The 72,089-nt window shown below is 33.4% G+C and overlaps 5 non-coding genes across 5 annotated transcripts; all 5 read left to right on the top strand.

Moving 5' to 3' along the window:
• The first annotated feature begins 2,185 nt into the window (after window positions 1-2,185).
• On the top strand, window positions 2,186-2,271 carry TRNAR-UCU (transfer RNA arginine (anticodon UCU)). Its single transcript is given in 2 exon segments — window positions 2,186-2,222; window positions 2,236-2,271. It is a non-coding gene; the product is annotated as a tRNA-Arg (tRNA).
• An 11,665-nt stretch (window positions 2,272-13,936) lies between these two features.
• Window positions 13,937-14,022, top strand: TRNAR-UCU (transfer RNA arginine (anticodon UCU)). Its single transcript is given in 2 exon segments — window positions 13,937-13,973; window positions 13,987-14,022. It is a non-coding gene; the product is annotated as a tRNA-Arg (tRNA).
• Window positions 14,023-21,242: 7,220 nt separating this feature from the next.
• TRNAR-UCU (transfer RNA arginine (anticodon UCU)) lies at window positions 21,243-21,328 on the top strand. The gene is given in 2 exon segments: window positions 21,243-21,279; window positions 21,293-21,328. It is a non-coding gene; the product is annotated as a tRNA-Arg (tRNA).
• A 10,112-nt stretch (window positions 21,329-31,440) lies between these two features.
• On the top strand, window positions 31,441-31,526 carry TRNAR-UCU (transfer RNA arginine (anticodon UCU)). Its single transcript is given in 2 exon segments — window positions 31,441-31,477; window positions 31,491-31,526. It is a non-coding gene; the product is annotated as a tRNA-Arg (tRNA).
• Window positions 31,527-68,921: 37,395 nt separating this feature from the next.
• Window positions 68,922-69,007, top strand: TRNAR-UCU (transfer RNA arginine (anticodon UCU)). Its single transcript is given in 2 exon segments — window positions 68,922-68,958; window positions 68,972-69,007. It is a non-coding gene; the product is annotated as a tRNA-Arg (tRNA).
• The last annotated feature ends 3,082 nt before the right edge of the window (window positions 69,008-72,089 follow it).

Consider the following 72,089-nt stretch of genomic DNA (forward strand, 5'->3'; position numbering starts at 1 on the left):
TGTGAAAGCCAAATTTGGTATCAGTCTGAAAACTTTTCACCACTATTGTACAGTCCTAGATATTCTTAGAAAAACTGCAAAAGGAAAAAATGAGGAATGGAAAATCATCTAAAGAAAAGTATAGCTGACTGCTAAAATCAGGATATCTAGTAGGAGACTCCAGGAAATTTCCCAGCATTTATTTGGACTAAAACAAATCTTCTCTGATAGTTTTTTCACATGGATAAAATTATTTCTTTTGTTTTGACTAATTTCCTTCCCAAACCAGTGGCCCATTAGCGTAAAACGAAACTGATGTTCCAATCCGTTTTTCTCAGCTTAAGTTCCTGAGGGTTAGTGGCTACTGCATTGAATCTGTAGAAAGTGAAAAAAATCAAAGCTTGAGATTTAGAAACCAACAAAAGCTAGCCCTTTTGTTATCTTGCATGAATTTCTATGTGACACTTTACCAACAGGTACCTTTGTTAGTAATTTAAAATGAACTGCTGGCATGTAAGACTAAAAAGTGCATGTAAGGAGTTTTAATATAAAATAGATCTTTCTTTTCTACAACATAGGCATTTTCCTGCTGACCAGTTTTACTTTTACATATAAGAAGGCGAAAACAAAGTTACAAAGAAAACAGGAATCTTTCTGTTATTTAATCATCAGGAAAATATTGTCAAGATTTGACAAAACACCTACTTCATCATCAGCTTCTAGGGAGCTGATGTGATTCAAAGGTTGTGGGTTCGAGTTCCACCAGAGTCGTATTTTGAGACATTAATTCTTTAACTCGGTTGATCTTGAAAAGATGAAAAATGTTAATAACGTTTAGAGCAAATTAGATGTTACATTTAAAATTGAACTATGCAATTCAGCCACTGAAGGCTCACTGACCCAATGGATAACAGATAGGGCACAATTCATTATTGCATATTTTTGGTCTAGTGTTTGGTGTTCTGTTACCTGTATTCAGTAGACCATATTCTTTCTTGAATTTGAACCTTTCTAAAATTCTTATTTTATGTGATTGCAAGATATTTCTTGATGATCTCTAATGTCGGGATTTGGAGTTTCTAGATATTTTTGGCTGATATGTCAACTATAACTTTAAAAAATGCAACTTTGGTGCAAGCATTCTCCAGTCCATCCATAGTTTGATGAAATGTTTGCATGGCTTTTTGGTATCAATTTTATGTCATTAATGCAAAACATGGACAATTGTTTGCTTAAAAGTAAAAAATAGGTTTAAAGATAAGAACAGAGTGTTATCAGCTGCCTTGTCCTCATAAACACCTTCTGCTGTGCTGATGAGACCACGGAAATCATACAAGCAGGTCATTTTTGGGAAACTGAAATTTAGTGGAAATGAGTTTTTTGCTATTAATTTAATTTTCATGGTAAGAACTGAGTTTGTAATTTTGGGCAATTCATCTGATCTCTTTTCAGAATAATCTAGAGTTAACACAAATTACCAGTATAAAATCTAAGGCAGTAAACTGTGAAAGCCAAATTTGGTATCAGTCTGAAAACTTTTCACCACTATTGTACAGTCCTAGATATTCTTAGAAAAAACTGCAAAAGGAAAAAATGAGGAATGGAAAAACATCTAAAGAAAAGTATAGCTGACTGCTAAAATCAGGATATCTAGTAGGAGACTCCAGGAAATTTCCCAGCATTTACTTGGACTAAAACAAATCTTCTCTGATAGTTTTTTCACATGGATAAAATTATTTCTTTTGTTTTGACTAATTTCCTTCCCAAACCAGTGGCCCATTAGCGTACAACAAAACTGATGTTCCAATTTGTTTTTCTCAGCTTAAGTTCCTGAGGGTCAGTGGCTACTGCATTGAATCTGTAGAAAGTGAAAAAGATCAAAGCTTGAGATTTAGAAACCAACAAAAGCTACCCCTTTTGTTATCTTGCATGAATTTCTATGTGACACTTTACCAACAGGTACCTTTGTTAGTAATTTAAAATGAACTGCTGGCATGTAAGACTAAAAAGTGCATGTAAGGAGTTTTAATATAAAATAGATCTTTCTTTTCTACAACATAGGCATTTTCCTGCTGACCAGTTTTACTTTTACATATAAGAAGGCGAAAACAAAGTTACAAAGAAAACAGGAATCTTTCTGTTATTTAATCATCAGGAAAATATTGTCTAGATTTGACAAAACACCTACTTCAACAAAAAGGCTTGTGACTCTGTGGTGCAATGGATAGCGCATTGGACTTCTAGGGAACTGATGTGATTCAAAGGTTGTGGGTTCGAGTCCCACCAGAGTCGTATTTTGAGAAATTAATACTTTAACTCGGTTCATCTTGAAAAGATGAAAAATGTTAATAACTTTTAGAGCAAATTACATGTTACATTTAAAATTGAACTATGCAATTCAGCCACTGAAGGCTCATTGACACAATGCATAACAGATAGGGCACAATTCATTATTGCATATTTTTGGTCTAGTGTTTGGTGTTCTGTTACCTCTTTTCAGTAGACCATATTCTTTCTTGAATTTGAACCTTTCTAAAATTCTTATTTTATGTGATTGCAAGATATTTCTTGATGATCTCTAATGTCGGGATTTGGAGTTTCTAGATATTTTTGGCTGATTTGTCAACTATAACTTTAAAAAATGCAACTTTGGTGCAAGCATTCTCCAGTCCATCCATAGTTTGATGAAATGTTTGCATGGCTTTTTGGTATCAATTTTATGTCATTAATGCAAAACATGGACAATTGTTTGCTTAAAAGTAAAAAATAGGTTTAAAGATAAGAACAGAGTGTTATCAGCTGCCTTGTCCTCATAAACACCTTCTGCTGTGCTGATGAGACCACAGAAATCATACAAGCAGGTCATTTTTGGGAAACTGAAATTTAGTGGAAATGAGTTTTTTGCGATTAATTTAATTTTGCATAGTAAGAACTGAGTTTGCAATTTTGGGCAATTCATCTGATCTCTTTTCAGAATAATCTAGAGTTAACACAAATTACCAGTATAAAATCTAAGGCAGTAAACTGTGAAAGCCAAATTTGGTATCAGTCTGAAAACTTTTCACCACTATTGTACAGTCCTAGATATTCTTAGAAAAACTGCAAAAGGAAAAAATGAGGAATGGAAAATCATCTAAAGAAAAGTATAGCTGACTGCTAAAATCAGGATATCTAGTAGGAGACTCCAGGAAATTTCCCAGCATTTATTTGGACTAAAACAAATCTTCTCTGATAGTTTTTTCACATGGATAAAATTATTTCTTTTGTTTTGACTAATTTCCTTACCAAACAAGTGGCCCATTAGCGTACAACGAAACTAATGTTCCAATTTGTTTTTCTCAGCTTAAGTTCCTGAGGGTCAGTGGCTACTGCATTGAATCTGTAGAAAGTGAAAAAGATCAAAGCTTGAGATTTGGAAACCAACAAAAGCTACCCCTTTTGTTATCTTGCATGAATTTCTATGTGACACTTTACCAACAGGTACCTTTGTTAGTAATTTAAAATGAACTGCTGGCATGTAAGACTAAAAAGTGCATGTAAGGAGTTTTAATATAAAATAGATCTTTCTTTTCTACAACATAGGTATTTTCCTGCTGACCATTTTTACTTTTACATATAAGAAGGCGAAAGCAAAGTTACAAAGAAAACAGGAATCTTTCTGTTATTTAATCATCAGGAAAATATTGTCTAGATTTGACAAAACACCTACTTTAACAAAAAGGCTTGTGGTTCTGTGGCGCACCAGAGTCGTATTTTGAGACATCAATACTTTATTTCGGTTGATCTTGAAAAGACGAAAAATGTTAATAACGTTTAGAGCAAATTAGATGTTATATTTAAAATTGAACAATGCAATTCAGCCACTGAAGGCTCATTGACCCAATGGATAACAGATATTTTTGCATATTTTTGGTCTAGTGTTTGGTGTTCTGTTACCTGTTTTCAGTAGACCATATTCTTTCTTGAATTTGAACCTTTCTAAAATTCTTATTTTATGTGATTGCAAGATATTTCTTGATGATCTCTAATGTCGGGATTTGGAGTTTCTAGATATTTTTGGCTGATTTGTCAACTATAACTTTAAAAAATGCAACTTTGGTGCAAGCATTCTCCAGTCCATCCATAGTTTGATGAAATGTTTGCATGGCTTTTTGGTATCAATTTTATGTCATTAATGCAAAACATGGACAATTGTTTGCTTAAAAGTAAAAAATAGGTTTAAAGATAAGAACAGAGTGTTATCAGCTGCCTTGTCCTCATAAACACCTTCTGCTGTGCTGATGAGACCACGGAAATCGTACAAGCAGGTCATTTTTGGGAAACTGAAATTTATTTGAAATGAGTTTTTGCGATTAATTTAGTTTTCATGGTAAGAACTGAGTTTGCAATTTTGGGCAATTCATCTGATGTCTTTTCAGAATAATCTAGAGTTAACACAAATTACCAGTATAAAATCTAAGGCAGTAAACTGTGAAAGCCAAATTTGGTATCAGTCTGAAAACTTTTCACCACTATTGTACAGTCCTAGATATTCTTAGAAAAAACTGCAAAAGGAAAAAATGAGGAATGGAAAAACATCTAAAGAAAAGTATAGCTGACTGCTAAAATCAGGATATCTAGTAGGAGACTCCAGGAAATTTCCCAGCATTTACTTGGACTAAAACAAATCTTCTCTGATAGTTTTTCACATGGATAAAATTATTTCTTTTGTTTTGACTAATTTCCTTCCCAAACCAGTGGCCCATTAGCGTAAAACGAAACTGATGTTCCAATCCGTTTTTCTCAGCTTAAGTTCCTGAGGGTTAGTGGCTACTGCATTGAATCTGTAGAAAGTGAAAAAAATCAAAGCTTGAGATTTAGAAACCAACAAAAGCTAGCCCTTTTGTTATCTTGCATGAATTTCTATGTGACACTTTACCAACAGGTACCTTTGTTAGTAATTTAAAATGAACTGCTGGCATGTAAGACTAAAAAGTGCATGTAAGGAGTTTTAATATAAAATAGATCTTTCTTTTCTACAACATAGGCATTTTCCTGCTGACCAGTTTTACTTTTACATATGAGAAGGCGAAAACAAAGTTACAAAGAAAACAGGAATCTTTCTGTTATTTAATCATCAGGAAAATATTGTCAAGATTTGACAAAACACCTACTTCATCATCAGCTTCTAGGGAGCTGATGTGATTCAAAGGTTGTGGGTTCGAGTTCCACCAGAGTCGTATTTTGAGACATTAATTCTTTAACTCGGTTGATCTTGAAAAGATGAAAAATGTTAATAACGTTTAGAGCAAATTAGATGTTACATTTAAAATTGAACTATGCAATTCAGCCACTGAAGGCTCACTGACCCAATGGATAACAGATAGGGCACAATTCATTATTGCATATTTTTGGTCTAGTGTTTGGTGTTCTGTTACCTGTATTCAGTAGACCATATTCTTTCTTGAATTTGAACCTTTCTAAAATTCTTATTTTATGTGATTGCAAGATATTTCTTGATGATCTCTAATGTCGGGATTTGGAGTTTCTAGATATTTTTGGCTGATATGTCAACTATAACTTTAAAAAATGCAACTTTGGTGCAAGCATTCTCCAGTCCATCCATAGTTTGATGAAATGTTTGCATGGCTTTTTGGTATCAATTTTATGTCATTAATGCAAAACATGGACAATTGTTTGCTTAAAAGTAAAAAATAGGTTTAAAGATAAGAACAGAGTGTTATCAGCTGCCTTGTCCTCATAAACACCTTCTGCTGTGCTGATGAGACCACGGAAATCATACAAGCAGGTCATTTTTGGGAAACTGAAATTTAGTGGAAATGAGTTTTTTGCTATTAATTTAATTTTCATGGTAAGAACTGAGTTTGTAATTTTGGGCAATTCATCTGATCTCTTTTCAGAATAATCTAGAGTTAACACAAATTACCAGTATAAAATCTAAGGCAGTAAACTGTGAAAGCCAAATTTGGTATCAGTCTGAAAACTTTTCACCACTATTGTACAGTCCTAGATATTCTTAGAAAAAACTGCAAAAGGAAAAAATGAGGAATGGAAAAACATCTAAAGAAAAGTATAGCTGACTGCTAAAATCAGGATATCTAGTAGGAGACTCCAGGAAATTTCCCAGCATTTACTTGGACTAAAACAAATCTTCTCTGATAGTTTTTTCACATGGATAAAATTATTTCTTTTGTTTTGACTAATTTCCTTCCCAAACCAGTGGCCCATTAGCGTACAACGAAACTGATGTTCCAATTTGTTTTTCTCAGCTTAAGTTCCTGAGGGTCAGTTGCTACTGCATTGAATCTGTAGAAAGTGAAAAAGATCAAAGCTTGAGATTTAGAAACCAACAAAAGCTACCCCTTTTGTTATCTTGCATGAATTTCTATGTGACACTTTACCAACAGGTACCTTTGTTAGTAATTTAAAATGAACTGCTGGCATGCAAGACTAAAAAGTGCATGTAAGCAGTTTTAATATAAAATAGATCTTTCTTTTCTACAACATAGGCATTTTCCTGCTGACCAGTTTTACTTTTACATATAAGAAGGCGAAAACAAAGTTACAAAGAAAACAGGAATCTTTCTGTTATTTAATCAGCAGGAAAATATTGTCTAGATTTGACAAAACACCTACTTCAACAAGAAGGCTTGTGGTTCTGTGGCGCACCAGAGTCGTATTTTGAGACATCAATACTTTATTTCGGTTGATCTTGAAAAGACGAAAAATGTTAATAACGTTTAGAGCAAATTAGATGTTATATTTAAAATTGAACTATGCAATTCAGCCACTGAAGGCTCATTGACCCAATGGATAACAGATATTTTTGCATATTTTTGGTCTAGTGTTTGGTGTTCTGTTACCTGTTTTCAGTAGACCATATTCTTTCTTGAATTTGAACCTTTCTAAAATTCTTATTTTATGTGATTGCAAGATATTTCTTGATGATCTCTAATGTCGGGATTTGGAGTTTCTAGATATTTTTGGCTGATTTGTCAACTATAACTTTAAAAAATGCAACTTTGGTGCAAGCATTCTCCAGTCCATCCATAGTTTGATGAAATGTTTGCATGGCTTTTTGGTATCAATTTTATGTCATTAATGCAAAACATGGACAATTGTTTGCTTAAAAGTAAAAAATAGGTTTAAAGATAAGAACAGAGTGTTATCAGCTGCCTTGTCCTCATAAACACCTTCTGCTGTGCTGATGAGACCACGGAAATCATACAAGCAGGTCATTTTTGGGAAACTGAAATTTAGTGGAAATGAGTTTTTTGCGATTAATTTAATTTTCATGGTAAGAACTGAGTTTGCAATTTTGGGCAATTCAACTGATCTCTTTTCAGAATAATCTAGAGTTAACACAAATTACCAGTATAAAATCTAAGGCAGTAAACTGTGAAAGCCAAATTTGGTATCAGTCTGAAAACTTTTCACCACTATTGTACAGTCCTAGATATTCTTAGAAAAACTGCAAAAGGAAAAAATGAGGAATGGAAAAACATCTAAAGAAAAGTATAGCTGACTGCTAAAATCAGGATATCTAGTAGGAGACTCCAGGAAATTTCCCAGCATTTATTTGGACTAAAACAAATCTTCTCTGATAGTTTTTTCACATGGATAAAATTATTTATTTTGTTTTGACTAATTTCCTTCCCAAACCAGTGGCCCATTAGCGTACAACGAAACTAATGTTCCAATCCGTTTTTCTCAGCTTAAGTTCCTGAGGGTCAGTGGCTACTGCATTGAATCTGTAGAAAGTGAAAAAGATCAAAGCTTGAGATTTAGAAACCAACAAAAGCTACCCCTTTTGTTATCTTGCATGAATTTCTATGTGACACTTTACCAACAGGTACCTTTGTTAGTAATTTAAAATGAACTGCTGGCATGTAAGACTAAAAAGTGCATGTAAGGAGTTTTAATATAAAATAGATCTTTCTTTTCTACAACATAGGCATTTTCCTGCTGACCAGTTTTACTTTTACATATAAGAAGGCGAAAACAAAGTTACAAAGAAAACAGGAATCTTTCTGTTATTTAATCATCAGAAAAATATTGTCTAGATTTGACAAAACACCTACTTCAACAAGAAGGCTTGTGGCTCTGTGGCGCACCAGAGTCGTATTTTGAGACATCAATACTTTATATCGGTTGATCTTGAAAAGATGAAAAATGTTAATAACGTTTAGAGCAAATTAGATGTTATATTTAAAATTGAACTATGCAATTCAGCCACTGAAGGCTCATTGACCCAATGGATAACAGATATTTTTGCATATTTTTGGTCTAGTGTTTGGTCTTCTGTTACCTGTTTTCAGTAGACCATATTCTTTCTTGAATTTGAACCTTTCTAAAATTCTTATTTGTATGTGATTGCAAGATATTTCTTGATGATCTCTAATGTCGGGATTTGGAGTTTCTAGATATTTTTGGCTGATTTGTCAACTATAACTTTAAAAAATGCAACTTTGGTGCAAGCATTCTCCAGTCCATCCATAGTTTGATGAAATGTTTGCATGGCTTTTTGGTATCAATTTTATGTCATTAATGCAAAACATGGACAATTGTTTGCTTAAAAGTAAAAAATAGGTTTAAAGATAAGAACAGAGTGTTATCAGCTGCCTTGTCCTCATAAACACCTTCTGCTGTGCTGATGAGACCACGGAAATCATAAAAGCAGGTCATTTTTGGGAAACTGAAATTTAGTGGAAATGAGTTTTTTGCGATTAATTTAATTTTCATGGTGAGAACTGAGTTTGCAATTTTGGGCAATTCATCTGATCTCTTTTCAGAATAATCTAGAGTTAACACAAATTACCAGTATAAAATCTAAGGCAGTAAACTGTGAAAGCCAAATTTGGTATCAGTCTGAAAACTTTTCACCACTATTGTACAGTCCTAGATATTCTTAGAAAAACTGCAAAAGGAAAAAATGAGGAATGGAAAAACATCTAAAGAAAAGTATAGCTGACTGCTAAAATCAGGATATCTAGTAGGAGACTCCAGGAAATTTCCCAGCATTTATTTGGACTAAAACAAATCTTCTCTGATAGTTTTTTCACATGGATAAAATTATTTATTTTGTTTTGACTAATTTCCTTACCAAACCAGTGGCCCATTAGCGTACAACGAAACTAATGTTCCAATCCGTTTTTCTCAGCTTAAGTTCCTGAGGGTCAGTGGCTACTGCATTGAATCTGTAGAAAGTGAAAAAGATCAAAGCTTGAGATTTAGAAACCAACAAAAGCTACCCCTTGTGTTATCTTGCATGAATTTCTATGTGACACTTTACCAACAGGTACCTTTGTTAGTAATTTAAAATGAACTGCTGGCATGTAAGACTAAAAAGTGCATGTAAGGAGTTTTAATATAAAATAGATCTTTCTTTTCTACAACATAGGCATTTTCCTGCTGACCAGTTTTACTTTTACATATAAGAAGGCGAAAACAAAGTTACAAAGAAAACAGGAATCTTTCTGTTATTTAATCATCAGGAAAATATTGTCTAGATTTGACAAAACACCTACTTCATCATCAGCTTCTAGGGAGCTGATGTGATTCAAAGGTTGTGGGTTCGAGTTCCACCAGAGTCGTATTTTGAGACATTAATTCTTTAACTCGGTTGATCTTGAAAAGATGAAAAATGTTAATAACGTTTAGAGCAAATTAGATGTTATATTTAAAATTGAACTATGCAATTCAGCCACTGAAGGCTTATTGACCCAATGGATAACAGATAGGGCACAATTCATTATTGCATATTTTTGGTCTAGTGTTTGGTGTTCTGTTACCTGTTTTCAGTAGACCATATTCTTTCTTGAATTTGAACCTTTCTAAAATTCTTATTTGTATGTGATTGCAAGATATTTCTTGATGATCTCTAATGTCGGGATTTGGAGTTTCTAGATATTTTTGGCTGATTTGTCAACTATAACTTTAAAAAATGCAACTTTGGTGCAAGCATTCTCCAGTCCATCCATAGTTTGATGAAATGTTTGCATGGCTTTTTGGTATCAATTTTATGTCATTAATGCAAAACATGGACAATTGTTTGCTTAAAAGTAAAAAATAGGTTTAAAGATAAGAACAGAGTGTTATCAGCTGCCTTGTCCTCATAAACACCTTCTGCTGTGCTGATGAGACCACGGAAATCATACAAGCAGGTCATTTTTGGGAAACTGAAATTTAGTGGAAATGAGTTTTTTGCGATTAATTTAATTTTCATGGTAAGAACTGAGTTTGCAATTTTGGGCAATTCATCTGATCTCTTTTCAGAATAATCTAGAGTTAACACAAATTACCAGTATAAAATCTAAGGCAGTAAACTGTGAAAGCCAAATTTGGTATCAGTCTGAAAACTTTTCACCACTATTGTACAGTCCTAGATATTCTTAGAAAAACTGCAAAAGGAAAAAATGAGGAATGGAAAATCATCTAAAGAAAAGTATAGCTGACTGCTAAAATCAGGATATCTAGTAGGAGACTCCAGGAAATTTCCCAGCATTTATTTGGACTAAAACAAATCTTCTCTGATAGTTTTTTCACATGGATAAAATTATTTCTTTTGTTTTGACTAATTTCCTTACCAAACAAGTGGCCCATTAGCGTACAACGAAACTAATGTTCCAATCCGTTTTTCTCAGCTTAAGTTCCTGAGGGTCAGTGGCTACTGCATTGAATCTGTAGAAAGTGAAAAAGATCAAAGCTTGAGATTTGGAAACCAACAAAAGCTACCCCTTTTGTTATCTTGCATGAATTTCTATGTGACACTTTACCAACAGGTACCTTTGTTAGTAATTTAAAATGAACTGCTGGCATGTAAGACTAAAAAGTGCATGTAAGGAGTTTTAATATAAAATAGATCTTTCTTTTCTACAACATAGGTATTTTCCTGCTGACCATTTTTACTTTTACATATAAGAAGGCGAAAGCAAAGTTACAAAGAAAACAGGAATCTTTCTGTTATTTAATCATCAGGAAAATATTGTCTAGATTTGACAAAACACCTACTTTAACAAAAAGGCTTGTGGTTCTTTGGCGCACCAGAGTCGTATTTTGAGACATCAATACTTTATTTCGGTTGATCTTGAAAAGACGAAAAATGTTAATAACGTTTAGAGCAAATTAGATGTTATATTTAAAATTGAACTATGCAATTCAGCCACTGAAGGCTCATTGACCCAATGGATAACAGATATTTTTGCATATTTTTGGTCTAGTGTTTGGTGTTCTGTTACCTGTTTTCAGTAGACCATATTCTTTCTTGAATTTGAACCTTTCTAAAATTCTTATTTTATGTGATTGCAAGATATTTCTTGATGATCTCTAATGTCGGGATTTGGAGTTTCTAGATATTTTTGGCTGATTTGTCAACTATAACTTTAAAAAATGCAACTTTGGTGCAAGCATTCTCCAGTCCATCCATAGTTTGATGAAATGTTTGCATGGCTTTTTGGTATCAATTTTATGTCATTAATGCAAAACATGGACAATTGTTTGCTTAAAAGTAAAAAATAGGTTTAAAGATAAGAACAGAGTGTTATCAGCTGCCTTGTCCTCATAAACACCTTCTGCTGTGCTGATGAGACCACGGAAATCATACAAGCAGGTCATTTTTGGGAAACTGAAATTTATTTGAAATGAGTTTTTTGCGATTAATTTAATTTTGCATAGTAAGAACTGAGTTTGCAATTTTGGGCAATTCATCTGATCTCTTTTCAGAATAATCTAGAGTTAACACAAATTACCAGTATAAAATCTAAGGCAGTAAACTGTGAAAGCCAAATTTGGTATCAGTCTGAAAACTTTTCACCACTATTGTACAGTCCTAGATATTCTTAGAAAAACTGCAAAAGGAAAAAATGAGGAATGGAAAATCATCTAAAGAAAAGTATAGCTGACTGCTAAAATCAGGATATCTAGTAGGAGACTCCAGGAAATTTCCCAGCATTTATTTGGACTAAAACAAATCTTCTCTGATAGTTTTTTCACATGGATAAAATTATTTCTTTTGTTTTGACTAATTTCCTTCCCAAACCAGTGGCCCATTAGCGTAAAACGAAACTGATGTTCCAATCCGTTTTTCTCAGCTTAAGTTCCTGAGGGTTAGTGGCTACTGCATTGAATCTGTAGAAAGTGAAAAAAATCAAAGCTTGAGATTTAGAAACCAACAAAAGCTAGCCCTTTTGTTATCTTGCATGAATTTCTATGTGACACTTTACCAACAGGTACCTTTGTTAGTAATTTAAAATGAACTGCTGGCATGTAAGACTAAAAAGTGCATGTAAGGAGTTTTAATATAAAATAGATCTTTCTTTTCTACAACATAGGCATTTTCCTGCTGACCAGTTTTACTTTTACATATAAGAAGGCGAAAACAAAGTTACAAAGAAAACAGGAATCTTTCTGTTATTTAATCATCAGGAAAATATTGTCAAGATTTGACAAAACACCTACTTCATCATCAGCTTCTAGGGAGCTGATGTGATTCAAATGTTGTGGGTTCGAGTTCCACCAGAGTCGTATTTTGAGACATTAATTCTTTAACTCGGTTGATCTTGAAAAGATGAAAAATGTTAATAACGTTTAGAGCAAATTAGATGTTACATTTAAAATTGAACTATGCAATTCAGCCACTGAAGGCTCACTGACCCAATGGATAACAGATAGGGCACAATTCATTATTGCATATTTTTGGTCTAGTGTTTGGTGTTCTGTTACCTGTATTCAGTAGACCATATTCTTTCTTGAATTTGAACCTTTCTAAAATTCTTATTTTATGTGATTGCAAGATATTTCTTGATGATCTCTAATGTCGGGATTTGGAGTTTCTAGATATTTTTGGCTGATATGTCAACTATAACTTTAAAAAATGCAACTTTGGTGCAAGCATTCTCCAGTCCATCCATAGTTTGATGAAATGTTTGCATGGCTTTTTGGTATCAATTTTATGTCATTAATGCAAAACATGGACAATTGTTTGCTTAAAAGTAAAAAATAGGTTTAAAGATAAGAACAGAGTGTTATCAGCTGCCTTGTCCTCATAAACACCTTCTGCTGTGCTGATGAGACCACGGAAATCATACAAGCAGGTCATTTTTGGGAAACTGAAATTTAGTGGAAATGAGTTTTTTGCTATTAATTTAATTTTCATGGTAAGAACTGAGTTTGTAATTTTGGGCAATTCATCTGATCTCTTTTCAGAATAATCTAGAGTTAACACAAATTACCAGTATAAAATCTAAGGCAGTAAACTGTGAAAGCCAAATTTGGTATCAGTCTGAAAACTTTTCACCACTATTGTACAGTCCTAGATATTCTTAGAAAAAACTGCAAAAGGAAAAAATGAGGAATGGAAAAACATCTAAAGAAAAGTATAGCTGACTGCTAAAATCAGGATATCTAGTAGGAGACTCCAGGAAATTTCCCAGCATTTACTTGGACTAAAACAAATCTTCTCTGATAGTTTTTTCACATGGATAAAATTATTTCTTTTGTTTTGACTAATTTCCTTCCCAAACCAGTGGCCCATTAGCGTACAACAAAACTGATGTTCCAATTTGTTTTTCTCAGCTTAAGTTCCTGAGGGTCAGTGGCTACTGCATTGAATCTGTAGAAAGTGAAAAAGATCAAAGCTTGAGATTTAGAAACCAACAAAAGCTACCCCTTTTGTTATCTTGCATGAATTTCTATGTGACACTTTACCAACAGGCACCTTTGTTAGTAATTTAAAATGAACTGCTGGCATGTAAGACTAAAAAGTGCATGTAAGGAGTTTTAATATAAAATAGATCTTTCTTTTCTACAACATAGGCATTTTCCTGCTGACCAGTTTTACTTTTACATATAAGAAGGCGAAAACAAAGTTACAAAGAAAACAGGAATCTTTCTGTTATTTAATCATCAGGAAAATATTGTCTAGATTTGACAAAACACCTACTTCAACAAAAAGGCTTGTGACTCTGTGGTGCAATGGATAGCGCATTGGACTTCTAGGGAACTGATGTGATTCAAAGGTTGTGGGTTCGAGTCCCACCAGAGTCGTATTTTGAGAAATTAATACTTTAACTCGGTTCATCTTGAAAAGATGAAAAATGTTAATAACTTTTAGAGCAAATTACATGTTACATTTAAAATTGAACTATGCAATTCAGCCACTGAAGGCTCATTGACACAATGCATAACAGATAGGGCACAATTCATTATTGCATATTTTTGGTCTAGTGTTTGGTGTTCTGTTACCTCTTTTCAGTAGACCATATTCTTTCTTGAATTTGAACCTTTCTAAAATTCTTATTTTATGTGATTGCAAGATATTTCTTGATGATCTCTAATGTCGGGATTTGGAGTTTCTAGATATTTTTGGCTGATTTGTCAACTATAACTTTAAAAAATGCAACTTTGGTGCAAGCATTCTCCAGTCCATCCATAGTTTGATGAAATGTTTGCATGGCTTTTTGGTATCAATTTTATGTCATTAATGCAAAACATGGACAATTGTTTGCTTAAAAGTAAAAAATAGGTTTAAAGATAAGAACAGAGTGTTATCAGCTGCCTTGTCCTCATAAACACCTTCTGCTGTGCTGATGAGACCACAGAAATCATACAAGCAGGTCATTTTTGGGAAACTGAAATTTAGTGGAAATGAGTTTTTTGCGATTAATTTAATTTTGCATAGTAAGAACTGAGTTTGTAATTTTGGGCAATTCATCTGATCTCTTTTCAGAATAATCTAGAGTTAACACAAATTACCAGTATAAAATCTAAGGCAGTAAACTGTGAAAGCCAAATTTGGTATCAGTCTGAAAACTTTTCACCACTATTGTACAGTCCTAGATATTCTTAGAAAAAACTGCAAAAGGAAAAAATGAGGAATGGAAAAACATCTAAAGAAAAGTATAGCTGACTGCTAAAATCAGGATATCTAGTAGGAGACTCCAGGAAATTTCCCAGCATTTACTTGGACTAAAACAAATCTTCTCTGATAGTTTTTTCACATGGATAAAATTATTTCTTTTGTTTTGACTAATTTCCTTCCCAAACCAGTGGCCCATTAGCGTACAACGAAACTGATGTTCCAATTTGTTTTTCTCAGCTTAAGTTCCTGAGGGTCAGTGGCTACTGCATTGAATCTGTAGAAAGTGAAAAAGATCAAAGCTTGAGATTTAGAAACCAACAAAAGCTACCCCTTTTGTTATCTTGCATGAATTTCTATGTGACACTTTACCAACAGGTACCTTTGTTAGTAATTTAAAATGAACTGCTGGCATGCAAGACTAAAAAGTGCATGTAAGCAGTTTTAATATAAAATAGATCTTTCTTTTCTACAACATAGGCATTTTCCTGCTGACCAGTTTTACTTTTACATATAAGAAGGCGAAAACAAAGTTACAAAGAAAACAGGAATCTTTCTGTTATTTAATCAGCAGGAAAATATTGTCTAGATTTGACAAAACACCTACTTCAACAAGAAGGCTTGTGGTTCTGTGGCGCACCAGAGTCGTATTTTGAGACATCAATACTTTATTTCGGTTGATCTTGAAAAGACGAAAAATGTTAATAACGTTTAGAGCAAATTAGATGTTATATTTAAAATTGAACTATGCAATTCAGCCACTGAAGGCTCATTGACCCAATGGATAACAGATATTTTTGCATATTTTTGGTCTAGTGTTTGGTGTTCTGTTACCTGTTTTCAGTAGACCATATTCTTTCTTGAATTTGAACCTTTCTAAAATTCTTATTTTATGTGATTGCAAGATATTTCTTGATGATCTCTAATGTCGGGATTTGGAGTTTCTAGATATTTTTGGCTGATTTGTCAACTATAACTTTAAAAAATGCAACTTTGGTGCAAGCATTCTCCAGTCCATCCATAGTTTGATGAAATGTTTGCATGGCTTTTTGGTATCAATTTTATGTCATTAATGCAAAACATGGACAATTGTTTGCTTAAAAGTAAAAAATAGGTTTAAAGATAAGAACAGAGTGTTATCAGCTGCCTTGTCCTCATAAACACCTTCTGCTGTGCTGATGAGACCACGGAAATCATACAAGCAGGTCATTTTTGGGAAACTGAAATTTAGTGGAAATGAGTTTTTTGCGATTAATTTAATTTTCATGGTAAGAACTGAGTTTGCAATTTTGGGCAATTCAACTGATCTCTTTTCAGAATAATCTAGAGTTAACACAAATTACCAGTATAAAATCTAAGGCAGTAAACTGTGAAAGCCAAATTTGGTATCAGTCTGAAAACTTTTCACCACTATTGTACAGTCCTAGATATTCTTAGAAAAACTGCAAAAGGAAAAAATGAGGAATGGAAAAACATCTAAAGAAAAGTATAGCTGACTGCTAAAATCAGGATATCTAGTAGGAGACTCCAGGAAATTTCCCAGCATTTATTTGGACTAAAACAAATCTTCTCTGATAGTTTTTTCACATGGATAAAATTATTTATTTTGTTTTGACTAATTTCCTTCCCAAACCAGTGGCCCATTAGCGTACAACGAAACTAATGTTCCAATCCGTTTTTCTCAGCTTAAGTTCCTGAGGGTCAGTGGCTACTGCATTGAATCTGTAGAAAGTGAAAAAGATCAAAGCTTGAGATTTAGAAACCAACAAAAGCTACCCCTTTTGTTATCTTGCATGAATTTCTATGTGACACTTTACCAACAGGTACCTTTGTTAGTAATTTAAAATGAACTGCTGGCATGTAAGACTAAAAAGTGCATGTAAGGAGTTTTAATATAAAATAGATCTTTCTTTTCTACAACATAGGCATTTTCCTGCTGACCAGTTTTACTTTTACATATAAGAAGGCGAAAACAAAGTTACAAAGAAAACAGGAATCTTTCTGTTATTTAATCATCAGGAAAATATTGTCTAGATTTGACAAAACACCTACTTCAACAAGAAGGCTTGTGGCTCTGTGGCGCACCAGAGTCGTATTTTGAGACATCAATACTTTATATCGGTTGATCTTGAAAAGATGAAAAATGTTAATAACGTTTAGAGCAAATTAGATGTTATATTTAAAATTGAACTATGCAATTCAGCCACTGAAGGCTCATTGACCCAATGGATAACAGATATTTTTGCATATTTTTGGTCTAGTGTTTGGTCTTCTGTTACCTGTTTTCAGTAGACCATATTCTTTCTTGAATTTGAACCTTTCTAAAATTCTTATTTGTATGTGATTGCAAGATATTTCTTGATGATCTCTAATGTCGGGATTTGGAGTTTCTAGATATTTTTGGCTGATTTGTCAACTATAACTTTAAAAAATGCAACTTTGGTGCAAGCATTCTCCAGTCCATCCATAGTTTGATGAAATGTTTGCATGGCTTTTTGGTATCAATTTTATGTCATTAATGCAAAACATGGACAATTGTTTGCTTAAAAGTAAAAAATAGGTTTAAAGATAAGAACAGAGTGTTATCAGCTGCCTTGTCCTCATAAACACCTTCTGCTGTGCTGATGAGACCACGGAAATCATACAAGCAGGTCATTTTTGGGAAACTGAAATTTAGTGGAAATGAGTTTTTTGCGATTAATTTAATTTTCATGGTAAGAACTGAGTTTGCAATTTTGGGCAATTCAACTGATCTCTTTTCAGAATAATCTAGAGTTAACACAAATTACCAGTATAAAATCTAAGGCAGTAAACTGTGAAAGCCAAATTTGGTATCAGTCTGAAAACTTTTCACCACTATTGTACAGTCCTAGATATTCTTAGAAAAACTGCAAAAGGAAAAAATGAGGAATGGAAAAACATCTAAAGAAAAGTATAGCTGACTGCTAAAATCAGGATATCTAGTAGGAGACTCCAGGAAATTTCCCAGCATTTATTTGGACTAAAACAAATCTTCTCTGATAGTTTTTTCACATGGATAAAATTATTTATTTTGTTTTGACTAATTTCCTTCCCAAACCAGTGGCCCATTAGCGTACAACGAAACTAATGTTCCAATCCGTTTTTCTCAGCTTAAGTTCCTGAGGGTCAGTGGCTACTGCATTGAATCTGTAGAAAGTGAAAAAGATCAAAGCTTGAGATTTAGAAACCAACAAAAGCTACCCCTTTTGTTATCTTGCATGAATTTCTATGTGACACTTTACCAACAGGTACCTTTGTTAGTAATTTAAAATGAACTGCTGGCATGTAAGACTAAAAAGTGCATGTAAGGAGTTTTAATATAAAATAGATCTTTCTTTTCTACAACATAGGCATTTTCCTGCTGACCAGTTTTACTTTTACATATAAGAAGGCGAAAACAAAGTTACAAAGAAAACAGGAATCTTTCTGTTATTTAATCATCAGGAAAATATTGTCTAGATTTGACAAAACACCTACTTCAACAAGAAGGCTTGTGGCTCTGTGGCGCACCAGAGTCGTATTTTGAGACATCAATACTTTATATCGGTTGATCTTGAAAAGATGAAAAATGTTAATAACGTTTAGAGCAAATTAGATGTTATATTTAAAATTGAACTATGCAATTCAGCCACTGAAGGCTCATTGACCCAATGGATAACAGATATTTTTGCATATTTTTGGTCTAGTGTTTGGTCTTCTGTTACCTGTTTTCAGTAGACCATATTCTTTCTTGAATTTGAACCTTTCTAAAATTCTTATTTGTATGTGATTGCAAGATATTTCTTGATGATCTCTAATGTCGGGATTTGGAGTTTCTAGATATTTTTGGCTGATTTGTCAACTATAACTTTAAAAAATGCAACTTTGGTGCAAGCATTCTCCAGTCCATCCATAGTTTGATGAAATGTTTGCATGGCTTTTTGGTATCAATTTTATGTCATTAATGCAAAACATGGACAATTGTTTGCTTAAAAGTAAAAAATAGGTTTAAAGATAAGAACAGAGTGTTATCAGCTGCCTTGTCCTCATAAACACCTTCTGCTGTGCTGATGAGACCACGGAAATCATAAAAGCAGGTCATTTTTGGGAAACTGAAATTTAGTGGAAATGAGTTTTTTGTGATTAATTTAATTTTCATGGTGAGAACTGAGTTTGCAATTTTGGGCAATTCATCTGATCTCTTTTCAGAATAATCTAGAGTTAACACAAATTACCAGTATAAAATCTAAGGCAGTAAACTGTGAAAGCCAAATTTGGTATCAGTCTGAAAACTTTTCACCACTATTGTACAGTCCTAGATATTCTTAGAAAAACTGCAAAAGGAAAAAATGAGGAATGGAAAAACATCTAAAGAAAAGTATAGCTGACTGCTAAAATCAGGATATCTAGTAGGAGACTCCAGGAAATTTCCCAGCATTTATTTGGACTAAAACAAATCTTCTCTGATAGTTTTTTCACATGGATAAAATTATTTATTTTGTTTTGACTAATTTCCTTACCAAACCAGTGGCCCATTAGCGTACAACGAAACTAATGTTCCAATCCGTTTTTCTCAGCTTAAGTTCCTGAGGGTCAGTGGCTACTGCATTGAATCTGTAGAAAGTGAAAAAGATCAAAGCTTGAGATTTAGAAACCAACAAAAGCTACCCCTTGTGTTATCTTGCATGAATTTCTATGTGACACTTTACCAACAGGTACCTTTGTTAGTAATTTAAAATGAACTGCTGGCATGTAAGACTAAAAAGTGCATGTAAGGAGTTTTAATATAAAATAGATCTTTCTTTTCTACAACATAGGCATTTTCCTGCTGACCAGTTTTACTTTTACATATAAGAAGGCGAAAACAAAGTTACAAAGAAAACAGGAATCTTTCTGTTATTTAATCATCAGGAAAATATTGTCTAGATTTGACAAAACACCTACTTCAACAAGAAGGCTTGTGGTTCTGTGGCGCACCAGAGTCGTATTTTGAGACATCAATACTTTATCTCAGTTGATCTTGAAAAGATGAAAAATGTTAATAACGTTTAGAGCAAATTAGATGTTATATTTAAAATTGAACTATGCAATTCAGCCACTGAAGGCTTATTGACCCAATGGATAACAGATATTTTTGCATACTTTTGGTCTAGTGTTTGGTGTTCTGTTACCTGTTTTCAGTAGACCATATTCTTTCTTGAATTTGAACCTTTCTAAAATTCTTATTTGTATGTGATTGCAAGATATTTCTTGATGATCTCTAATGTCGGGATTTGGAGTTTCTAGATATTTTTGGCTGATTTGTCAACTATAACTTTAAAAAATGCAACTTTGGTGCAAGCATTCTCCAGTCCATCCATAGTTTGATGAAATGTTTGCATGGCTTTTTGGTATCAATTTTATGTCATTAATGCAAAACATGGACAATTGTTTGCTTAAAAGTAAAAAATAGGTTTAAAGATAAGAACAGAGTGTTATCAGCTGCCTTGTCCTCATAAACACCTTCTGCTGTGCTGATTAGACCACGGAAATCATACAAGCAGGTCATTTTTGGGAAACTGAAATTTAGTGGAAATGAGTTTTTTGCGATTAATTTAATTTTCATGGTAAGAACTGAGTTTGCAATTTTGGGCAATTCATCTGATCTCTTTTCAGAATAATCTAGAGTTAACACAAATTACCAGTATAAAATCTAAGGCAGTAAACTGTGAAAGCCAAATTTGGTATCAGTCTGAAAACTTTTCACCACTATTGTACAGTCCTAGATATTCTTAGAAAAAACTGCAAAAGGAAAAAATGAGGAATGGAAAAACATCTAAAGAAAAGTATAGCTGACTGCTAAAATCAGGATATCTAGTAGGAGACTCCAGGAAATTTCCCAGCATTTACTTGGACTAAAACAAATCTTCTCTGATAGTTTTTTCACATGGATAAAATTATTTCTTTTGTTTTGACTAATTTCCTTCCCAAACCAGTGGCCCATTAGCGTACAACAAAACTGATGTTCCAATTTGTTTTTCTCAGCTTAAGTTCCTGAGGGTCAGTGGCTACTGCATTGAATCTGTAGAAAGTGAAAAAGATCAAAGCTTGAGATTTAGAAACCAACAAAAGCTACCCCTTTTGTTATCTTGCATGAATTTCTATGTGACACTTTACCAACAGGTACCTTTGTTAGTAATTTAAAATGAACTGCTGGCATGTAAGACTAAAAAGTGCATGTAAGGAGTTTTAATATAAAATAGATCTTTCTTTTCTACAACATAGGCATTTTCCTGCTGACCAGTTTTACTTTTACATATAAGAAGGCGAAAACAAAGTTACAAAGAAAACAGGAATCTTTCTGTTATTTAATCATCAGGAAAATATTGTCTAGATTTGACAAAACACCTACTTCAACAAAAAGGCTTGTGACTCTGTGGTGCAATGGATAGCGCATTGGACTTCTAGGGTACTGATGTGATTCAAAGGTTGTGGGTTCGAGTCCCACCAGAGTCGTATTTTGAGAAATTAATACTTTAACTCGGTTCATCTTGAAAAGATGAAAAATGTTAATAACTTTTAGAGCAAATTACATGTTACATTTAAAATTGAACTATGCAATTCAGCCACTGAAGGCTCATTGACACAATGCATAACAGATAGGGCACAATTCATTATTGCATATTTTTGGTCTAGTGTTTGGTGTTCTGTTACCTCTTTTCAGTAGACCATATTCTTTCTTGAATTTGAACCTTTCTAAAATTCTTATTTTATGTGATTGCAAGATATTTCTTGATGATCTCTAATGTCGGGATTTGGAGTTTCTAGATATTTTTGGCTGATTTGTCAACTATAACTTTAAAAAATGCAACTTTGGTGCAAGCATTCTCCAGTCCATCCATAGTTTGATGAAATGTTTGCATGGCTTTTTGGTATCAATTTTATGTCATTAATGCAAAACATGGACAATTGTTTGCTTAAAAGTAAAAAATAGGTTTAAAGATAAGAACAGAGTGTTATCAGCTGCCTTGTCCTCATAAACACCTTCTGCTGTGCTGATGAGACCACAGAAATCATACAAGCAGGTCATTTTTGGGAAACTGAAATTTAGTGGAAATGAGTTTTTTGCGATTAATTTAATTTTGCATAGTAAGAACTGAGTTTGTAATTTTGGGCAATTCATCTGATCTCTTTTCAGAATAATCTAGAGTTAACACAAATTACCAGTATAAAATCTAAGGCAGTAAACTGTGAAAGCCAAATTTGGTATCAGTCTGAAAACTTTTCACCACTATTGTACAGTCCTAGATATTCTTAGAAAAAACTGCAAAAGGAAAAAATGAGGAATGGAAAAACATCTAAAGAAAAGTATAGCTGACTGCTAAAATCAGGATATCTAGTAGGAGACTCCAGGAAATTTCCCAGCATTTACTTGGACTAAAACAAATCTTCTCTGATAGTTTTTTCACATGGATAAAATTATTTCTTTTGTTTTGACTAATTTCCTTCCCAAACCAGTGGCCCATTAGCGTACAACGAAACTGATGTTCCAATTTGTTTTTCTCAGCTTAAGTTCCTGAGGGTCAGTGGCTACTGCATTGAATCTGTAGAAAGTGAAAAAGATCAAAGCTTGAGATTTAGAAACCAACAAAAGCTACCCCTTTTGTTATCTTGCATGAATTTCTATGTGACACTTTACCAACAGGTACCTTTGTTAGTAATTTAAAATGAACTGCTGGCATGCAAGACTAAAAAGTGCATGTAAGCAGTTTTAATATAAAATAGATCTTTCTTTTCTACAACATAGGCATTTTCCTGCTGACCAGTTTTACTTTTACATATAAGAAGGCGAAAACAAAGTTACAAAGAAAACAGGAATCTTTCTGTTATTTAATCAGCAGGAAAATATTGTCTAGATTTGACAAAACACCTACTTCAACAAGAAGGCTTGTGGTTCTGTGGCGCACCAGAGTCGTATTTTGAGACATCAATACTTTATTTCGGTTGATCTTGAAAAGACGAAAAATGTTAATAACGTTTAGAGCAAATTAGATGTTATATTTAAAATTGAACTATGCAATTCAGCCACTGAAGGCTCATTGACCCAATGGATAACAGATATTTTTGCATATTTTTGGTCTAGTGTTTGGTGTTCTGTTACCTGTTTTCAGTAGACCATATTCTTTCTTGAATTTGAACCTTTCTAAAATTCTTATTTTATGTGATTGCAAGATATTTCTTGATGATCTCTAATGTCGGGATTTGGAGTTTCTAGATATTTTTGGCTGATTTGTCAACTATAACTTTAAAAAATGCAACTTTGGTGCAAGCATTCTCCAGTCCATCCATAGTTTGATGAAATGTTTGCATGGCTTTTTGGTATCAATTTTATGTCATTAATGCAAAACATGGACAATTGTTTGCTTAAAAGTAAAAAATAGGTTTAAAGATAAGAACAGAGTGTTATCAGCTGCCTTGTCCTCATAAACACCTTCTGCTGTGCTGATGAGACCACGGAAATCATACAAGCAGGTCATTTTTGGGAAACTGAAATTTAGTGGAAATGAGTTTTTTGCGATTAATTTAATTTTCATGGTAAGAACTGAGTTTGCAATTTTGGGCAATTCAACTGATCTCTTTTCAGAATAATCTAGAGTTAACACAAATTACCAGTATAAAATCTAAGGCAGTAAACTGTGAAAGCCAAATTTGGTATCAGTCTGAAAACTTTTCACCACTATTGTACAGTCCTAGATATTCTTAGAAAAACTGCAAAAGGAAAAAATGAGGAATGGAAAAACATCTAAAGAAAAGTATAGCTGACTGCTAAAATCAGGATATCTAGTAGGAGACTCCAGGAAATTTCCCAGCATTTATTTGGACTAAAACAAATCTTCTCTGATAGTTTTTTCACATGGATAAAATTATTTATTTTGTTTTGACTAATTTCCTTCCCAAACCAGTGGCCCATTAGCGTACAACGAAACTAATGTTCCAATCCGTTTTTCTCAGCTTAAGTTCCTGAGGGTCAGTGGCTACTGCATTGAATCTGTAGAAAGTGAAAAAGATCAAAGCTTGAGATTTAGAAACCAACAAAAGCTACCCCTTTTGTTATCTTGCATGAATTTCTATGTGACACTTTACCAACAGGTACCTTTGTTAGTAATTTAAAATGAACTGCTGGCATGTAAGACTAAAAAGTGCATGTAAGGAGTTTTAATATAAAATAGATCTTTCTTTTCTACAACATAGGCATTTTCCTGCTGACCAGTTTTACTTTTACATATAAGAAGGCGAAAACAAAGTTACAAAGAAAACAGGAATCTTTCTGTTATTTAATCATCAGGAAAATATTGTCTAGATTTGACAAAACACCTACTTCAACAAGAAGGCTTGTGGCTCTGTGGCGCACCAGAGTCGTATTTTGAGACATCAATACTTTATATCGGTTGATCTTGAAAAGATGAAAAATGTTAATAACGTTTAGAGCAAATTAGATGTTATATTTAAAATTGAACTATGCAATTCAGCCACTGAAGGCTCATTGACCCAATGGATAACAGATATTTTTGCATATTTTTGGTCTAGTGTTTGGTCTTCTGTTACCTGTTTTCAGTAGACCATATTCTTTCTTGAATTTGAACCTTTCTAAAATTCTTATTTGTATGTGATTGCAAGATATTTCTTGATGATCTCTAATGTCGGGATTTGGAGTTTCTAGATATTTTTGGCTGATTTGTCAACTATAACTTTAAAAAATGCAACTTTGGTGCAAGCATTCTCCAGTCCATCCATAGTTTGATGAAATGTTTGCATGGCTTTTTGGTATCAATTTTATGTCATTAATGCAAAACATGGACAATTGTTTGCTTAAAAGTAAAAAATAGGTTTAAAGATAAGAACAGAGTGTTATCAGCTGCCTTGTCCTCATAAACACCTTCTGCTGTGCTGATGAGACCACGGAAATCATACAAGCAGGTCATTTTTGGGAAACTGAAATTTAGTGGAAATGAGTTTTTTGCGATTAATTTAATTTTCATGGTAAGAACTGAGTTTGCAATTTTGGGCAATTCAACTGATCTCTTTTCAGAATAATCTAGAGTTAACACAAATTACCAGTATAAAATCTAAGGCAGTAAACTGTGAAAGCCAAATTTGGTATCAGTCTGAAAACTTTTCACCACTATTGTACAGTCCTAGATATTCTTAGAAAAACTGCAAAAGGAAAAAATGAGGAATGGAAAAACATCTAAAGAAAAGTATAGCTGACTGCTAAAATCAGGATATCTAGTAGGAGACTCCAGGAAATTTCCCAGCATTTATTTGGACTAAAACAAATCTTCTCTGATAGTTTTTTCACATGGATAAAATTATTTATTTTGTTTTGACTAATTTCCTTCCCAAACCAGTGGCCCATTAGCGTACAACGAAACTAATGTTCCAATCCGTTTTTCTCAGCTTAAGTTCCTGAGGGTCAGTGGCTACTGCATTGAATCTGTAGAAAGTGAAAAAGATCAAAGCTTGAGATTTAGAAACCAACAAAAGCTACCCCTTTTGTTATCTTGCATGAATTTCTATGTGACACTTTACCAACAGGTACCTTTGTTAGTAATTTAAAATGAACTGCTGGCATGTAAGACTAAAAAGTGCATGTAAGGAGTTTTAATATAAAATAGATCTTTCTTTTCTACAACATAGGCATTTTCCTGCTGACCAGTTTTACTTTTACATATAAGAAGGCGAAAACAAAGTTACAAAGAAAACAGGAATCTTTCTGTTATTTAATCATCAGGAAAATATTGTCTAGATTTGACAAAACACCTACTTCAACAAGAAGGCTTGTGGCTCTGTGGCGCACCAGAGTCGTATTTTGAGACATCAATACTTTATATCGGTTGATCTTGAAAAGATGAAAAATGTTAATAACGTTTAGAGCAAATTAGATGTTATATTTAAAATTGAACTATGCAATTCAGCCACTGAAGGCTCATTGACCCAATGGATAACAGATATTTTTGCATATTTTTGGTCTAGTGTTTGGTCTTCTGTTACCTGTTTTCAGTAGACCATATTCTTTCTTGAATTTGAACCTTTCTAAAATTCTTATTTGTATGTGATTGCAAGATATTTCTTGATGATCTCTAATGTCGGGATTTGGAGTTTCTAGATATTTTTGGCTGATTTGTCAACTATAACTTTAAAAAATGCAACTTTGGTGCAAGCATTCTCCAGTCCATCCATAGTTTGATGAAATGTTTGCATGGCTTTTTGGTATCAATTTTATGTCATTAATGCAAAACATGGACAATTGTTTGCTTAAAAGTAAAAAATAGGTTTAAAGATAAGAACAGAGTGTTATCAGCTGCCTTGTCCTCATAAACACCTTCTGCTGTGCTGATGAGACCACGGAAATCATAAAAGCAGGTCATTTTTGGGAAACTGAAATTTAGTGGAAATGAGTTTTTTGTGATTAATTTAATTTTCATGGTGAGAACTGAGTTTGCAATTTTGGGCAATTCATCTGATCTCTTTTCAGAATAATCTAGAGTTAACACAAATTACCAGTATAAAATCTAAGGCAGTAAACTGTGAAAGCCAAATTTGGTATCAGTCTGAAAACTTTTCACCACTATTGTACAGTCCTAGATATTCTTAGAAAAACTGCAAAAGGAAAAAATGAGGAATGGAAAAACATCTAAAGAAAAGTATAGCTGACTGCTAAAATCAGGATATCTAGTAGGAGACTCCAGGAAATTTCCCAGCATTTATTTGGACTAAAACAAATCTTCTCTGATAGTTTTTTCACATGGATAAAATTATTTATTTTGTTTTGACTAATTTCCTTACCAAACCAGTGGCCCATTAGCGTACAACGAAACTAATGTTCCAATCCGTTTTTCTCAGCTTAAGTTCCTGAGGGTCAGTGGCTACTGCATTGAATCTGTAGAAAGTGAAAAAGATCAAAGCTTGAGATTTAGAAACCAACAAAAGCTACCCCTTGTGTTATCTTGCATGAATTTCTATGTGACACTTTACCAACAGGTACCTTTGTTAGTAATTTAAAATGAACTGCTGGCATGTAAGACTAAAAAGTGCATGTAAGGAGTTTTAATATAAAATAGATCTTTCTTTTCTACAACATAGGCATTTTCCTGCTGACCAGTTTTACTTTTACATATAAGAAGGCGAAAACAAAGTTACAAAGAAAACAGGAATCTTTCTGTTATTTAATCATCAGGAAAATATTGTCTAGATTTGACAAAACACCTACTTCAACAAGAAGGCTTGTGGTTCTGTGGCGCACCAGAGTCGTATTTTGAGACATCAATACTTTATCTCAGTTGATCTTGAAAAGATGAAAAATGTTAATAACGTTTAGAGCAAATTAGATGTTATATTTAAAATTGAACTATGCAATTCAGCCACTGAAGGCTTATTGACCCAATGGATAACAGATATTTTTGCATACTTTTGGTCTAGTGTTTGGTGTTCTGTTACCTGTTTTCAGTAGACCATATTCTTTCTTGAATTTGAACCTTTCTAAAATTCTTATTTGTATGTGATTGCAAGATATTTCTTGATGATCTCTAATGTCGGGATTTGGAGTTTCTAGATATTTTTGGCTGATTTGTCAACTATAACTTTAAAAAATGCAACTTTGGTGCAAGCATTCTCCAGTCCATCCATAGTTTGATGAAATGTTTGCATGGCTTTTTGGTATCAATTTTATGTCATTAATGCAAAACATGGACAATTGTTTGCTTAAAAGTAAAAAATAGGTTTAAAGATAAGAACAGAGTGTTATCAGCTGCCTTGTCCTCATAAACACCTTCTGCTGTGCTGATGAGACCACGGAAATCATACAAGCAGGTCATTTTTGGGAAACTGAAATTTAGTGGAAATGAGTTTTTTGCGATTAATTTAATTTTCATGGTAAGAACTGAGTTTGCAATTTTGGGCAATTCAACTGATCTCTTTTCAGAATAATCTAGAGTTAACACAAATTACCAGTATAAAATCTAAGGCAGTAAACTGTGAAAGCCAAATTTGGTATCAGTCTGAAAACTTTTCACCACTATTGTACAGTCCTAGATATTCTTAGAAAAACTGCAAAAGGAAAAAATGAGGAATGGAAAAACATCTAAAGAAAAGTATAGCTGACTGCTAAAATCAGGATATCTAGTAGGAGACTCCAGGAAATTTCCCAGCATTTATTTGGACTAAAACAAATCTTCTCTGATAGTTTTTTCACATGGATAAAATTATTTATTTTGTTTTGACTAATTTCCTTCCCAAACCAGTGGCCCATTAGCGTACAACGAAACTAATGTTCCAATCCGTTTTTCTCAGCTTAAGTTCCTGAGGGTCAGTGGCTACTGCATTGAATCTGTAGAAAGTGAAAAAGATCAAAGCTTGAGATTTAGAAACCAACAAAAGCTACCCCTTTTGTTATCTTGCATGAATTTCTATGTGACACTTTACCAACAGGTACCTTTGTTAGTAATTTAAAATGAACTGCTGGCATGTAAGACTAAAAAGTGCATGTAAGGAGTTTTAATATAAAATAGATCTTTCTTTTCTACAACATAGGCATTTTCCTGCTGACCAGTTTTACTTTTACATATAAGAAGGCGAAAACAAAGTTACAAAGAAAACAGGAATCTTTCTGTTATTTAATCATCAGGAAAATATTGTCTAGATTTGACAAAACACCTACTTCAACAAGAAGGCTTGTGGCTCTGTGGCGCACCAGAGTCGTATTTTGAGACATCAATACTTTATATCGGTTGATCTTGAAAAGATGAAAAATGTTAATAACGTTTAGAGCAAATTAGATGTTATATTTAAAATTGAACTATGCAATTCAGCCACTGAAGGCTCATTGACCCAATGGATAACAGATATTTTTGCATATTTTTGGTCTAGTGTTTGGTCTTCTGTTACCTGTTTTCAGTAGACCATATTCTTTCTTGAATTTGAACCTTTCTAAAATTCTTATTTGTATGTGATTGCAAGATATTTCTTGATGATCTCTAATGTCGGGATTTGGAGTTTCTAGATATTTTTGGCTGATTTGTCAACTATAACTTTAAAAAATGCAACTTTGGTGCAAGCATTCTCCAGTCCATCCATAGTTTGATGAAATGTTTGCATGGCTTTTTGGTATCAATTTTATGTCATTAATGCAAAACATGGACAATTGTTTGCTTAAAAGTAAAAAATAGGTTTAAAGATAAGAACAGAGTGTTATCAGCTGCCTTGTCCTCATAAACACCTTCTGCTGTGCTGATGAGACCACGGAAATCATAAAAGCAGGTCATTTTTGGGAAACTGAAATTTAGTGGAAATGAGTTTTTTGTGATTAATTTAATTTTCATGGTGAGAACTGAGTTTGCAATTTTGGGCAATTCATCTGATCTCTTTTCAGAATAATCTAGAGTTAACACAAATTACCAGTATAAAATCTAAGGCAGTAAACTGTGAAAGCCAAATTTGGTATCAGTCTGAAAACTTTTCACCACTATTGTACAGTCCTAGATATTCTTAGAAAAACTGCAAAAGGAAAAAATGAGGAATGGAAAAACATCTAAAGAAAAGTATAGCTGACTGCTAAAATCAGGATATCTAGTAGGAGACTCCAGGAAATTTCCCAGCATTTATTTGGACTAAAACAAATCTTCTCTGATAGTTTTTTCACATGGATAAAATTATTTATTTTGTTTTGACTAATTTCCTTACCAAACCAGTGGCCCATTAGCGTACAACGAAACTAATGTTCCAATCCGTTTTTCTCAGCTTAAGTTCCTGAGGGTCAGTGGCTACTGCATTGAATCTGTAGAAAGTGAAAAAGATCAAAGCTTGAGATTTAGAAACCAACAAAAGCTACCCCTTGTGTTATCTTGCATGAATTTCTATGTGACACTTTACCAACAGGTACCTTTGTTAGTAATTTAAAATGAACTGCTGGCATGTAAGACTAAAAAGTGCATGTAAGGAGTTTTAATATAAAATAGATCTTTCTTTTCTACAACATAGGCATTTTCCTGCTGACCAGTTTTACTTTTACATATAAGAAGGCGAAAACAAAGTTACAAAGAAAACAGGAATCTTTCTGTTATTTAATCATCAGGAAAATATTGTCTAGATTTGACAAAACACCTACTTCAACAAGAAGGCTTGTGGTTCTGTGGCGCACCAGAGTCGTATTTTGAGACATCAATACTTTATCTCAGTTGATCTTGAAAAGATGAAAAATGTTAATAACGTTTAGAGCAAATTAGATGTTATATTTAAAATTGAACTATGCAATTCAGCCACTGAAGGCTTATTGACCCAATGGATAACAGATATTTTTGCATACTTTTGGTCTAGTGTTTGGTGTTCTGTTACCTGTTTTCAGTAGACCATATTCTTTCTTGAATTTGAACCTTTCTAAAATTCTTATTTGTATGTGATTGCAAGATATTTCTTGATGATCTCTAATGTCGGGATTTGGAGTTTCTAGATATTTTTGGCTGATTTGTCAACTATAACTTTAAAAAATGCAACTTTGGTGCAAGCATTCTCCAGTCCATCCATAGTTTGATGAAATGTTTGCATGGCTTTTTGGTATCAATTTTATGTCATTAATGCAAAACATGGACAATTGTTTGCTTAAAAGTAAAAAATAGGTTTAAAGATAAGAACAGAGTGTTATCAGCTGCCTTGTCCTCATAAACACCTTCTGCTGTGCTGATTAGACCACGGAAATCATACAAGCAGGTCATTTTTGGGAAACTGAAATTTAGTGGAAATGAGTTTTTTGCGATTAATTTAATTTTCATGGTAAGAACTGAGTTTGCAATTTTGGGCAATTCATCTGATCTCTTTTCAGAATAATCTAGAGTTAACACAAATTACCAGTATAAAATCTAAGGCAGTAAACTGTGAAAGCCAAATTTGGTATCAGTCTGAAAACTTTTCACCACTATTGTACAGTCCTAGATATTCTTAGAAAAAACTGCAAAAGGAAAAAATGAGGAATGGAAAAACATCTAAAGAAAAGTATAGCTGACTGCTAAAATCAGGATATCTAGTAGGAGACTCCAGGAAATTTCCCAGCATTTACTTGGACTAAAACAAATCTTCTCTGATAGTTTTTTCACATGGATAAAATTATTTCTTTTGTTTTGACTAATTTCCTTCCCAAACCAGTGGCCCATTAGCGTACAACAAAACTGATGTTCCAATTTGTTTTTCTCAGCTTAAGTTCCTGAGGGTCAGTGGCTACTGCATTGAATCTGTAGAAAGTGAAAAAGATCAAAGCTTGAGATTTAGAAACCAACAAAAGCTACCCCTTTTGTTATCTTGCATGAATTTCTATGTGACACTTTACCAACAGGTACCTTTGTTAGTAATTTAAAATGAACTGCTGGCATGTAAGACTAAAAAGTGCATGTAAGGAGTTTTAATATAAAATAGATCTTTCTTTTCTACAACATAGGCATTTTCCTGCTGACCAGTTTTACTTTTACATATAAGAAGGCGAAAACAAAGTTACAAAGAAAACAGGAATCTTTCTGTTATTTAATCATCAGGAAAATATTGTCTAGATTTGACAAAACACCTACTTCAACAAAAAGGCTTGTGACTCTGTGGTGCAATGGATAGCGCATTGGACTTCTAGGGAACTGATGTGATTCAAAGGTTGTGGGTTCGAGTCCCACCAGAGTCGTATTTTGAGAAATTAATACTTTAACTCGGTTCATCTTGAAAAGATGAAAAATGTTAATAACTTTTAGAGCAAATTACATGTTACATTTAAAATTGAACTATGCAATTCAGCCACTGAAGGCTCATTGACACAATGCATAACAGATAGGGCACAATTCATTATTGCATATTTTTGGTCTAGTGTTTGGTGTTCTGTTACCTCTTTTCAGTAGACCATATTCTTTCTTGAATTTGAACCTTTCTAAAATTCTTATTTTATGTGATTGCAAGATATTTCTTGATGATCTCTAATGTCGGGATTTGGAGTTTCTAGATATTTTTGGCTGATTTGTCAACTATAACTTTAAAAAATGCAACTTTGGTGCAAGCATTCTCCAGTCCATCCATAGTTTGATGAAATGTTTGCATGGCTTTTTGGTATCAATTTTATGTCATTAATGCAAAACATGGACAATTGTTTGCTTAAAAGTAAAAAATAGGTTTAAAGATAAGAACAGAGTGTTATCAGCTGCCTTGTCCTCATAAACACCTTCTGCTGTGCTGATGAGACCACAGAAATCATACAAGCAGGTCATTTTTGGGAAACTGAAATTTAGTGGAAATGAGTTTTTTGCGATTAATTTAATTTTGCATAGTAAGAACTGAGTTTGTAATTTTGGGCAATTCATCTGATCTCTTTTCAGAATAATCTAGAGTTAACACAAATTACCAGTATAAAATCTAAGGCAGTAAACTGTGAAAGCCAAATTTGGTATCAGTCTGAAAACTTTTCACCACTATTGTACAGTCCTAGATATTCTTAGAAAAAACTGCAAAAGGAAAAAATGAGGAATGGAAAAACATCTAAAGAAAAGTATAGCTGACTGCTAAAATCAGGATATCTAGTAGGAGACTCCAGGAAATTTCCCAGCATTTACTTGGACTAAAACAAATCTTCTCTGATAGTTTTTTCACATGGATAAAATTATTTCTTTTGTTTTGACTAATTTCCTTCCCAAACCAGTGGCCCATTAGCGTACAACGAAACTGATGTTCCAATTTGTTTTTCTCAGCTTAAGTTCCTGAGGGTCAGTGGCTACTGCATTGAATCTGTAGAAAGTGAAAAAGATCAAAGCTTGAGATTTAGAAACCAACAAAAGCTACCCCTTTTGTTATCTTGCATGAATTTCTATGTGACACTTTACCAACAGGTACCTTTGTTAGTAATTTAAAATGAACTGCTGGCATGCAAGACTAAAAAGTGCATGTAAGCAGTTTTAATATAAAATAGATCTTTCTTTTCTACAACATAGGCATTTTCCTGCTGACCAGTTTTACTTTTACATATAAGAAGGCGAAAACAAAGTTACAAAGAAAACAGGAATCTTTCTGTTATTTAATCAGCAGGAAAATATTGTCTAGATTTGACAAAACACCTACTTCAACAAGAAGGCTTGTGGTTCTGTGGCGCACCAGAGTCGTATTTTGAGACATCAATACTTTATTTCGGTTGATCTTGAAAAGAAGAAAAATGTTAATAACGTTTAGAGCAAATTAGATGTTATATTTAAAATTGAACTATGCAATTCAGCCACTGAAGGCTCATTGACCCAATGGATAACAGATATTTTTGCATATTTTTGGTCTAGTGTTTGGTGTTCTGTTACCTGTTTTCAGTAGACCATATTCTTTCTTGAATTTGAACCTTTCTAAAATTCTTATTTTATGTGATTGCAAGATATTTCTTGATGATCTCTAATGTCGGGATTTGGAGTTTCTAGATATTTTTGGCTGATTTGTCAACTATAACTTTAAAAAATGCAACTTTGGTGCAAGCATTCTCCAGTCCATCCATAGTTTGATGAAATGTTTGCATGGCTTTTTGGTATCAATTTTATGTCATTAATGCAAAACATGGACAATTGTTTGCTTAAAAGTAAAAAATAGGTTTAAAGATAAGAACAGAGTGTTATCAGCTGCCTTGTCCTCATAAACACCTTCTGCTGTGCTGATGAGACCACGGAAATCATACAAGCAGGTCATTTTTGGGAAACTGAAATTTAGTGGAAATGAGTTTTTTGCGATTAATTTAATTTTCATGGTAAGAACTGAGTTTGCAATTTTGGGCAATTCAACTGATCTCTTTTCAGAATAATCTAGAGTTAACACAAATTACCAGTATAAAATCTAAGGCAGTAAACTGTGAAAGCCAAATTTGGTATCAGTCTGAAAACTTTTCACCACTATTGTACAGTCCTAGATATTCTTAGAAAAACTGCAAAAGGAAAAAATGAGGAATGGAAAAACATCTAAAGAAAAGTATAGCTGACTGCTAAAATCAGGATATCTAGTAGGAGACTCCAGGAAATTTCCCAGCATTTATTTGGACTAAAACAAATCTTCTCTGATAGTTTTTTCACATGGATAAAATTATTTATTTTGTTTTGACTAATTTCCTTCCCAAACCAGTGGCCCATTAGCGTACAACGAAACTAATGTTCCAATCCGTTTTTCTCAGCTTAAGTTCCTGAGGGTCAGTGGCTACTGCATTGAATCTGTAGAAAGTGAAAAAGATCAAAGCTTGAGATTTAGAAACCAACAAAAGCTACCCCTTTTGTTATCTTGCATGAATTTCTATGTGACACTTTACCAACAGGTACCTTTGTTAGTAATTTAAAATGAACTGCTGGCATGTAAGACTAAAAAGTGCATGTAAGGAGTTTTAATATAAAATAGATCTTTCTTTTCTACAACATAGGCATTTTCCTGCTGACCAGTTTTACTTTTACATATAAGAAGGCGAAAACAAAGTTACAAAGAAAACAGGAATCTTTCTGTTATTTAATCATCAGGAAAATATTGTCTAGATTTGACAAAACACCTACTTCAACAAGAAGGCTTGTGGCTCTGTGGCGCACCAGAGTCGTATTTTGAGACATCAATACTTTATATCGGTTGATCTTGAAAAGATGAAAAATGTTAATAACGTTTAGAGCAAATTAGATGTTATATTTAAAATTGAACTATGCAATTCAGCCACTGAAGGCTCATTGACCCAATGGATAACAGATATTTTTGCATATTTTTGGTCTAGTGTTTGGTCTTCTGTTACCTGTTTTCAGTAGACCATATTCTTTCTTGAATTTGAACCTTTCTAAAATTCTTATTTGTATGTGATTGCAAGATATTTCTTGATGATCTCTAATGTCGGGATTTGGAGTTTCTAGATATTTTTGGCTGATTTGTCAACTATAACTTTAAAAAATGCAACTTTGGTGCAAGCATTCTCCAGTCCATCCATAGTTTGATGAAATGTTTGCATGGCTTTTTGGTATCAATTTTATGTCATTAATGCAAAACATGGACAATTGTTTGCTTAAAAGTAAAAAATAGGTTTAAAGATAAGAACAGAGTGTTATCAGCTGCCTTGTCCTCATAAACACCTTCTGCTGTGCTGATGAGACCACGGAAATCATACAAGCAGGTCATTTTTGGGAAACTGAAATTTAGTGGAAATGAGTTTTTTGCGATTAATTTAATTTTCATGGTAAGAACTGAGTTTGCAATTTTGGGCAATTCAACTGATCTCTTTTCAGAATAATCTAGAGTTAACACAAATTACCAGTATAAAATCTAAGGCAGTAAACTGTGAAAGCCAAATTTGGTATCAGTCTGAAAACTTTTCACCACTATTGTACAGTCCTAGATATTCTTAGAAAAACTGCAAAAGGAAAAAATGAGGAATGGAAAAACATCTAAAGAAAAGTATAGCTGACTGCTAAAATCAGGATATCTAGTAGGAGACTCCAGGAAATTTCCCAGCATTTATTTGGACTAAAACAAATCTTCTCTGATAGTTTTTTCACATGGATAAAATTATTTATTTTGTTTTGACTAATTTCCTTCCCAAACCAGTGGCCCATTAGCGTACAACGAAACTAATGTTCCAATCCGTTTTTCTCAGCTTAAGTTCCTGAGGGTCAGTGGCTACTGCATTGAATCTGTAGAAAGTGAAAAAGATCAAAGCTTGAGATTTAGAAACCAACAAAAGCTACCCCTTTTGTTATCTTGCATGAATTTCTATGTGACACTTTACCAACAGGTACCTTTGTTAGTAATTTAAAATGAACTGCTGGCATGTAAGACTAAAAAGTGCATGTAAGGAGTTTTAATATAAAATAGATCTTTCTTTTCTACAACATAGGCATTTTCCTGCTGACCAGTTTTACTTTTACATATAAGAAGGCGAAAACAAAGTTACAAAGAAAACAGGAATCTTTCTGTTATTTAATCATCAGGAAAATATTGTCTAGATTTGACAAAACACCTACTTCAACAAGAAGGCTTGTGGCTCTGTGGCGCACCAGAGTCGTATTTTGAGACATCAATACTTTATATCGGTTGATCTTGAAAAGATGAAAAATGTTAATAACGTTTAGAGCAAATTAGATGTTATATTTAAAATTGAACTATGCAATTCAGCCACTGAAGGCTCATTGACCCAATGGATAACAGATATTTTTGCATATTTTTGGTCTAGTGTTTGGTCTTCTGTTACCTGTTTTCAGTAGACCATATTCTTTCTTGAATTTGAACCTTTCTAAAATTCTTATTTGTATGTGATTGCAAGATATTTCTTGATGATCTCTAATGTCGGGATTTGGAGTTTCTAGATATTTTTGGCTGATTTGTCAACTATAACTTTAAAAAATGCAACTTTGGTGCAAGCATTCTCCAGTCCATCCATAGTTTGATGAAATGTTTGCATGGCTTTTTGGTATCAATTTTATGTCATTAATGCAAAACATGGACAATTGTTTGCTTAAAAGTAAAAAATAGGTTTAAAGATAAGAACAGAGTGTTATCAGCTGCCTTGTCCTCATAAACACCTTCTGCTGTGCTGATGAGACCACGGAAATCATAAAAGCAGGTCATTTTTGGGAAACTGAAATTTAGTGGAAATGAGTTTTTTGTGATTAATTTAATTTTCATGGTGAGAACTGAGTTTGCAATTTTGGGCAATTCATCTGATCTCTTTTCAGAATAATCTAGAGTTAACACAAATTACCAGTATAAAATCTAAGGCAGTAAACTGTGAAAGCCAAATTTGGTATCAGTCTGAAAACTTTTCACCACTATTGTACAGTCCTAGATATTCTTAGAAAAACTGCAAAAGGAAAAAATGAGGAATGGAAAAACATCTAAAGAAAAGTATAGCTGACTGCTAAAATCAGGATATCTAGTAGGAGACTCCAGGAAATTTCCCAGCATTTATTTGGACTAAAACAAATCTTCTCTGATAGTTTTTTCACATGGATAAAATTATTTATTTTGTTTTGACTAATTTCCTTACCAAACCAGTGGCCCATTAGCGTACAACGAAACTAATGTTCCAATCCGTTTTTCTCAGCTTAAGTTCCTGAGGGTCAGTGGCTACTGCATTGAATCTGTAGAAAGTGAAAAAGATCAAAGCTTGAGATTTAGAAACCAACAAAAGCTACCCCTTGTGTTATCTTGCATGAATTTCTATGTGACACTTTACCAACAGGTACCTTTGTTAGTAATTTAAAATGAACTGCTGGCATGTAAGACTAAAAAGTGCATGTAAGGAGTTTTAATATAAAATAGATCTTTCTTTTCTACAACATAGGCATTTTCCTGCTGACCAGTTTTACTTTTACATATAAGAAGGCGAAAACAAAGTTACAAAGAAAACAGGAATCTTTCTGTTATTTAATCATCAGGAAAATATTGTCTAGATTTGACAAAACACCTACTTCAACAAGAAGGCTTGTGGTTCTGTGGCGCACCAGAGTCGTATTTTGAGACATCAATACTTTATCTCAGTTGATCTTGAAAAGATGAAAAATGTTAATAACGTTTAGAGCAAATTAGATGTTATATTTAAAATTGAACTATGCAATTCAGCCACTGAAGGCTTATTGACCCAATGGATAACAGATATTTTTGCATACTTTTGGTCTAGTGTTTGGTGTTCTGTTACCTGTTTTCAGTAGACCATATTCTTTCTTGAATTTGAACCTTTCTAAAATTCTTATTTGTATGTGATTGCAAGATATTTCTTGATGATCTCTAATGTCGGGATTTGGAGTTTCTAGATATTTTTGGCTGATTTGTCAACTATAACTTTAAAAAATGCAACTTTGGTGCAAGCATTCTCCAGTCCATCCATAGTTTGATGAAATGTTTGCATGGCTTTTTGGTATCAATTTTATGTCATTAATGCAAAACATGGACAATTGTTTGCTTAAAAGTAAAAAATAGGTTTAAAGATAAGAACAGAGTGTTATCAGCTGCCTTGTCCTCATAAACACCTTCTGCTGTGCTGATTAGACCACGGAAATCATACAAGCAGGTCATTTTTGGGAAACTGAAATTTAGTGGAAATGAGTTTTTTGCGATTAATTTAATTTTCATGGTAAGAACTGAGTTTGCAATTTTGGGCAATTCATCTGATCTCTTTTCAGAATAATCTAGAGTTAACACAAATTACCAGTATAAAATCTAAGGCAGTAAACTGTGAAAGCCAAATTTGGTATCAGTCTGAAAACTTTTCACCACTATTGTACAGTCCTAGATATTCTTAGAAAAACTGCAAAAGGAAAAAATGAGGAATGGAAAAACATCTAAAGAAAAGTATAGCTGACTGCTAAAATCAGGATATCTAGTAGGAGACTCCAGGAAATTTCCCAGCATTTATTTGGACTAAAACAAATCTTCTCTGATAGTTTTTTCACATGGATAAAATTATTTATTTTGTTTTGACTAATTTCCTTCCCAAACCAGTGGCCCATTAGCGTACAACGAAACTAATGTTCCAATCCGTTTTTCTCAGCTTAAGTTCCTGAGGGTCAGTGGCTACTGCATTGAATCTGTAGAAAGTGAAAAAGATCAAAGCTTGAGATTTAGAAACCAACAAAAGCTACCCCTTTTGTTATCTTGCATGAATTTCTATGTGACACTTTACCAACAGGGACCTTTGTTAGTAATTTAAAATGAACTGCTGGCATGTAAGACTAAAAAGTGCATGTAAGGAGTTTTAATATAAAATAGATCTTTCTTTTCTACAACATAGGCATTTTCCTGCTGACCAGTTTTACTTTTACATATAAGAAGGCGAAAACAAAGTTACAAAGAAAACAGGAATCTTTCTGTTATTTAATCATCAGGAAAATATTGTCTAGATTTGACAAAACACCTACTTCAACAAGAAGGCTTGTGGCTCTGTGCCGCACCAGAGTCGTATTTTGAGACATCAATACTTTATATCGGTTGATCTTGAAAAGATGAAAAATGTTAATAACGTTTAGAGCAAATTAGATGTTATATTTAAAATTGAACTATGCAATTCAGCCACTGAAGGCTCATTGACCCAATGGATAACAGATATTTTTGCATATTTTTTGTCTAGTGTTTGGTGTTCTGTTACCTGTTTTCAGTAGACCATATTCTTTCTTGAATTTGAACCTTTCTAAAATTCTTATTTGTATGTGATTGCAAGATATTTCTTGATGATCTCTAATGTCGGGATTTGGAGTTTCTAGATATTTTTGGCTGATTTGTCAACTATAACTTTAAAAAATGCAACTTTGGTGCAAGCATTCTCCAGTCCATCCATAGTTTGATGAAATGTTTGCATGGCTTTTTGGTATCAATTTTATGTCATTAATGCAAAACATGGACAATTGTTTGCTTAAAAGTAAAAAATAGGTTTAAAGATAAGAACAGAGTGTTATCAGCTGCCTTGTCCTCATAAACACCTACTGCTGTGCTGATGAGACCACGGAAATCATAAAAGTAGGTCATTTTTGGGAAACTGAAATTTAGTGGAAATGAGTTTTTTGCGATTAATTTAATTTTCATGGTGAGAACTGAGTTTGCAATTTTGGGCAATTCATCTGATCTCTTTTCAGAATAATCTAGAGTTAACACAAATTACCAGTATAAAATCTAAGGCAGTAAACTGTGAAAGCCAAATTTGGTATCAGTCTGAAAACTTTTCACCACTATTGTACAGTCCTAGATATTCTTAGAAAAACTGCAAAAGGAAAAAATGAGGAATGGAAAAACATCTAAAGAAAAGTATAGCTGACTGCTAAAATCAGGATATCTAGTAGGAGACTCCAGGAAATTTCCCAGCATTTATTTGGACTAAAACAAATCTTCTCTGATAGTTTTTTCACATGGATAAAATTATTTATTTTGTTTTGACTAATTTCCTTACCAAACCAGTGGCCCATTAGCGTACAACGAAACTAATGTTCCAATCCGTTTTTCTCAGCTTAAGTTCCTGAGGGTCAGTGGCTACTGCATTGAATCTGTAGAAAGTGAAAAAGATCAAAGCTTGAGATTTAGAAACCAACAAAAGCTACCCCTTGTGTTATCTTGCATGAATTTCTATGTGACACTTTACCAACAGGTACCTTTGTTAGTAATTTAAAATGAACTGCTGGCATGTAAGACTAAAAAGTGCATGTAAGGAGTTTTAATATAAAATAGATCTTTCTTTTCTACAACATAGGCATTTTCCTGCTGACCAGTTTTACTTTTACATATAAGAAGGCGAAAACAAAGTTACAAAGAAAACAGGAATCTTTCTGTTATTTAATCATCAGGAAAATATTGTCTAGATTTGACAAAACACCTACTTCAACAAGAAGGCTTGTGGTTCTGTGGCGCACCAGAGTCGTATTTTGAGACATCAATACTTTATCTCAGTTGATCTTGAAAAGATGAAAAATGTTAATAACGTTTAGAGCAAATTAGATGTTATATTTAAAATTGAACTATGCAATTCAGCCACTGAAGGCTTATTGACCCAATGGATAACAGATATTTTTGCATACTTTTGGTCTAGTGTTTGGTGTTCTGTTACCTGTATTCAGTAGACCATATTCTTTCTTGAATTTGAACCTTTCTAAAATTCTTATTTGTATGTGATTGCAAGATATTTCTTGATGATCTCTAATGTCGGGATTTGGAGTTTCTAGATATTTTTGGCTGATATGTCAACTATAACTTTAAAAAATGCAACTTTGGTGCAAGCATTCTCCAGTCCATCCATAGTTTGATGAAATGTTTGCATGGCTTTTTGGTATCAATTTTATGTCATTAATGCAAAACATGGACAATTGTTTGCGTAAAAGTAAAAAATAGGTTTAAAGATAAGAACAGAGTGTTATCAGCTGCCTTGTCCTCATAAACACCTTCTGCTGTGCTGATGAGACCACGGAAATCATACAAGCAGGTCATTTTTGGGAAACTGAAATTTAGTGGAAATGAGTTTTTTGCGATTAATTTAATTTTCATGGTAAGAACTGAGTTTGCAATTTTGGGCAATTCATCTGATCTCTTTTCAGAATAATCTAGAGTTAACACAAATTACCAGTATAAAATCTAAGGCAGTAAACTGTGAAAGCCAAATTTGGTATCAGTCTGAAAACTTTTCACCACTATTGTACAGTCCTAGATATTCTTAGAAAAACTGCAAAAGGAAAAAATGAGGAATGGAAAAACATCTAAAGAAAAGTATAGCTGACTGCTAAAATCAGGATATCTAGTAGGAGACTCCAGGAAATTTCCCAGCATTTATTTGGACTAAAACAAATCTTCTCTGATAGTTTTTTCACATGGATAAAATTATTTCTTTTGTTTTGACTAATTTCCTTACCAAACCAGTGGCCCATTAGCGTACAACGAAACTAATGTTCCAATCTGTTTTTCTCAGCTTAAGTTCCTGAGGGTCAGTGGCTACTGCATTGAATCTGTAGAAAGTGAAAAAGATCAAAGCTTGAGATTTAGAAACCAACAAAAGCTACCCATTTTGTTATCTTGCATGAATTTCTATGTGACACTTTACCAACAGGTACCTTTGTTAGTAATTTAAAATGAACTGCTGGCATGTAAGACTAAAAAGTGCATGTAAGTAGTTTTAATATAAAATAGATCTTTCTTTTCTACAACATAGGCATTTTCCTGCTGACCAGTTTTACTTTTACATATAAGAAGGCGAAAACAAAGTTACAAAGAAAACAGGAATCTTTCTGTTATTTAATCATCAGGAAAATATTGTCTAGATTTGACAAAACACCTACTTCAACAAAAAGGCTTGTGGCTCTGTGGCGCAATGGATAGCGCATTGGACTTCTAGTGAGCTGATGTGATTCAAAGGTTGTACTTTAACTCGGTTGATCTTGAAAAGATGAAAAATGTTAATAACGTTTAGAGCAAATTAGATGTTACATTTAAAATTGAACTATGCAATTCAGCCACTGAAGGCTCACTGACCCAATGGATAACAAATAGGGCACAATTCATTATTGCATATTTTTGGTCTAGTGTTTGGTGTTCTGTTACCTGTATTCAGTAGACCATATTCTTTCTTGAATTTTAACCTTTCTAAAATTCTTATTTGTATGTGATTGCAAGATATTTCTTGATGATCTTTAATGTCGGGATTTGGAGTTTCTAGATATTTTTGGCTGATATGTCAACTATAACTTTAAAAAATGCAACTTTGGTGCAAGCATTCTCCAGTCCATCCATAGTTTGATGAAATGTTTGCATGGCTTTTTGGTATCAATTTTATGTCATTAATGCAAAACATGGACAATTGTTTGCGTAAAAGTAAAAAATAGGTTTAAAGATAAGAACAGAGTGTTATCAGCTGCCTTGTCCTCATAAACACCTTCTGCTGTGCTGATGAGACCACGGAAATCATACAAGCAGGTCATTTTTGGGAAACTGAAATTTAGTGGAAATGAGTTTTTTGCGATTAATTTAATTTTCATGGTAAGAACTGAGTTTGCAATTTTGGGCAATTCATCTGATCTCTTTTCAGAATAAATTAGAGTTAACACAAATTACCAGTATAAAATCTAAGGCAGTAAACTGTGAAAGCCAAATTTGGTATCAGTCTGAAAACATTTCACCACTATTGTATAGTCCTAGATATTCTTAGAAAAACTGCAAAAGGAAAAAATGAGGAATGGAAAAACATCTAAAGAAAAGTATAGCTGACTGCTAAAATCAGGATATCTAGTAGGAGACTCCAGGAAATTTCCCAGCATTTATTTGGACTAAAACAAATCTTCTCTGATAGTTTTTTCACATGGATAAAATTATTTCTTTTGTTTTGACTAATTTCCTTACCAAACCAGTGGCCCATTAGCGTACAACGAAACTAATGTTCCAATCTGTTTTTCTCAGCTTAAGTTCCTGAGGGCCAGTGGCTACTGCATTGAATCTGTAGAAAGTGAAAAAGATCAAAGCTTGAGATTTAGAAACCAACAAAAGCTACCCATTTTGTTATCTTGCATGAATTTCTATGTGACACTTTACCAACAGGTACCTTTGTTAGTAATTTAAAATGAACTGCTGGCATGTAAGACTAAAAAGTGCATGTAAGTAGTTTTAATATAAAATAGATCTTTCTTTTCTACAACATAGGCATTTTCCTGCTGACCAGTTTTACTTTTACATATAAGAAGGCGAAAACAAAGTTACAAAGAAAACAGGAATCTTTCTGTTATTTAATCATCAGGAAAATATTGTCTAGATTTGACAAAACACCTACTTCAACAAGAAGGCTTGTGGCTCTGTGGCGCACCAGAGTCGTATTTTGAGACATCAATACTTTATATCGGTTGATCTTGAAAAGATGAAAAATGTTAATAACGTTTAGAGCAAATTAGATGTTATATTTAAAATTGAACTATGCAATTCAGCCACTGAAGGCTCATTGACCCAATGGATAACAGATATTTTTGCATATTTTTGGTCTAGTGTTTGGTCTTCTGTTACCTGTTTTCAGTAGACCATATTCTTTCTTGAATTTGAACCTTTCTAAAATTCTTATTTGTATGTGATTGCAAGATATTTCTTGATGATCTCTAATGTCGGGATTTGGAGTTTCTAGATATTTTTGGCTGATTTGTCAACTATAACTTTAAAAAATGCAACTTTGGTGCAAGCATTCTCCAGTCCATCCATAGTTTGATGAAATGTTTGCATGGCTTTTTGGTATCAATTTTATGTCATTAATGCAAAACATGGACAATTGTTTGCTTAAAAGTAAAAAATAGGTTTAAAGATAAGAACAGAGTGTTATCAGCTGCCTTGTCCTCATAAACACCTTCTGCTGTGCTGATGAGACCACGGAAATCATACAAGCAGGTCATTTTTGGGAAACTGAAATTTAGTGGAAATGAGTTTTTTGCGATTAATTTAATTTTCATGGTAAGAACTGAGTTTGCAATTTTGGGCAATTCAACTGATCTCTTTTCAGAATAATCTAGAGTTAACACAAATTACCAGTATAAAATCTAAGGCAGTAAACTGTGAAAGCCAAATTTGGTATCAGTCTGAAAACTTTTCACCACTATTGTACAGTCCTAGATATTCTTAGAAAAACTGCAAAAGGAAAAAATGAGGAATGGAAAAACATCTAAAGAAAAGTATAGCTGACTGCTAAAATCAGGATATCTAGTAGGAGACTCCAGGAAATTTCCCAGCATTTATTTGGACTAAAACAAATCTTCTCTGATAGTTTTTTCACATGGATAAAATTATTTATTTTGTTTTGACTAATTTCCTTCCCAAACCAGTGGCCCATTAGCGTACAACGAAACTAATGTTCCAATCCGTTTTTCTCAGCTTAAGTTCCTGAGGGTCAGTGGCTACTGCATTGAATCTGTAGAAAGTGAAAAAGATCAAAGCTTGAGATTTAGAAACCAACAAAAGCTACCCCTTTTGTTATCTTGCATGAATTTCTATGTGACACTTTACCAACAGGTACCTTTGTTAGTAATTTAAAATGAACTGCTGGCATGTAAGACTAAAAAGTGCATGTAAGGAGTTTTAATATAAAATAGATCTTTCTTTTCTACAACATAGGCATTTTCCTGCTGACCAGTTTTACTTTTACATATAAGAAGGCGAAAACAAAGTTACAAAGAAAACAGGAATCTTTCTGTTATTTAATCATCAGGAAAATATTGTCTAGATTTGACAAAACACCTACTTCAACAAGAAGGCTTGTGGCTCTGTGGCGCACCAGAGTCGTATTTTGAGACATCAATACTTTATATCGGTTGATCTTGAAAAGATGAAAAATGTTAATAACGTTTAGAGCAAATTAGATGTTATATTTAAAATTGAACTATGCAATTCAGCCACTGAAGGCTCATTGACCCAATGGATAACAGATATTTTTGCATATTTTTGGTCTAGTGTTTGGTCTTCTGTTACCTGTTTTCAGTAGACCATATTCTTTCTTGAATTTGAACCTTTCTAAAATTCTTATTTGTATGTGATTGCAAGATATTTCTTGATGATCTCTAATGTCGGGATTTGGAGTTTCTAGATATTTTTGGCTGATTTGTCAACTATAACTTTAAAAAATGCAACTTTGGTGCAAGCATTCTCCAGTCCATCCATAGTTTGATGAAATGTTTGCATGGCTTTTTGGTATCAATTTTATGTCATTAATGCAAAACATGGACAATTGTTTGCTTAAAAGTAAAAAATAGGTTTAAAGATAAGAACAGAGTGTTATCAGCTGCCTTGTCCTCATAAACACCTTCTGCTGTGCTGATGAGACCACGGAAATCATAAAAGCAGGTCATTTTTGGGAAACTGAAATTTAGTGGAAATGAGTTTTTTGCGATTAATTTAATTTTCATGGTGAGAACTGAGTTTGCAATTTTGGGCAATTCATCTGATCTCTTTTCAGAATAATCTAGAGTTAACACAAATTACCAGTATAAAATCTAAGGCAGTAAACTGTGAAAGCCAAATTTGGTATCAGTCTGAAAACTTTTCACCACTATTGTACAGTCCTAGATATTCTTAGAAAAACTGCAAAAGGAAAAAATGAGGAATGGAAAAACATCTAAAGAAAAGTATAGCTGACTGCTAAAATCAGGATATCTAGTAGGAGACTCCAGGAAATTTCCCAGCATTTATTTGGACTAAAACAAATCTTCTCTGATAGTTTTTTCACATGGATAAAATTATTTATTTTGTTTTGACTAATTTCCTTACCAAACCAGTGGCCCATTAGCGTACAACGAAACTAATGTTCCAATCCGTTTTTCTCAGCTTAAGTTCCTGAGGGTCAGTGGCTACTGCATTGAATCTGTAGAAAGTGAAAAAGATCAAAGCTTGAGATTTAGAAACCAACAAAAGCTACCCCTTGTGTTATCTTGCATGAATTTCTATGTGACACTTTACCAACAGGTACCTTTGTTAGTAATTTAAAATGAACTGCTGGCATGTAAGACTAAAAAGTGCATGTAAGGAGTTTTAATATAAAATAGATCTTTCTTTTCTACAACATAGGCATTTTCCTGCTGACCAGTTTTACTTTTACATATAAGAAGGCGAAAACAAAGTTACAAAGAAAACAGGAATCTTTCTGTTATTTAATCATCAGGAAAATATTGTCTAGATTTGACAAAACACCTACTTCAACAAGGCTTGTGGTTCTGTGGCGCACCAGAGTCGTATTTTGAGACATCAATACTTTATCTCAGTTGATCTTGAAAAGATGAAAAATGTTAATAATGTTTAGAGCAAATTAGATGTTATATTTAAAATTGAACTATGCAATTCAGCCACTGAAGGCTTATTGACCCAATGGATAACAGATATTTTTGCATACTTTTGGTCTAGTGTTTGGTGTTCTGTTACCTGTTTTCAGTAGACCATATTCTTTCTTGAATTTGAACCTTTCTAAAATTCTTATTTGTATGTGATTGCAAGATATTTCTTGATGATCTCTAATGTCGGGATTTGGAGTTTCTAGATATTTTTGGCTGATTTGTCAACTATAACTTTAAAAAATGCAACTTTGGTGCAAGCATTCTCCAGTCCATCCATAGTTTGATGAAATGTTTGCATGGCTTTTTGGTATCAATTTTATGTCATTAATGCAAAACATGGACAATTGTTTGCTTAAAAGTAAAAAATAGGTTTAAAGATAAGAACAGAGTGTTATCAGCTGCCTTGTCCTCATAAACACCTTCTGCTGTGCTGATTAGACCACGGAAATCATACAAGCAGGTCATTTTTGGGAAACTGAAATTTAGTGGAAATGAGTTTTTTGCGATTAATTTAATTTTCATGGTAAGAACTGAGTTTGCAATTTTGGGCAATTCATCTGATCTCTTTTCAGAATAATCTAGAGTTAACACAAATTACCAGTATAAAATCTAAGGCAGTAAACTGTGAAAGCCAAATTTGGTATCAGTCTGAAAACTTTTCACCACTATTGTACAGTCCTAGATATTCTTAGAAAAACTGCAAAAGGAAAAAATGAGGAATGGAAAAACATCTAAAGAAAAGTATAGCTGACTGCTAAAATCAGGATATCTAGTAGGAGACTCCAGGAAATTTCCCAGCATTTATTTGGACTAAAACAAATCTTCTCTGATAGTTTTTTCACATGGATAAAATTATTTATTTTGTTTTGACTAATTTCCTTCCCAAACCAGTGGCCCATTAGCGTACAACGAAACTAATGTTCCAATCCGTTTTTCTCAGCTTAAGTTCCTGAGGGTCAGTGGCTACTGCATTGAATCTGTAGAAAGTGAAAAAGATCAAAGCTTGAGATTTAGAAACCAACAAAAGCTACCCCTTTTGTTATCTTGCATGAATTTCTATGTGACACTTTACCAACAGGGACCTTTGTTAGTAATTTAAAATGAACTGCTGGCATGTAAGACTAAAAAGTGCATGTAAGGAGTTTTAATATAAAATAGATCTTTCTTTTCTACAACATAGGCATTTTCCTGCTGACCAGTTTTACTTTTACATATAAGAAGGCGAAAACAAAGTTACAAAGAAAACAGGAATCTTTCTGTTATTTAATCATCAGGAAAATATTGTCTAGATTTGACAAAACACCTACTTCAACAAGAAGGCTTGTGGCTCTGTGCCGCACCAGAGTCGTATTTTGAGACATCAATACTTTATATCGGTTGATCTTGAAAAGATGAAAAATGTTAATAACGTTTAGAGCAAATTAGATGTTATATTTAAAATTGAACTATGCAATTCAGCCACTGAAGGCTCATTGACCCAATGGATAACAGATATTTTTGCATATTTTTTGTCTAGTGTTTGGTGTTCTGTTACCTGTTTTCAGTAGACCATATTCTTTCTTGAATTTGAACCTTTCTAAAATTCTTATTTGTATGTGATTGCAAGATATTTCTTGATGATCTCTAATGTCGGGATTTGGAGTTTCTAGATATTTTTGGCTGATTTGTCAACTATAACTTTAAAAAATGCAACTTTGGTGCAAGCATTCTCCAGTCCATCCATAGTTTGATGAAATGTTTGCATGGCTTTTTGGTATCAATTTTATGTCATTAATGCAAAACATGGACAATTGTTTGCTTAAAAGTAAAAAATAGGTTTAAAGATAAGAACAGAGTGTTATCAGCTGCCTTGTCCTCATAAACACCTACTGCTGTGCTGATGAGACCACGGAAATCATAAAAGCAGGTCATTTTTGGGAAACTGAAATTTAGTGGAAATGAGTTTTTTGCGATTAATTTAATTTTCATGGTGAGAACTGAGTTTGCAATTTTGGGCAATTCATCTGATCTCTTTTCAGAATAATCTAGAGTTAACACAAATTACCAGTATAAAATCTAAGGCAGTAAACTGTGAAAGCCAAATTTGGTATCAGTCTGAAAACTTTTCACCACTATTGTACAGTCCTAGATATTCTTAGAAAAACTGCAAAAGGAAAAAATGAGGAATGGAAAAACATCTAAAGAAAAGTATAGCTGACTGCTAAAATCAGGATATCTAGTAGGAGACTCCAGGAAATTTCCCAGCATTTATTTGGACTAAAACAAATCTTCTCTGATAGTTTTTTCACATGGATAAAATTATTTATTTTGTTTTGACTAATTTCCTTACCAAACCAGTGGCCCATTAGCGTACAACGAAACTAATGTTCCAATCCGTTTTTCTCAGCTTAAGTTCCTGAGGGTCAGTGGCTACTGCATTGAATCTGTAGAAAGTGAAAAAGATCAAAGCTTGAGATTTAGAAACCAACAAAAGCTACCCCTTGTGTTATCTTGCATGAATTTCTATGTGACACTTTACCAACAGGTACCTTTGTTAGTAATTTAAAATGAACTGCTGGCATGTAAGACTAAAAAGTGCATGTAAGGAGTTTTAATATAAAATAGATCTTTCTTTTCTACAACATAGGCATTTTCCTGCTGACCAGTTTTACTTTTACATATAAGAAGGCGAAAACAAAGTTACAAAGAAAACAGGAATCTTTCTGTTATTTAATCATCAGGAAAATATTGTCTAGATTTGACAAAACACCTACTTCAACAAGAAGGCTTGTGGTTCTGTGGCGCACCAGAGTCGTATTTTGAGACATCAATACTTTATCTCAGTTGATCTTGAAAAGATGAAAAATGTTAATAACGTTTAGAGCAAATTAGATGTTATATTTAAAATTGAACTATGCAATTCAGCCACTGAAGGCTTATTGACCCAATGGATAACAGATATTTTTGCATACTTTTGGTCTAGTGTTTGGTGTTCTGTTACCTGTTTTCAGTAGACCATATTCTTTCTTGAATTTGAACCTTTCTAAAATTCTTATTTGTATGTGATTGCAAGATATTTCTTGATGATCTCTAATGTCGGGATTTGGAGTTTCTAGATATTTTTGGCTGATTTGTCAACTATAACTTTAAAAAATGCAACTTTGGTGCAAGCATTCTCCAGTCCATCCATAGTTTGATGAAATGTTTGCATGGCTTTTTGGTATCAATTTTATGTCATTAATGCAAAACATGGACAATTGTTTGCTTAAAAGTAAAAAATAGGTTTAAAGATAAGAACAGAGTGTTATCAGCTGCCTTGTCCTCATAAACACCTTCTGCTGTGCTGATTAGACCACGGAAATCATACAAGCAGGTCATTTTTGGGAAACTGAAATTTAGTGGAAATGAGTTTTTTGCGATTAATTTAATTTTCATGGTAAGAACTGAGTTTGCAATTTTGGGCAATTCATCTGATCTCTTTTCAGAATAATCTAGAGTTAACACAAATTACCAGTATAAAATCTAAGGCAGTAAACTGTGAAAGCCAAATTTGGTATCAGTCTGAAAACTTTTCACCACTATTGTACAGTCCTAGATATTCTTAGAAAAACTGCAAAAGGAAAAAATGAGGAATGGAAAAACATCTAAAGAAAAGTATAGCTGACTGCTAAAATCAGGATATCTAGTAGGAGACTCCAGGAAATTTCCCAGCATTTATTTGGACTAAAACAAATCTTCTCTGATAGTTTTTTCACATGGATAAAATTATTTATTTTGTTTTGACTAATTTCCTTCCCAAACCAGTGGCCCATTAGCGTACAACGAAACTAATGTTCCAATCCGTTTTTCTCAGCTTAAGTTCCTGAGGGTCAGTGGCTACTGCATTGAATCTGTAGAAAGTGAAAAAGATCAAAGCTTGAGATTTAGAAACCAACAAAAGCTACCCCTTTTGTTATCTTGCATGAATTTCTATGTGACACTTTACCAACAGGGACCTTTGTTAGTAATTTAAAATGAACTGCTGGCATGTAAGACTAAAAAGTGCATGTAAGGAGTTTTAATATAAAATAGATCTTTCTTTTCTACAACATAGGCATTTTCCTGCTGACCAGTTTTACTTTTACATATAAGAAGGCGAAAACAAAGTTACAAAGAAAACAGGAATCTTTCTGTTATTTAATCATCAGGAAAATATTGTCTAGATTTGACAAAACACCTACTTCAACAAGAAGGCTTGTGGCTCTGTGCCGCACCAGAGTCGTATTTTGAGACATCAATACTTTATATCGGTTGATCTTGAAAAGATGAAAAATGTTAATAACGTTTAGAGCAAATTAGATGTTATATTTAAAATTGAACTATGCAATTCAGCCACTGAAGGCTCATTGACCCAATGGATAACAGATATTTTTGCATATTTTTTGTCTAGTGTTTGGTGTTCTGTTACCTGTTTTCAGTAGACCATATTCTTTCTTGAATTTGAACCTTTCTAAAATTCTTATTTGTATGTGATTGCAAGATATTTCTTGATGATCTCTAATGTCGGGATTTGGAGTTTCTAGATATTTTTGGCTGATTTGTCAACTATAACTTTAAAAAATGCAACTTTGGTGCAAGCATTCTCCAGTCCATCCATAGTTTGATGAAATGTTTGCATGGCTTTTTGGTATCAATTTTATGTCATTAATGCAAAACATGGACAATTGTTTGCTTAAAAGTAAAAAATAGGTTTAAAGATAAGAACAGAGTGTTATCAGCTGCCTTGTCCTCATAAACACCTACTGCTGTGCTGATGAGACCACGGAAATCATAAAAGCAGGTCATTTTTGGGAAACTGAAATTTAGTGGAAATGAGTTTTTTGCGATTAATTTAATTTTCATGGTGAGAACTGAGTTTGCAATTTTGGGCAATTCATCTGATCTCTTTTCAGAATAATCTAGAGTTAACACAAATTACCAGTATAAAATCTAAGGCAGTAAACTGTGAAAGCCAAATTTGGTATCAGTCTGAAAACTTTTCACCACTATTGTACAGTCCTAGATATTCTTAGAAAAACTGCAAAAGGAAAAAATGAGGAATGGAAAAACATCTAAAGAAAAGTATAGCTGACTGCTAAAATCAGGATATCTAGTAGGAGACTCCAGGAAATTTCCCAGCATTTATTTGGACTAAAACAAATCTTCTCTGATAGTTTTTTCACATGGATAAAATTATTTATTTTGTTTTGACTAATTTCCTTACCAAACCAGTGGCCCATTAGCGTACAACGAAACTAATGTTCCAATCCGTTTTTCTCAGCTTAAGTTCCTGAGGGTCAGTGGCTACTGCATTGAATCTGTAGAAAGTGAAAAAGATCAAAGCTTGAGATTTAGAAACCAACAAAAGCTACCCCTTGTGTTATCTTGCATGAATTTCTATGTGACACTTTACCAACAGGTACCTTTGTTAGTAATTTAAAATGAACTGCTGGCATGTAAGACTAAAAAGTGCATGTAAGGAGTTTTAATATAAAATAGATCTTTCTTTTCTACAACATAGGCATTTTCCTGCTGACCAGTTTTACTTTTACATATAAGAAGGCGAAAACAAAGTTACAAAGAAAACAGGAATCTTTCTGTTATTTAATCATCAGGAAAATATTGTCTAGATTTGACAAAACACCTACTTCAACAAGAAGGCTTGTGGTTCTGTGGCGCACCAGAGTCGTATTTTGAGACATCAATACTTTATCTCAGTTGATCTTGAAAAGATGAAAAATGTTAATAACGTTTAGAGCAAATTAGATGTTATATTTAAAATTGAACTATGCAATTCAGCCACTGAAGGCTTATTGACCCAATGGATAACAGATATTTTTGCATACTTTTGGTCTAGTGTTTGGTGTTCTGTTACCTGTATTCAGTAGACCATATTCTTTCTTGAATTTGAACCTTTCTAAAATTCTTATTTGTATGTGATTGCAAGATATTTCTTGATGATCTCTAATGTCGGGATTTGGAGTTTCTAGATATTTTTGGCTGATATGTCAACTATAACTTTAAAAAATGCAACTTTGGTGCAAGCATTCTCCAGTCCATCCATAGTTTGATGAAATGTTTGCATGGCTTTTTGGTATCAATTTTATGTCATTAATGCAAAACATGGACAATTGTTTGCGTAAAAGTAAAAAATAGGTTTAAAGATAAGAACAGAGTGTTATCAGCTGCCTTGTCCTCATAAACACCTTCTGCTGTGCTGATGAGACCACGGAAATCATACAAGCAGGTCATTTTTGGGAAACTGAAATTTAGTGGAAATGAGTTTTTTGCGATTAATTTAATTTTCATGGTAAGAACTGAGTTTGCAATTTTGGGCAATTCATCTGATCTCTTTTCAGAATAATCTAGAGTTAACACAAATTACCAGTATAAAATCTAAGGCAGTAAACTGTGAAAGCCAAATTTGGTATCAGTCTGAAAACTTTTCACCACTATTGTACAGTCCTAGATATTCTTAGAAAAACTGCAAAAGGAAAAAATGAGGAATGGAAAAACATCTAAAGAAAAGTATAGCTGACTGCTAAAATCAGGATATCTAGTAGGAGACTCCAGGAAATTTCCCAGCATTTATTTGGACTAAAACAAATCTTCTCTGATAGTTTTTTCACATGGATAAAATTATTTCTTTTGTTTTGACTAATTTCCTTACCAAACCAGTGGCCCATTAGCGTACAACGAAACTAATGTTCCAATCTGTTTTTCTCAGCTTAAGTTCCTGAGGGTCAGTGGCTACTGCATTGAATCTGTAGAAAGTGAAAAAGATCAAAGCTTGAGATTTAGAAACCAACAAAAGCTACCCATTTTGTTATCTTGCATGAATTTCTATGTGACACTTTACCAACAGGTACCTTTGTTAGTAATTTAAAATGAACTGCTGGCATGTAAGACTAAAAAGTGCATGTAAGTAGTTTTAATATAAAATAGATCTTTCTTTTCTACAACATAGGCATTTTCCTGCTGACCAGTTTTACTTTTACATATAAGAAGGCGAAAACAAAGTTACAAAGAAAACAGGAATCTTTCTGTTATTTAATCATCAGGAAAATATTGTCTAGATTTGACAAAACACCTACTTCAACAAAAAGGCTTGTGGCTCTGTGGCGCAATGGATAGCGCATTGGACTTCTAGTGAGCTGATGTGATTCAAAGGTTGTACTTTAACTCGGTTGATCTTGAAAAGATGAAAAATGTTAATAACGTTTAGAGCAAATTAGATGTTACATTTAAAATTGAACTATGCAATTCAGCCACTGAAGGCTCACTGACCCAATGGATAACAAATAGGGCACAATTCATTATTGCATATTTTTGGTCTAGTGTTTGGTGTTCTGTTACCTGTATTCAGTAGACCATATTCTTTCTTGAATTTTAACCTTTCTAAAATTCTTATTTGTATGTGATTGCAAGATATTTCTTGATGATCTCTAATGTCGGGATTTGGAGTTTCTAGATATTTTTGGCTGATATGTCAACTATAACTTTAAAAAATGCAACTTTGGTGCAAGCATTCTCCAGTCCATCCATAGTTTGATGAAATGTTTGCATGGCTTTTTGGTATCAATTTTATGTCATTAATGCAAAACATGGACAATTGTTTGCGTAAAAGTAAAAAATAGGTTTAAAGATAAGAACAGAGTGTTATCAGCTGCCTTGTCCTCATAAACACCTTCTGCTGTGCTGATGAGACCACGGAAATCATACAAGCAGGTCATTTTTGGGAAACTGAAATTTAGTGGAAATGAGTTTTTTGCGATTAATTTAATTTTCATGGTAAGAACTGAGTTTGCAATTTTGGGCAATTCATCTGATCTCTTTTCAGAATAAATTAGAGTTAACACAAATTACCAGTATAAAATCTAAGGCAGTAAACTGTGAAAGCCAAATTTGGTATCAGTCTGAAAACATTTCACCACTATTGTACAGTCCTAGATATTCTTAGAAAAACTGCAAAAGGAAAAAATGAGGAATGGAAAAACATCTAAAGAAAAGTATAGCTGACTGCTAAAATCAGGATATCTAGTAGGAGACTCCAGGAAATTTCCCAGCATTTATTTGGACTAAAACAAATCTTCTCTGATAGTTTTTTCACATGGATAAAATTATTTCTTTTGTTTTGACTAATTTCCTTACCAAACCAGTGGCCCATTAGCGTACAACGAAACTAATGTTCCAATCTGTTTTTCTCAGCTTAAGTTCCTGAGGGTCAGTGGCTACTGCATTGAATCTGTAGAAAGTGAAAAAGATCAAAGCTTGAGATTTAGAAACCAACAAAAGCTACCCATTTTGTTATCTTGCATGAATTTCTATGTGACACTTTACCAACAGGTACCTTTGTTAGTAATTTAAAATGAACTGCTGGCATGTAAGACTAAAAAGTGCATGTAAGTAGTTTTAATATAAAATAGATCTTTCTTTTCTACAACATAGGCATTTTCCTGCTGACCAGTTTTACTTTTACATATAAGAAGGCGAAAACAAAGTTACAAAGAAAACAGGAATCTTTCTGTTATTTAATCATCAGGAAAATATTGTCTAGATTTGACAAAACACCTACTTCAACAAAAAGGCTTGTGGCTCTGTGGCGCAATGGATAGCGCATTGGACTTCTAGGGAGCTGATGTGATTCAAAGGTTGTACTTTAACTCGGTTGATCTTGAAAAGATGAAAAATGTTAATAACGTTTAGAGCAAATTAGATGTTACATTTAAAATTGAACTATGCAATTCAGCCACTGAAGGCTCACTGACCCAATGGATAACAAATAGGGCACAATTCATTATTGCATATTTTTGGTCTAGTGTTTGGTGTTCTGTTACCTGTATTCAGTAGACCATATTCTTTCTTGAATTTGAACCTTTCTAAAATTCTTATTTGTATGTGATTGCAAGATATTTCTTGATGATCTCTAATGTCGGGATTTGGAGTTTCTAGATATTTTTGGCTGATATGTCAACTATAACTTTAAAAAATTCAACTTTGGTGCAAGCATTCTCCAGTCCATCCATAGTTTGATGAAATGTTTGCATGGCTTTTTGGTATCAATTTTATGTCATTAATGCAAAACATGGACAATTGTTTGCGTAAAAGTAAAAAATAGGTTTAAAGATAAGAACAGAGTGTTATCAGCTGCCTTGCCTCATAAACACCTTCTGCTGTGCTGATGAGACCACGGAAATCATACAAGCAGGTCATTTTTGGGAAACTGAAATTTAGTGGAAATGAGTTTTTTGTGATTAATTTAATTTTCATGGTAAGAACTGAGTTTGCAATTTTGGGCAATTCATCTGATCTCTTTTCAGAATAATCTAGAGTTAACACAAATTACCAGTATAAAATCTAAGGCAGTAAACTGTGAAAGCCAAATTTGGTATCAGTCTGAAAACTTTTCACGACTATTGTACAGTCCTAGATATTCTTAGAAAAAACTGCAAAAGGAAAAAATGAGGAATGGAAAAACATCTAAAGAAAAGTATAGCTGACTGCTAAAATCAGGATATCTAGTAGGAGACTCCAGGAAATTTCCCAGCATTTATTTGGACTAAAACAAATCTTCTCTGATAGTTTTTTCACATGGATAAAATTATTTATTTTGTTTTGACTAATTTCCTTCCCAAACCAGTGGCCCATTTGCGTACAACGAAACTAATGTTCCAATCCGTTTTTCTCAGCTTAAGTTCCTGAGGGTCAGTGGCTACTGCATTGAATCTGTAGAAAGTGAAAAAGATCAAAGCTTGAGATTTAGAAACCAACAAAAGCTACCCCTTTTGTTATCTTGCATGAATTTCTATGTGACACTTTACCAACAGGGACCTTTGTTAGTAATTTAAAATGAACTGCTGGCATGTAAGACTAAAAAGTGCATGTAAGGAGTTTTAATATAAAATAGATCTTTCTTTTCTACAACATAGGCATTTTCCTGCTGACCAGTTTTACTTTTACATATAAGAAGGCGAAAACAAAGTTACAAAGAAAACAGGAATCTTTCTGTTATTTAATCATCAGGAAAATATTGTCTAGATTTGACAAAACACCTACTTCAACAAAAAGGCTTGTGGCTCTGTGGCGCAATGGATAGCGCATTGGACTTCTAGGGAGCTGATGTGATTCAAAGGTTGTACTTTAACTCGGTTGATCTTGAAAAGATGAAAAATGTTAATAACGTTTAGAGCAAATTAGATGTTACATTTAAAATTGAACTATGCAATTCAGCCACTGAAGGCTCACTGACCCAATGGATAACAGATAGGGCACAATTCATTATTGCATATTTTTGGTCTAGTGTTTGGTGTTCTGTTACCTGTATTCAGTAGACCATATTCTTTCTTGAATTTGCACCTTTCTAAAATTATTATTTGTATGTGATTGCAAGATATTTCTTGATGATCTCTAATGTCGGGATTTGGAGTTTCTAGATATTTTTGGCTGATATGTCAACTATAACTTTAAAAAATGCAACTTTGGTGCAAGCATTCTCCAGTCCATCCATAGTTTGATGAAATGTTTGCATGGCTTTTTGGTATCAATTTTATGTCATTAATGCAAAACATGGACAATTGTTTGCTTAAAAGTAAAAAATAGGTTTAAAGATAAGAACAGAGTGTTATCAGCTGCCTTGTCCTCATAAACACCTTCTGCTGTGCTGATGAGACCACGGAAATCATACAAGCAGGTCATTTTTGGGAAACTGAAATTTAGTGGAAATGAGTTTTTTGCGATTAATTTAATTTTCATGGTAAGAACTGAGTTTGCAATTTTGGGCAATTCATCTGATCTCTTTTCAGAATAATCTAGAGTTAACACAAATTACCAGTATAAAATCTAAGGCAGTAAACTGTGAAAGCCAAATTTGGTATCAGTCTGAAAACTTTTCACCACTTTTGTACAGTCCTAGATATTCTTAGAAAAAACTGCAAAAGGAAAAAATGAGGAATGGATAAACATCTAAAGAAAAGTATAGCTGACTGCTAAAATCAGGATATCTAGTAAGAGACGCCAGGAAATTTCCCAGCATTTATTTGGACTAAAACAAATCTTCTCTGATAGTTTTTTCACATGGATAAAATTATTTCTTTTGTTTTGACTAATTTCCTTACCAAACCAGTGGCCCATTAGCGTACAACGAAACTAATGTTCCAATCCGTTTTTCTCAGCTTAAGTTCCTGAGGGTCAGTGGCTACTGCATTGAATCTGTAGAAAGTGAAAAAGATCAAAGCTTGAGATTTAGAAACCAACAAAAGCTACCCCTTTTGTTATCTTGCATGAATTTCTATGTGACACTTTACCAACAGGGACCTTTGTTAGTAATTTAAAATGAACTGCTGGCATGTAAGACTAAAAAGTGCATGTAAGGAGTTTTAATATAAAATAGATCTTTCTTTTCTACAACATAGGCATTTTCCTGCTGACCAGTTTTACTTTTACATATAAGAAGGCGAAAACAAAGTTACAAAGAAAACAGGAATCTTTCTGTTATTTAATCATCAGGAAAATATTGTCTAGATTTGACAAAACACCTACTTCAACAAAAAGGCTTGTGGCTCTGTGGTGCAATGGATAGCGCATTGGACTTCTAGGGAGCTGATGTGATTCAAAGGTTGTACTTTAACTCGGTTGATCTTGAAAAGATGAAAAATGTTAATAACGTTTAGAGCAAATTAGATGTTACATTTAAAATTGAACTATGCAATTCAGCCACTGAAGGCTCACTGACCCAATGGATAACAGATAGGGCACAATTCATTATTGCATATTTTTGGTCTAGTGTTTGGTGTTCTGTTACCTGTATTCAGTAGACCATATTCTTTCTTGAATTTGAACCTTTCTAAAATTCTTATTTGTATGTGATTGCAAGATATTTCTTGATGATCTCTAATGTCGGGATTTGGAGTTTCTAGATATTTTTGGCTGATATGTCAACTATAACTTTAAAAAATGCAACTTTGGTGCAAGCATTCTCCAGTCCATCCATAGTTTGATGAAATGTTTGCATGGCTTTTTGGTATCAATTTTATGTCATTAATGCAAAACATGGACAATTGTTTGCTTAAAAGTAAAAAATAGGTTTAAAGATAAGAACAGAGTGTTATCAGCTGCCTTGTCCTCATAAACACCTTCTGCTGTGCTGATGAGACCACGGAAATCATACAAGCAGGTCATTTTTGGGAAACTGAAATTTAGTGGAAATGAGTTTTTTGCGATTAATTTAATTTTCATGGTAAGAACTGAGTTTGCAATTTTGGGCAATTCATCTGATCTCTTTTCAGAATAATCTAGAGTTAACACAAATTACCAGTATAACTTCTAAGGCAGTAAACTGTGAAAGCCAAATTTGGTATCAGTCTGAAAACTTTTCACCACTATTGTACAGTCCTAGATATTCTTAGAAAAAACTGCAAAAGGAAAAAATGAGGAATGGAAAAACATCTAAAGAAAAGTATAGCTGACTGCTAAAATCAGGATATCTAGTAGGAGACTCCAGGAAATTTCCCAGCATTTACTTGGACTAAAACAAATCTTCTCTGATAGTTTTTTCACATGGATAAAATTATTTCTTTTGTTTTGACTAATTTCCTTCCCAAACCAGTGGCCCATTAGCGTACAACGAAACTGATGTTCCAATCCGTTTTTCTCAGCTTAAGTTCCTGAGGGTCAGTGGCTACTGCATTGAATCTGTAGAAAGTGAAAAAGATCAAAGCTTGAGATTTAGAAACCAACAAAAGCTACCCCTTTTGTTATCTTGCATGAATTTCTATGTGACACTTTACCAACAGGTACCTTTGTTAGTAATTTAAAATGAACTGCTGGCATGTAAGACTAAAAAGTGCATGTAAGGAGTTTTAATATAAAATAGATCTTTCTTTTCTACAACATAGGCATTTTCCTGCTGACCAGTTTTACTTTTACATATAAGAAGGCGAAAACAAAGTTACAAAGAAAACAGGAATCTTTCTGTTATTTAATCATCAGGAAAATATTGTCTAGATTTGACAAAACACCTACTTCAACAAGAAGGCTTGTGGTTCTGTGGCGCACCAGAGTCGTATTTTGAGACATCAATACTTTATCTCGGTTGATCTTGAAAAGATGAAAAATGTTAATAACGTTTAGAGCAAATTAGATGTTATATTTAAAATTGAACTATGCAATTCAGCCACTGAAGGCTCATTGACCCAATGGATAACAGATATTTTTGCATATTTTTGGTCTAGTGTTTGGTGTTCTGTTACCTGTTTTCAGTAGACCATATTCTTTCTTGAATTTGAACCTTTCTAAAATTCTTATTTGTATGTGATTGCAAGATATTTCTTGATGATCTCTAATGTCGGGATTTGGAGTTTCTAGATATTTTTGGCTGATTTGTCAACTATAACTTTAAAAAATGCAACTTTGGTGCAAGCATTCTCCAGTCCATCCATAGTTTGATGAAATGTTTGCATGGCTTTTTGGTATCAATTTTATGTCATTAATGCAAAACATGGACAATTGTTTGCTTAAAAGTAAAAAATAGGTTTAAAGATAAGAACAGAGTGTTATCAGCTGCCTTGTCCTCATAAACACCTTCTGCTGTGCTGATGAGACCACGGAAATCATACAAGCAGGTCATTTTTGGGAAACTGAAATTTAGTGGAAATGAGTTTTTTGCGATTAATTTAATTTTCATGGTAAGAACTGAGTTTGCAATTTTGGGCAATTCATCTGATCTCTTTTCAGAATAATCTAGAGTTAACACAAATTACCAGTATAAAATCTAAGGCAGTAAACTGTGAAAGCCAAATTTGGTATCAGTCTGAAAACTTTTCACCACTATTGTACAGTCCTAGATATTCTTAGAAAAACTGCAAAAGGAAAAAATGAGGAATGGAAAAACATCTAAAGAAAAGTATAGCTGACTGCTAAAATCAGGATATCTAGTAGGAGACTCCAGGAAATTTCCCAGCATTTAATTGGACTAAAACAAATCTTCTCTGATAGTTTTTTCACATGGATAAAATTATTTCTTTTGTTTTGACTAATTTCCTTACCAAACCAGTGGCCCATTAGCGTACAACGAAACTAATGTTCCAATCTGTTTTTCTCAGCTTAAGTTCCTGAGGGTCAGTGGCTACTGCATTGAATCTGTAGAAAGTGAAAAAGATCAAAGCTTGAGATTTAGAAACCAACAAAAGCTACCCCTTTTGTTATCTTGCATGAATTTCTATGTGACACTTTACCAACAGGTACCTTTGTTAGTAATTTAAAATGAACTGCTGGCATGTAAGACGAAAAAGTGCATGTAAGGAGTTTTAATATAAAATAGATCTTTCTTTTCTACAACATAGGCATTTTCCTGCTGACCAGTTTTACTGTTACACATAAGAAGGCGAAAACAAAGTTACAAAGAAAACAGGAATCTTTCTGTTATTTAATCAACATCTAAAGAAAAGTATAGCTGACTGCTAACATCAGGATATCTAGTAGGAGACTCCAGGAAATTTCCCAGCATTTATTTGGACTAAAACAAATCTTCTCTGATAGTTTTTTCACATGGATAAAATTATTTATTTTGTTTTGACTAATTTCCTTCCCAAACCAGTGGCCCATTAGCGTACAACGAAACTAATGTTCCAATCCGTTTTTCTCAGCTTAAGTTCCTGAGGGTCAGTGGCTACTGCATTGAATCTGTAGAAAGTGAAAAAGATCAAAGCTTGAGATTTGGAAACCAACAAAAGCTACCCCTTTTGTTATCTTGCATGAATTTCTATGTGACACTTTACCAACAGGTACCTTTGTTAGTAATTTAAAATGAACTGCTGGCATGTAAGACTAAAAAGTGCATGTAAGGAGTTTTAATATAAAATAGATCTTTCTTTGCTACAACATAGGCATTTTCCTGCTGACCAGTTTTACTTTTACATATAAGAAGGCGAAAACAAAGTTACAAAGAAAACAGGAATCTTTCTGTTATTTAATCATCAGGAAAATATTGTCTAGATTTGACAAAACACCTACTTGAACTAAAAGGCTTGTGACTCTGTGGCGCAATGGATAGCGCAATGGACTTCTAGGGAGCTCATGTGATTCCAAGGTTCTGGGGTCGAGTCCCACCAGAGTCGTATTTTGAGACATTAATACTTTAACTCGGTTGATCTTGAAAAGATGAAAAATGTTAATAACGTTTAGAGCAAATTAGATTTCACTGACCCAATGGATAACCTGATGTGATTCAATGGTTGTGTTTTCGAGTCCCACCAGAGTCGTATTTTGAGACTTTAATACTTTAACTCGGTTGATCTTGAAAAGATGAAAAATGTTAATAACGTTTAGAGCAAATTAGATGTTACATTTAAAATTGAACTATGCAATTCAGCCACTGAAGGCTCACTCAGACCCAATGGATAACAGATAGGGCACAATTCATTATTGCATATTTTTGGTCTAGTGTTTGGTGTTCTGTTACCTGTATTCAGTAGACCATATTCTTTCTTGAATTTGAACCTTTCTAAAATTCTTATTTGTATGTGATTGCAAGATATTTCTTGATGATCTCTAATGTCGGGATTTGGAATTTCTAGATATTTTTGGCTGATTTGTCAACTATAACTTTAAAAAATGCAACTTTGGTTCAAGCATTCTCCAGTCCATCCATAGTTTGATGAAATGTTTGCATGGCTTTTTGGTATCAATTTTATGTCATTAATGCAAAACATGGACAATTGTTTGCTTAAAAGTAAAAAATAGGTTTAAAGATAAGAACAGAGTGTTATCAGCTGCCTTGCCTCATAAACACCTTCTGCTGTGCTGATGAGACCACGGAAATCATACAAGCAGGTCATTTTTGGGAAACTGAAATTTAGTGGAAATGAGTTTTTTGTGATTAATTTAATTTTCATGGTAAGAACTGAGTTTGCAATTTCGGGCAATTCATCTGATCTCTTTTCAGAATAATCTAGAGTTAACACAAATTACCAGTATAAAATCTAAGGCAGTAAACTGTGAAAGCCAAATTTGGTATCAGTCTGAAAACTTTTCACCACTATTGTACAGTCCTAGATATTCTTAGAAAAACTGCAAAAGGAAAAAATGAGGAATGGAAAAACATCTAAAGAAAAGTATAGCTGACTGCTAAAATCAGGATATCTAGTAGGAGACTCCAGGACATTTCCCAGCATTTATTTGGACTAAAACAAATCTTCTCTGATAGTTTTTTCACATGGATAAAATTGTTTATTTTGTTTTGACTAATTTCCTTCCCAAACCAGTGGCCCATTAGCGTACAACGAAACTAATGTTCCAATCCGTTTTTCTCAGCTTAAGTTCCTGAGAGTCAGTGGCTACTGCATTGAATCTGTAGAAAGTGAAAAAGATCAAAGCTTGAGATTTAGAAACCAACAAAAGCTACCCCTTTTGTTATCTTGCAAGAATTTCTATGTGACACTTTACCAACAGGTACCTTTGTTAGTAATTTAAAATGAACTGCTGGCATGTAAGACTAAAAAGTGCATGTAAGGAGTTTTAATATAAAATAGATCTTTCTTTTCTACAACATAGGCATTTTCCTGCTGACCAGTTTTACTTTTACATATAAGAAGGCGAAAACAAAGTTACAAAGAAAACAGGAATCTTTCTGTTATTTAATCATCAGGAAAATATTGTCTAGATTTGACAAAACACCTACTTCAACAAGAAGGCTTGTGGTTCTGTGGCGCACCAGAGTCGTATTTTGAGACATCAATACTTTATCTCGGTTGATCTTGAAAAGATGAAAAATGTTAATAACGTTTAGAGCAAATTAGATGTTATATTTAAAACTGAACTATGCAATTCAGCCACTGAAGGCTCATTGACCCAATGGATAACAGATATTTTTGCATATTTTTGGTCTAGTGTTTGGTGTTCTGTTACCTGTTTTCAGTAGACCATATTCTTTCTTGAATTTGAACCTTTCTAAAATTCTTATTTGTATGTGATTGCAAGATATTTCTTGATGATCTCTAATGTCGGGATTTGGAGTTTCTAGATATTTTTGGCTGATTTGTCAACTATAACTTTAAAAAATGCAACTTTGGTGCAAGCATTCTCCAGTCCATCCATAGTTTGATGAAATGTTTGCATGGCTTTTTGGTATCAATTTTATGTCATTAATGCAAAACATGGACAATTGTTTGCTTAAAAGTAAAAAATAGGTTTAAAGATAAGAACAGAGTGTTATCAGCTGCCTTGTCCTCATAAACACCTTCTGCTGTGCTGATGAGACCACGGAAATCATACAAGCAGGTCATTTTTGGGAAACTGAAATTTAGTGGAAATGAGTTTTTTGCGATTAATTTAATTTTCATGGTAAGAACTGAGTTTGCAATTTTGGGCAATTCATCTGATCTCTTTTCAGAATAATCTAGAGTTAACACAAATTACCAGTATAAAATCTAAGGCAGTAAACTGTGAAAGCCAAATTTGGTATCAGTCTGAAAACTTTTCACCACTATTGTACAGTCCTAGATATTCTTAGAAAAACTGCAAAAGGAAAAAATGAGGAATGGAAAAACATCTAAAGAAAAGTATAGCTGACTGCTAAAATCAGGATATCTAGTAGGAGACTCCAGGAAATTTCCCAGCATTTATTTGGACTAAAACAAATCTTCTCTGATAGTTTTTTCACATGGATAAAATTATTTATTTTGTTTTGACTAATTCCCTTCCCAAACCAGTGGCCCATTAGCGTACAACGAAACTAATGTTCCAATCCGTTTTTCTCAGCTTAAGTTCCTGAGGGTCAGTGGCTACTGCATTGAATCTGTAGAAAGTGAAAAAGATCAAAGCTTGAGATTTAGAAACCAACAAAAGCTACCCCTTTTGTTATCTTGCATGAATTTCTATGTGACACTTTACCAACAGGTACCTTTGTTAGTAATTTAAAATGAACTGCTGGCATCTAAGACTAAAAAGTGCATGTAAGGAGTTTTAATATAAAATAGATCTTTCTTTTCTACAACATAGGCATTTTCCTGCTGACCAGTTTTACTTTTACATATAAGAAGGCGAAAACAAAGTTACAAAGAAAACAGGAATCTTTCTGTTATTTAATCATCAGGAAAATATTGTCTAGATTTGACAAAACACCTACTTCAACAAAAAGGCTTGTGACTCTGTGGCGCATTGGACTTCTAGGGAGCTGATGTGATTCCAAGGTTCTGGGGTCGAGTCCCACCAGAGTCGTATTTTGAGACATTAATACTTTAACTCGGTTGATCTTGAAAAGATGAAAAATGTTAATAACGTTTAGAGCAAATTAGATGTTACATTTAAAATTGAACTATGCAATTCAGCCACTGAATTCTCACTGACCCAATGGATAACAGATAGGGCACAATTCATTATTGCATATTTTTGGTCTAGTGTTTGGTGTTCTCTTACCTGTATTCAGTAGACCATATTCTTTCTTGAATTTGAACCTTTCTAAAATTCTTATTTGTATGTGATTGCAAGATATTTCTTGATGATCTCTAATGTCGGGATTTGGAGTTTCTAGATATTTTTGGCTGATTTGTCAACTATAACTTTAAAAAATGCAACTTTGGTGCAAGCATTCTCCAGTCCATCCATAGTTTGATGAAATGTTTGCATGGCTTTTTGGTATCAATTTTATGTCATTAATGCAAAACATGGACAATTGTTTGCTTAAAAGTAAAAAATAGGTTTAAAGATAAGAACAGAGTGTTATCAGCTGCCTTGTCCTCATAAACACCTTCTGCTGTGCTGATGAGACCACGGAAATCATACAAGCAGGTCATTTTTGGGAAACTGAAATTTAGTGGAAATGAGTTTTTTGCGATTAATTTAATTTTCATGGTAAGAACTGAGTTTGCAATTTTGGGCAATTCATCTGATCTCTTTTCAGAATAATCTAGAGTTAACACAAATTACCAGTATAAAATCTAAGGCAGTAAACTATGAAAGCCAAATTTGGTATCAGTCTGAAAACTTTTCACCACTATTGTACAGTCCTAGATATTCTTAGAAAAACTGCAAAAGGAAAAAATGAGGAATGGAAAAACATCTAAAGAAAAGTATAGCTGACTGCTAAAATCAGGATATCTAGTAGGAGACTCCAGGAAATTTCCCAGCATTTATTTGGACTAAAACAAATCTTCTCTGATAGTTTTTTCACATGGATAAAATTATTTATTTTGTTTTGACTAATTTACTTCCCAAAGCAGTGGTCCATTAGCGTACAACGAAACTAATGTTCCAATCCGTTTTTCTCAGCTTAAGTTCCTGAGGGTCTGTGGCTACTGCATTGAATCTGTAGAAAGTGAAAAAGATCAAAGCTTGAGATTTAGAAACCAACAAAAGCTACCCCTTTTGTTATCTTGCATGAATTTCTATGTGACACTTTACCAACAGGTACCTTTGTTAGTAATTTAAAATGAACTGCTGGCATCTAAGACGAAAAAGTGCATGTAAGGAGTTTTAATATAAAATAGATCTTTCTTTTCTACAACATAGGCATTTTCCTGCTGACCAGTTTTACTTTTACATATAAGAAGGCGAAAACAAAGTTACAAAGAAAACAGGAATCTTTCTGTTATTTAATCATCAGGAAAATATTGTCTAGATTTGACAAAACACCTACTTCAACAAAAAGGCTTGTGACTCTGTGGCGCAATAGATAGCGCATTGGACTTCTAGGGAGCTAATGTGATTCCAAGGTTCTGGGGTCGAGTCCCACCAGAGTCGTATTTTGAGACATTAATACTTTAACTCGGTTGATCTTGAAAAGATGAAAAATGTTAATAACGTTTAGAGCAAATTAGATGTTACATTTAAAATTTAACTATGCAATTCAGCCACTGAAGGCTCACTGACCCAATGGATAACAGATAGGGCACAATTCATTATTGCATATTTTTGGTCTAGTGTTTGGTGTTCTCTTACCTGTATTCAGTAGACCATATTCTTTCTTGAATTTGAACCTTTCTAAAATTCTTATTTGTATGTGATTGCAAGATATTTCTTGATGATCTCTAATGTCGGGATTTGGAGTTTCTAGATATTTTTGGCTGATTTGTCAACTATAACTTTAAAAAATGCAACTTTGGTGCAAGCATTCTCCAGTCCATCCATAGTTTGATGAAATGTTTGCATGGCTTTTTGGTATCAATTTTATGTCATTAATGCAAAACATGGACAATTGTTTGCTTAAAAGTTAAAAATAGGTTTAAAGATAAGAACAGAGTGTTATCAGCTGCCTTGTCCTCATAAACACCTTCTGCTGTGCTGATGAGACCACGGAAATCATACAAGCAGGTCATTTTTGGGAAACTGAAATTTAGTGGAAATGAGTTTTTTGCGATTAATTTAATTTTCATGGTAAGAACTGAGTTTGCAATTTTGGGCAATTCATCTGATCTCTTTTCAGAATAATCTAGAGTTAACACAAATTACCAGTATAAAATCTAAGGCAGTAAACTATGAAAGCCAAATTTGGTATCAGTCTGAAAACTTTTCACCACTATTGTACAGTCCTAGATATTCTTAGAAAAACTGCAAAAGGAAAAAATGAGGAATGGAAAAACATCTAAAGAAAAGTATAGCTGACTGCTAAAATCAGGATATCTAGTAGGAGACTCCAGGAAATTTCCCAGCATTTATTTGGACTAAAACAAATCTTCTCTGATAGTTTTTTCACATGGATAAAATTATTTCTTTTGTTTTGACTAATTTCCTTACCAAACCAGTGGCCCATTAGCGTACAACGAAACTAATGTTCCAATCCGTTTTTCTCAGCTTAAGTTCCTGAGGGTCAGTGGCTACTGCATTGAATCTGTAGAAAGTGAAAAAGATCAAAGCTTGAGATTTAGAAACCAACAAAAGCTACCCCTTTTGTTATCTTGCATGAATTTCTATGTGACACTTTACCAACAGGGACCTTTGTTAGTAATTTAAAATGAACTGCTGGCATGTAAGACTAAAAAGTGCATGTAAGGAGTTTTAATATAAAATAGATCTTTCTTTTCTACAACATAGGCATTTTCCTGCTGACCAGTTTTACTTTTACATATAAGAAGGCGAAAACAAAGTTACAAAGAAAACAGGAATCTTTCTGTTATTTAATCATCAGGAAAATATTGTCTAGATTTGACAAAACACCTACTTCAACAAAAAGGCTTGTGTCTCTGTGGAGCAATGAATAGCGCATTGTACTTCTAGGGAGCCAATGTGATTCAAAGGTTGTGGGTTCAATTTTAAATGTAACATCTAATTTGCTCTAAACGTTATTAACATTTTTCATCTTTTCAAGATCAACCGAGTTAAAGTATAAATGTCTCAAAATTCGACTCTGGTGAGACTCTCACCAGAGTCGAATTTTGAGACATTAATACTTTAACTCGGTTGATCTTGAAAAGATGAAAAATGTTAATAACGTTTAGAGCAAATTAGATGTTACATTTAAAATTGAACTATGCAATTCAGCCACTGAAGGCTCACTGACCCAATGGATAACAGATAGGGCACAATTCATTATTGCATATTTTTGGTCTAGTGTTTGGTGTTCTGTTACCTGTATTCAGTAGACCATATTCTTTCTTGAATTTGAACCTTTCTAAAATTCTTATTTGTATGTGATTGCAAGATATTTCTTGATGATCTCTAATGTCGGGATTTGGAGTTTCTAGATATTTTTGGCTGATTTGTCAACTATAACTTTAAAAAATGCAACTTTGGTGCAAGCATTCTCCAGTCCATCCATAGTTTGATGAAATGTTTGCATGGCTTTTTGGTATCAATTTTATGTCATTAATGCAAAACATGGACAATTGTTTGCTTAAAAGTAAAAAATAGGTTTAAAGATAAGAACAGAGTGTTATCAGCTGCCTTGTCCTCATAAACACCTTCTGCTGTGCTGATGAGACCACGGAAATCATACAAGCAGGTCATTTTTGGGAAACTGAAATTTAGTGGAAATGAGTTTTTTGCGATTAATTTAATTTTCATGGTAAGAACTGAGTTTGCAATTTTGGGCAATTCATCTGATCTCTTTTCAGAATAATCTAGAGTTAACACAAATTACCAGTATAAAATCTAAGGCAGTAAACTATGAAAGCCAAATTTGGTATCAGTCTGAAAACTTTTCACCACTATTGTACAGTCCTAGATATTCTTAGAAAAACTGCAAAAGGAAAAAATGAGGAATGGAAAAACATCTAAAGAAAAGTATAGCTGACTGCTAAAATCAGGATATCTAGTAGGAGACTCCAGGAAATTTCCCAGCATTTATTTGGACTAAAACAAATCTTCTCTGATAGTTTTTTCACATGGATAAAATTATTTCTTTTGTTTTGACTAATTTCCTTACCAAACCAGTGGCCCATTAGCGTACAACGAAACTAATGTTCCAATCCGTTTTTCTCAGCTTAAGTTCCTGAGGGTCAGTGGCTACTGCATTGAATCTGTAGAAAGTGAAAAAGATCAAAGCTTGAGATTTAGAAACCAACAAAAGCTACCCCTTTTGTTATCTTGCATGAATTTCTATGTGACACTTTACCAACAGGGACCTTTGTTAGTAATTTAAAATGAACTGCTGGCATGTAAGACTAAAAAGTGCATGTAAGGAGTTTTAATATAAAATAGATCTTTCTTTTCTACAACATAGGCATTTTCCTGCTGACCAGTTTTACTTTTACATATAAGAAGGCGAAAACAAAGTTACAAAGAAAACAGGAATCTTTCTGTTATTTAATCATCAGGAAAATATTGTCTAGATTTGACAAAACACCTACTTCAACAAAAAGGCTTGTGACTCTGTGGCGCAATGGATAGCGCATTGGACTTCTAGGGAGCTGATGTGATTCAAAGGTTGTGGGTTCGAAACCCACCAGAGTCCAATTTTGAGACATTAATACTTTAACTCGGTTGATCTTGAAAAGATGAAAAATGTTAATAACGTTTAGAGCAAGTTATATGTTACATTTAAAATTGAACTATGCAATTCAGCCACTGAAGGCTCACTGACCCAATGGATAACAGATAGGGCACAATTCATTATTGCATATTTTTGGTCTAGTGTTTGGTGTTCTGTTACCTGTATTCAGTAGACCATATTCTTTCTTGAATTTGAACCTTTCTAAAATTCTTATTTGTATGTGATTGCAAGATATTTCTTGATGATCTCTAATGTCGGGATTTGGAGTTTCTAGATATTTTTGGCTGATTTGTCAACTATAACTTTAAAAAATGCAACTTTGGTGCAAGCATTCTCCAGTCCATCCATAGTTTGATGAAATGTTTGCATGGCTTTTTGGTATCAATTTTATGTCGTTAATGCAAAACATGGACAATTGTTTGCTTAAAAGTAAAAAATAGGTTTAAAGATAAGAACAGAGTGTTATCAGCTGCCTTGTCCTCATAAACACCTTCTGCTGTGCTGATGAGACCTCGGAAATCATACAAGCAGGTCATTTTTGGGAAACTTAAATTTAGTGGAAATGAGTTTTTTGCGATTAATTTAATTTTCATGGTAAGAACTGAGTTTGCAATTTTGGGCAATTCATCTGATCTCTTTTCAGAATAATCTAGAGTTAACACAAATTACCAGTATAAAATCTAAGGCAGTAAACTGTGAAAGCCAAATTTGGTATCAGTCTGAAAACTTTTCACCACTATTGTACAGTCCTAGATATTCTTAGAAAAACTGCAAAAGGAAAAAATGAGGAATGGAAAAACATCTAAAGAAAAGTATAGCTGACTGCTAAAATCAGGATATCTAGTAGGAGACTCCAGGAAATTTCCCAGCATTTATTTGGACTAAAACAAATCTTCTCTGATAGTTTTTTCACATGGATAAAATTATTTCTTTTGTTTTGACTAATTTACTTCCCAAAGCAGTGGCCCATTAGCGTACAACGAAAGTAATGTTCCAATCCGTTTTTCTCAGCTTAAGTTCCTGAGGGTCTGTGGCTACTGCATTGAATCTGTAGAAAGTGAAAAAGATCAAAGCTTGAGATTTAGAAACCAACAAAAGCTACCCCTTTTGTTATCTTGCATGAATTTCTATGTGACACTTTACCAACAGGTACCTTTGTTAGTAATTTAAAATGAACTGCTGGCATGTAAGACGAAAAAGTGCATGTAAGGAGTTTTAATATAAAATAGATCTTTCTTTTCTACAACATAGGCATTTTCCTGCTGACCAGTTTTACTTTTACATATAAGAAGGCGAAAACAAAGTTACAAAGAAAACAGGAATCTTTCTGTTACTTAATCAACATCTAAAGAAAAGTATAGCTGACTGCTAACATCAGGATATCTAGTAGGAGACTCCAGGAAATTTCCCAGCATTTATTTGGACTAAAACAAATCTTCTCTGATAGTTTTTTCACATGGATAAAATTATTTATTTTGTTTTGACTAATTTCCTTCCCAAACCAGTGGCCCATTAGCGTACAACGAAACTAATGTTCCAATCCGTTTTTCTCAGCTTAAGTTCCTGAGGGTCAGTGGCTACTGCATTGAATCTGTAGAAAGTGAAAAAGATCAAAGCTTGAGATTTAGAAACCAACAAAAGCTACCCCTTTTGTTATCTTGCATGAATTTCTATGTGACACTTTACCAACAGGTACCTTTGTTAGTAATTTAAAATGAACTGCTGGCATGTAAGACTAAAAAGTGCATGTAAGGAGTTTTAATATAAAATAGATCTTTCTTTGCTACAACATAGGCATTTTCCTGCTGACCAGTTTTACTTTTACATATAAGAAGGCGAAAACAAAGTTACAAAGAAAACAGGAATCTTTCTGTTATTTAATCATCAGGAAAATATTGTCTAGACTTGACAAAACACCTACTTCAACTAAAAGGCTTGTGACTCTGTGGCGCAATGGATAGCGCATTGGACTTCTAGGGAGCTGATGTGATTCCAAGGTTCTGGGGTCGAGTCCCACCAGAGTCGTATTTTGAGACATTAATACTTTAACTCGGTTGATCTTGAAAAGATGAAAAATGTTAATAACGTTTAGAGCAAATTAGATGTTACATTTAAAATTGAACTATGCAATTCAGCCACTGAAGGCTCACTGACCCAATGGATAACCTGTATTCAGTAGACCATATTCTTTCTTGAATTTGAACCTTTCTAAAATTCTTATTTGTATGTGATTGCAAGATATTTCTTGATGATCTCTAATGTCGGGATTTGGAGTTTCTAGATATTTTTGGCTGATTTGTCAACTATAACTTTAAAAAATGCAACTTTGGTGCAAGCATTCTCCAGTCCATCCATAGTTTGATGAAATGTTTGCATGGCTTTTTGGTATCAATTTTATGTCGTTAATGCAAAACATGGACAATTGTTTGCTTAAAAGTAAAAAATAGGTTTAAAGATAAGAACAGAGTGTTATCAGCTGCCTTGTCCTCATAAACACCTTCTGCTGTGCTGATGAGACCTCGGAAATCATACAAGCAGGTCATTTTTGGGAAACTTAAATTTAGTGGAAATGAGTTTTTTGCGATTAATTTAATTTTCATGGTAAGAACTGAGTTTGCAATTTTGGGCAATTCATCTGATCTCTTTTCAGAATAATCTAGAGTTAACACAAATTACCAGTATAAAATCTAAGGCAGTAAACTGTGAAAGCCAAATTTGGTATCAGTCTGAAAACTTTTCACCACTATTGTACAGTCCTAGATATTCTTAGAAAAACTGCAAAAGGAAAAAATGAGGAATGGAAAAACATCTAAAGAAAAGTATAGCTGACTGCTAAAATCAGGATATCTAGTAGGAGACTCCAGGAAATTTCCCAGCATTTATTTGGACTAAAACAAATCTTCTCTGATAGTTTTTTCACATGGATAAAATTATTTCTTTTGTTTTGACTAATTTACTTCCCAAAGCAGTGGCCCATTAGCGTACAACGAAAGTAATGTTCCAATCCGTTTTTCTCAGCTTAAGTTCCTGAGGGTCTGTGGCT

The sequence above is a fragment of the Dendrobates tinctorius genome, unplaced genomic scaffold (assembly GCF_039654945.1).
Source record: "Dendrobates tinctorius isolate UK_male_01 unplaced genomic scaffold, ASM3965494v1 ptg000011l, whole genome shotgun sequence".
NCBI classification, from domain to species: Eukaryota; Metazoa; Chordata; class Amphibia; order Anura; family Dendrobatidae; genus Dendrobates; species Dendrobates tinctorius.